This window comes from Trichosurus vulpecula, chromosome 3, assembly GCF_011100635.1.
Source record: "Trichosurus vulpecula isolate mTriVul1 chromosome 3, mTriVul1.pri, whole genome shotgun sequence".
Lineage (NCBI taxonomy): Eukaryota > Metazoa > Chordata > Mammalia > Diprotodontia > Phalangeridae > Trichosurus > Trichosurus vulpecula.
In genome coordinates, this window is record NC_050575.1 from 431772157 (window position 1) to 431844245 (window position 72089).

Sequence of the window (72089 nt, forward strand, 5' to 3'; positions counted from 1 at the left end):
GCAGAAGAGCGGGGTGCACCCTTGGCTGTGGTCACACTTATAGGAGGCTGGAGTTCTTGGTTTTCGTTCCAGGCCAGAGGGAAGAACTGAAGGAGGACTTGAGGCCAGAGGCACCATCCTCCATGCCCCAGGACTAGAGGTGTTTACAATTATAAGATGCTACAATTTAAAAAAAAATAAAGAGGCAGAGGAGAAAGAACCCAACTATAGAAAGTCACTATGAGAATAAAGAACACTGGGGTTCATCTTCAGAGGAGGATCCTGAAATAAAAACAAACCTCTCCCAACCCAAAGAGTAATGTCAAATGGTGACCAGTCCAAAAAAATTCATAGAAGAAATTTAAAAAGAATTTAAAAATCAAATGAGAAAGATTGATGAAAAATGTTTTAAAAATAAGAACAATCCAAGAAAACATGAAGATTAAGAAAAGAAAGTCAATCAACTAGGAAAGGAGATCCAAAATCTTAAGGAAGAAAATGAATCCTTAAAAATCAGAATCAGATGAAGGGACATCAGTTATAAGAGACCAAGAAATGTTAAAACAAAAATAGAAGAGAAAATGAATATTCTCAGAAGAAAAACGACTGATCTGCAGAAAAGATCAAGAAGAAAAGACATAAGAATAATCAGAGTACCTGAAAGCTACAATCAAAAAGAGAATCTTGATACAATAATACAAGACATAAAGAAAATTGTCTGCAAGCATTAAACAATAGGGGAAAGAAGAAATAGAAAAAAATCCACTGGTCATCACCTGAAAAAGATCCTAGAAGGAAAACCTGCAGGAATATTATAGACAGATTCTGAAACCCCCAGCTCACGGATAAAGGATTATAAGCAAGAAGAAAAATATTCAAATACGGTTGAGCCACAATTAAAACCACACAAGACCTAGCAGCAACAACATTAATAGACCACAGGTCTTAGAAGACTATATATTGAAGAGCAAAAGAATTGGGATTGAGGCCAAAAATATCAAAGCCAGCAAAGTTAAGCATAATCCTGAAAGAAAAAAAAGATATTCAGTGAACTGCCAGAATTTCAGGATTTTGTTTCAAAAAAGCCTAAACTAAGAAAGTTTGACATACAAGATCCAAGAAAAATGTAAGGTACACATCAAAGACTAATTACGAGGGAATCAGTAAGGACAGACTGTTTACTTCTGTATGAGGAAATGTAAAACATGTGTCTAAGACTGTTAATAGTAATTGGGTAGTGCAAAAGATAGATTGGCGTAGAGTTGAGTATGATGTGATTCTAAAAAGTAAAACCATTTAGGAAAAGGCAAAAAGAGTAATTATCTGTGCAAATGAGGTGTGAGAGGAAGAACTGACAGAAGAATTAGATGGGAGAGAAGAGCTGGTAGTCCTGGAACCTTACTCTCATTGGGAATGGGTTAAAGAGGGAACAATATATATCTATCTAGAAGGGTATAAAAGTATTCTAAATTCAGAAAGAAATAAAAGGCTAAGGGGATAGTGAGGGGGTAGAGAATAATGGAGGGATTTTTAGAGGGAATCCTATTCACATCAGATCTTGGTTAAAGAGAGAACGATATACACATTTAGAAGGGAATAAAAGTGTTCTAAATTTATGAGGAAATAAGAGGGTGAGGGAATGGGATGGGTGGGGAGTATGGAGCAGTATCTAGACTAACAGGAATGGGATAAAGAGGGAATAACCTATATTTTGAAGGCTATAAAAGACTTGTAAATTCAGATAGAAACGAGAGGGTAAAGAGAAAGAGGTGGAGAAGATAAGGAAGGGATCTTTGAGGGGGTAAGTTAGATATCTAGGTATATGTATGTGTATGTAAGTATACATAGGTATGTGTGGGTATATGTGTATACATATATATATATATATATACATATACATATATATATATATATGTGTGTGTGTGTGTGTGTGTGTGCATGTGTGTATCTGTGCTTAATTGTAGCAAACCAAAAGTGCACAGCAGAGAACAAAAGAAAACTCATAAAGTAGAAAAGCAAAGCTGGACAGCTCTGAATACAATGTGCAGTATGTATTATATAGCCTTTCTTGAAATGGAAATTTATTGCTGTATATTTTGAATTCTCTCTTATATTCTGCTAAACACATAAAAATGCTTTTTTTTCTTTTCTTATTTTGTGTTGAAGTTTATAATACGCTTCTTTTTCATTTTTATAATGTAAGTTTTAGTATTTAATTTTAAAATAACTTAATTTTTAAAAATCCCTTCTAGATGAATGAATTGAATGTCAGAAGTGAACCTGCAATATTGCCTATACTTCTTGCCCTGTTCACAGGAGGGGTATGTAATGTGGCTAAGAAAACAGGAACACAAGTTTCCTAGAACTCTTGAGTTTGAAGTACTGCCTAGAAACTGATTGGGTATAGGAGAGGCTGTGAACATGCAACTTATTGGCAATTGTTTTATGATGTTTTATTCTTTGCTTTTGAAAATTTTATGCCAAAAACAAAATCCTCTATTCACTAACAAAAAATAAAGTTAGGGATTTTAACAGGCAAAGTGGATGCTAGAATGCATTCCAGGCTGGAGAGTACAAGACAGTTTGTGCTAAGACTTACAGGTAGGAGATGGAATACCAAGTTTGAGGCACAGCAAGTCAGCCAGTTTTTGCTTTTCTGCCCTGGTCCAAAACTATCTCTCCAGGTTTATTGGATATTCCTCTCCCTCTGGCACTCTGCTATCTGCCCAGATTGGCCTTCCCTCTGTTCCTCACTCATGACACTCCATCTCCTCTCACTATGGGCTTTCACTGACCATCCATGATGCCTGGAATGCATTTCCTTCTTTATTCTCCCTTTGCTTCCCTCTCCTTCAATCCCTCTCTTTGCCATCTCACTCATTCTTCTGTAGCCCCTCTCTAGTTGAAGAATGATAGGGATTGTGCTTCTCTTTGCACTGGCTGTCCCCCATGCCTGAATCCTCTCCCTCCTCCCTCCAATTTCTAGCTTCCCTGTCTTCCTTCAATACTCTGCTTAAATTGACCCTTCTGTAGGAGCCGTTTCCCTGACCCATCCAGCTGCCAGGCCAATGCCTTCCCTTCTGAGATTACTTTCTATCTACTGTTTATGTCTCTTTTATGTAATATCTCTTTATCTCTGATGGACCTAACTACCTGCATGCTGTCTCCCCCATTAGAATGCACGCTACTTTAGAGCAGGGGCTGCATTTTGGGGGGCTTTGCCCTCTTTGTATCCCCAACATTTAACACAACAATTTGAGGAGGTGGGCACTATTATTATGGCCATTTTATAGTTGAGGAAACTGAGGCAGACAGTTGTTAAGTGACTTTTCCGGGGCCGCATAGCTAGGGTCTGAGACTGGATTTAAACTTAGATCTTCCTGACTCCGTGTTTAGCACTATCTATCCACTGAGTCGGCTGATTCAAGTAATGGGAGAGTTAAGATCCCAAAAGCCTGGAGTTCCAGGCTGACTCTAATAAGATCTAATTTAGTGGGTATACAAGAAACCTTTTAAAGTTTGGGGAAAACAAAAACAAAACTTCACAAGTATGAGATGGGAAAACCACAGTCCATCTGAAAAAGGTCAGAGGAAGCGGTGGGGAGTGGGGATGGGGGCAGGGAGCGGAATCAAAGCTCATTAGGAGTCAGTAGTGTGATATGTCAGCCAAAAAAGCTAATCGGATTTCAGGCTGCACCTAGTTCTAGGACTGGGGAAGTAATGATCCCACTGTGTTTACTCTGACCTGGTCAGAGCACATCGGAAATATTTTGTTCAGTTGGAGGCACCACATTTTAAGAGATATCTCACCAGGATGTTGAAATGTCCTGAAATCATGTCATATGAACGTTGGTGGAAGGAACTAGGGATGTGTATCTTAGAGGTGCTCCAACTTGCATCTGCTGCTCTGCCTGGTTTGAATGCCATGGAACAAGATTCCCTCCCACCTTGGTACCCCCTGGGATCTCAGCCCCCCCCCCCCCAATCCCTTCCTGCCTCTTTTTGTATGTTGTCTCTCCTTTTAAATTGTTTTTTTATTTAATGTTTAATTTATGGAATAAAACAAACATTTCCATAACATGGTACAACAAAAAAAATGCTTGTACATGAAACTGCAAATCTACTCTGCCAAACTTGCTATTCCTTTCAAATAAACAAGAAAATTATGAAGAAATGCTCTTTTTTTCTCCCCTCCCCCCACAGCAGAGATGGCTACCATTAGATACAAATGGGCACATATGTGTAAATGTATATGTTCCCATATATAAATAGGTGTGTGTATATATGTAAAATTATTCCATACATACCTCTACTCACCAGTTCTTTCTCTGGAAGCACACAATGTCTTTCTTCATATGTGCTTTATACATAATTTGGGTATTTATAATGGACAAAATAACTTATCACTCAAAGTCATTCTTAAAACAATATTGCTCTTACTGTATACAGTGTTCTCTTGGTTCTGCTCATTTTGCTCTTCATTATTTCATACAAATCATTCCATGTTTTTTCTAAAATCACTCAGTTTCTCATTTCTTCTAGCACAGCAGTATGCCATCACAGGTATGTAGCCAAACTAGTTCAACCATTCCCCAATCGATGGGCATCCCTCAATTTCTAGCTCTTTTCCACCACAAAGAGACCTGCTAAAAACATTTTGGAACGTATAGGTTCTTTTCCTTTTGCCTTAATCATTTTGGAAATAGTTCCCTTTAGCTGTAAGATCCTTGAGAGCAGGGGTTGTCTTTATTTTTATTAATTTATCCCTAGTACTTCTATAGTAGGCACTTAAGAAATGTTTCTTGAATTGGATTGGATTAGAGAGGTTGACTGGATAGTTGGGGGGGGCCGGGAAGCCACAGAGGAGATTAGGCAGCATTAAACGAAATCTTCCTACCCATTAGAGCCATCCAAAATGGAATGGGAGGCCTTCTAAGCATTTCCCCCTCATGGAAGGTGTCTGAGCAGAAGGTGTCAGGTACACTGCGGTAGGGATTCCTGGTTAACAATGGGTTAGCCTGGATGCCAGTGATGTCCTTTCCATTGCTGAGATCCTGTCATTTTACCCATCTTTAATCCCTTTGTTTGGGAGAAGGCCTATTGCTAAAAGGGGAGAAAGTCAATGGTGGTTAACAGGCTTCAATGCGCACTGATGGTGTACAGAGCACTATTGTGGGCCAATAGATAAAGGGCTAAAGGCAAAGATAGTTCAGGGAGCTTTCAGAGTGAAGAAGGGACTGAATATTCATAGTAGAAAAAAGGAATGGCCACCACTCTCCATTTCAGAGAATCAAAGGCTTCATGCGATTTCCAGAAGCCCAGCTTTTCATACACCCTTTGAGCTGGGTAATTATAGAAAAGGGTTCGGAGCACCACAGCATTGTACCCCTGGTCTTGTGCAAATTGGAGCAGAGTCTTGGTCAGGGATTGGGCAATGCCCTGGCCCTGATATTCCTGTCTCACAGACAAATGTAGCATCTCCAGGCATTTCTGTGCTATTAAAGTCTTTTGTGCTGGGTAGGCACCCACCATACCCACCACCTGACCCTCTGACTCTGCCACCCAGAAACAAGATCCTCTGTCACTGAGATAGAATTTGTTGATGTCCTTCATATCTGTGCTCAATGCATTGTCTATGTACCAACTGAAGGGATATCTAGCAAGGAGCCACAGGAAGGCCAGGAGCCCTGGGAGAGCCAGGAGAGACAGGAGGAGGGAGCCAGACCCAAGAAACAGAGCCCCTGGGACCCCCAGCAGAAGCAGGAAGCTTCTGGGCTGCTTCAGCAGATAGAAGAAAGCATAAGGAAAGTGATGTAGTGTTCCCTTAGTGAACATGTCCACCACAGCTTCCCTGTCTTGGTCCTGATATTTCCGGATGTGATGGGGAGCCATGGATTCTTCAGTCTCCTCCTACAGACCCTATAGAAGAGAGAAGAATGGTGCCATCCTTACCCAATCCAATTCAGTCATACCATCTCCCTCCCCAGAACTCACCTTCTTTTCCTGGTAGGAAAAAATTACTGCCTGAATGAGAGGATTGGAAGGCAGGGGAAGGAAACTGCCCACATTCTGCCCTCTATAGCTCCAAGCCTTCTTGATCCCATTGGGAGTCAGTCCAAGGATGGAAGAACCAAATCCTATGGACATCCAGAAGTGTCTTTCTGAGCCATCCAGAATAGACTCTCCCAATGTGATTTAGTCTTTCCTCTCAATCCAGAGCTTCCTGTGGTGCCAAGTCATGGGACCATGAAGTACATATGGTACACTGGAGTGAGTGCTGGATTTGGAGTCTGAGGTCCTAAGTTCAAATTTTGCTTATCTCAGTTACTACCAAGTGACTATGGGCATGTCACTCAAGCTGTCTGTGTCCCCATTTCTAATCTGTAAAAGCGAGGTAAGCTGAGGGTGGAATAGATGGCATGTTAGGTACCTTTCAGCTCCAAATCCATTTTCCTATATAAAGAACTCAGAGGCAGATGGGAATTTTTCCAGGGAAGCTCCCTCTCCTGTCTCCTCACCTATTGATTTTCCAGATCCCAGGCACTCCTGTCCTTTGTAGCTGGTACCTTTGCAACTTGTCATCTTTTTTCTCAAGCTGCTCCTATAAGAGCCTTCCTGAGTGCTTAAGGCCACGTAATGCCAAAAGGTCAATGTCCTTTCTCTTGTTGCAGCTGTCTGAGAGCAGAATCCTCACTTTTTTACATACTCTACAAACTCCCGCAGCACAGGAACCCTTCCACTCACCTTCCCAAAGCTCAGATAATGAGTAGGGCATTCTGCCCAAACTGCCCTGGTGAAGACCTCTGCTCTTCCCATCTCTGGGAGAGCCCAGCTGGTCCTGGATTGCAGGCAGGAGCCAACCTTCACCTCCTTAGCCTCTGGATTCCCCTTTTTTGTGCTCTCCCCCTCCCCAAGCATTTCCAGCCCTCTGGCTGTGACTTGGAGTGACCCAGAAGTGTGACTGAATCCTAGGATGAGTCCTTTGGATAGGGTGCTGTCAGTAGCCAGCCTCCAAGTGCAGACTCAAGCTTTCTTTAGAACTGGACACTGATGAATCCTTAGAGAAAGACCTCACCCAAAGTCACAGAAGCTCAGACCCAGAGGGGACTTCAAAATGGACAGGCTTTCCCATGGCTAGAAATCTTCAAGTATAGGCTGGATGGGCAGTGGAGAGAATTCCTGTTCAAATCTGCTTTGAACTGGCTCGCCCCAATAGTCCTTTTCCCCCCTATGCTTCTGAGATCCAATTATTTCTTTTAGACCTTTAACAAACCAGAAAACGCCCAGACTTACCTTCTGATGACAGGAATGAATGAAAAACTGTTCTTAAGATCCAGCTATTTGCTAAGCAGTAAACTAAAGATTGGGAATACAGATTCACAAATGAGAATGTCCCTGCCTTAGGAGCTTACTTCCTAACGGGGAAAAACAACACAGGCAGGAGAGTAGTAGCCAGGGAGGGGACTTTGGATCTGAAGAACCACAGGAAAGGCTCATGGAGCAAGAAGGGTGTCATTCAACCTGCTTAAGTATTGATTTGATTGGTTTTCAGATTGAGAGGTGAAAGGTAGAGTTTAAACCTGAAGGACAGATAACATGGTACAGTGATCTGGACCCAATTTTGGAGGCATGTCTCGCAAAACCAAGGGAAACAATGGGGATCTCAGTATCATGCTTATTTTGAAAATCTCTGAAAAGAGCTTTCAGCCAAGCGCTCAGGTAAGCAACAAATGAATGCATGAATGAAAAAGTGTCTATTATGAGTCCGTTCTATGCCAGGCATTGGGTTAAGCTCTGAGGACAGAAAACAAAAGTTAGAATCTCTGTCTTCAGAAAAAGCTGGTGTTCTAATAAAGAAAGACAAGTCAGGCGACTGACTGATGCCCAAGAGGACAACCAATTTGATTTAACTGGGCAGAAAATGCAGAAAGGGCTCATGTCCAAATGCATCAGTAGTCCTGGAAGTAGTCCAGAACACCAACATTCAGAAGGCATGCTTTCTCTCCACGATCCCAAGTGTACCTTCTGAGGCACAAGGGTACTGCCTTTTCTTTTGCACATAGCTCCCTGCTGCCCCAGATTCTGGCCCAACTTCCTGCTGCATTATTAAATACATGCTCTATTATTATAATATATGCATATTATTACATGTATTATTATGGAACCTATGTCTCCACTTACTTTTTTCTCAGTTGAAGCTGTTTCTCTTATTTTTTCTTCGTTGAGGCTCATTTAGAGTGGGTCATTCGGCAGCAGCAGCTTTTAATGCAGCTTTCTCTCCACATCGATGGACAGCTCTGGCTTGTGTCTGGATCCTCTCTCATTGGCCACTCCCTCTCCCCTCCTCTAAGCCCTCCCCACCCAGCAAGATCTGTGTGTGCTTCTTAATATTTGGAAACTTATTTGGAGAGGGATGGGAGGGAGAGAAAATACATCTCTGTTTTTTATCTTAATTTACAAAAGTATACAGTTAAAATGTTTCTTTTTAAAAAATAATTATTTTACCAGCATTTATTTTCTCACCTTCCCAATTCTCCCCACACCCATAGAACAGTTTGTGAAAACAATATGCTTAATCCAGAAGAACAAATTCCCACATTGGATATTTCCAAAAACACCTGTCTCGTGCTGCATTTTAAGTCAAGGAGGAAATGGATTGCATGTTTCATCTTCAGTTCTCGGTGATCATGGTGTATCCTTGTAAGGTTCAGATTTTTAAAGTCTTTCAACATTGTTTTCCTTTACAACGCTGTTGTCATTTTGTAAATTGTTCTCCTGATGCTGCTCCCTTTCCTCTACAACAGTTCAGAAGTCTTCCTAGTTTCCTCAGAAACTTTCCATTTCACCATTCCATGTGGCGCAACAATTCAATTCTATTTTACGCCTTAATTTATTCAGCCATTCCCTGACAAGGAGACACCTCCTCAACTTCCAGCATCTGGCTATGAAAATATTGCTATAAATATTATTGCACATATGCACATATTTCCTTTTCTAATTTCTTTGTGAGTATAAAACTAACAGCGGCAATGCTGGGTAGAAGAGTAGAGGTGGCTTAGTGACTTCTAGGGCTTAGTTCCAAATGGCTTTCCAGATTGGCAGGACTGATTCAGAGCTTGGTGAGTACACGTTTTCCCATGTTCCCATGTCCCATATCCCCTCCAACATTTCTCACTTACTTTTTTGTCATGTTTACCAATCTAAAGGGTGAGAGGTAGAACCTTGGAGTTGCTTTAATTTTCATTTGTTTAAACTATCAGTGATTTGGAAAATTTTTTCGTATAGTTGTTGATTACTTGGATTTCTTCCTTTGAAAACTGCCTATTCGTATTCTTTGACCATTTGTCTAATGGGGAATGGTTCTTGGTCATAAATTTGAATAACTTATTCAAGTATCTTGGATATGAGACCTTTATCAGAGAACTTATTGCAAAGATTTTTTTCCAGTTACCTAGAAGCTGCTTTCCTTCTTCAGATATCTTAGGAAGTTCCAATGAAGGACTCTACTTGTTGTGTGCTAACCATATTCACAGTAACTGTTTGGGGAAGGCAAGCATTTTGCCAAACTTCTCGAAGACAAAAAAAATAAAAATAAATATGCAATCCTAGTTGACCCTAAATCGCCATAAGATGCCCGTGGGGCTTCTGTCTAGACCTCTTTATTCTCAGTTGGTAGCACATAACAGCCACTAGGGGCTGCCCCCTGGATAGAGCAGCATGGGGGGGGGATGTGGGTTTGTGGGGATCTTTGGTTTCAAGCCCCAACAAAACCCATATCCTCCCTTCATGCCCATTCCTTCCTACTTTGCCCACTTCTAGTTTGACCTTGTGGCTAATGTGAACCAGCCAGCTGGGACCTTTTCCAAAGTCCGGGAGTCCTGAAGCAGAACCCAGGATGTTATGTCACCCCTGTGATCATCCCTATAACCTTCACTCAGGCAGCCCTGCTCCAAGACCCACAGCACCACACTGACTAGGCATGTCTAATATAGGATATTTGAGCTCCCCAGTATTGGAAAAGATTCCTCTCCAAAGCTGGTCCTAGAATTCCCCAGCCTTTCCCCCACTCACACTTTGTAAACCATTGCCACTTGCTATTAACAAACCAGAACAGACCAGAGAATATTTAGATGGATCATAATACACTGAGTCTTCAGTGGATCAAGACTTCTTCGGGAACAGGGTTATATTCCTCCTGACAAAACACCTTCCATCATTTTCTCATTTCTCCCCTTAGTACCTAGCTCTAGGCTTGTCACAGACTGGGCACTCCGATGAATGCTCGCTGAATCCAACTCAATCCTATCATTGTCCCACTTCGCCAAGCTGAATCATCCCCCGCATGAGGATTCTCAGCAAACAGTTATCTGCGGGGCAGAACCATACTCTGGTCTCCCTGAAGTCTACTAAGCTCCCGTGTGAGCTCATAGGTGACATAGGCATAACAGGTGTTATTGTCACCCATATTTGAATTCACAGAGGTTAGACGATTTTCCCAAGGTCATGCAACAAGTTGGTATTGGAGGCAGGATGTGAACTCATTTCTTCTAGAACATCGGTATAGGACCTTATTCATTAGCAAGATCATCTCTTCCCTTCAAACACTTAAATTATGATTATTCAGACCTCCCACATACTTGCACTTTAACATAAACCACTTCTCTAAGGTTGTCTTTCAGCCTAGAAGCACATTTTCAGAGGACATGTTACAACTAAGAAGAGGCCATTGATGGTGACAGGTCAGTTAAGAACTTTTATTGATCAGTGGCTTCAGAACCCACCTACCAAAAGCCAAAAGGGCCTTTCAGGAAGAGGGGGACAAGGCATGTTTGTAATGAGCTAAACAAAAGGCTGTGATGAGCCATTTTGGGGCATTCGGTGTTTCATGGGATTTCCAGAAGCCAAGACTGACAATCTTCTTGCGGAAGAATTCCAGCTGGCAGTGGTCAGGGCAATACCATTGTACCCCTTGTCCTGGGCAAAATGGAGCACAGTCTAAGTCAAGGTTTTGGTGATGCCCTGACCCTGGTGGTTCTGTCTCACAGATAAGTGTAGCAGCTCCAGATGCTTCTGTTTTCCTGGAACTTCTTGTGCTGGGCAGGCACACACCAAGCCTACCACCTGACCCCCGACACTGCCACCCAGAAACAGAATCCTCTGTCACTGAGGTAGGATGCCCTGATGTGTTGGTAAGCAAAATAGGCTCCTTAGCACTTAGTTCAACAAGTGCCCTTGAATAGTTTGTTTTCTGTTCCCTTTGGGTAATTCATTGAGCCTTACTAGGTGCTAAGCCCCAGGCCAGAACTGCTATTAGGTATAAAACCTTAGTGGGTGTGGATTGGCAACTAAGGTGGGGCCCAAGGTAGGGCTGACTCCAGGGAGGGCCTAGTTTACATGTCTGGGACAGCAGAGGCTTTTAGACTGCGTGGATTTAAGTCCACCTCTTTGTGATGATAATAGGTCACGTGGGTGAGTTGCATGTGTGACTCACCCCTGACACTGAAAATGATATAAAAACCAGGGGTTGGCTGTCTGTTCTTTGGAGCTCTTTGCCGCAGCAGTGGTGGTGCGTGTGACTCTAGACCAGCCCTTGTTCTGAGCTCCTGGGCTGAACCTAGATGTTGGTAACTATGAATCTATACTGGGTCTGTCTGTTGATTTTGTACTTTGTAATTTGCTCTGAAGTTCAGGGTGCTGACTTTTTTCCTGAACTAAGTGAATGATACTTGTGTGCTGAATTAAAGTGATCTTGTCAACCCCTTCACCTTGCTTTCCTTATTAAGGCAGATCAAAAGAACCTGTGCTGTTGGCAGCTTTCTGGGTGCTGGCTGTGGGTGGATCTTACACCCCCACAGAAGCTGCTAGCCAGATAGTTGAAACACCTGATGTCCCACACGTCAGTGCGCAGAGTGTGGTCTACATAATAGAAAAAAAGTATACCTAGCAACCAGCCACAGGATAGCCAAGAGCCCCAGGCAGGCCACGAGAGACAGGAGGAGGGAACCAGAGCCAAGGAACAAGGTTCCAGAGCCCCCCAGCAGGAGCAGGAAACTTCCAGGCTGCTTCAGCTGATGCCAGAAGTGGTCAACACCTAGCTGCATCATTCCCTCCATGAATATGGCCCTCACCACATGCCAGTCTTGGTCCTGGTATATCGAGATTTGGCAGGGTGCCATGGATGCTGCTTCTTCTATGTCCTAGGGACCCTGTGGATGAAACCCAAGTGAGTCTCTGCCTTCCCTATTCCCCCAGCTTCCTCCTGCCTGCCTTAATCACTCTATCTTTCCTCCCAAAGCCCACCTCCTGCCTCTGAACCCCAGAGAGGATACTGCCTGATGGGAGGGCAAAGGAGCACCAGTTCAGCACTCTGCCTACTCTGGATATTCCTCATGCTCTTCAGACATGTGCCACCCAGGAATGTTCAAGGGGGCAAACATAGCTGGAGACAGGGAGAAAGAAATAACATGGTCCTCTCAGACCTATGCAAGACCAAATCTTCCAATAGGAGTAGAAGGCCTGCCTACTCAGTCCATAGGCTCCAAGGCAGATGATTTCCCCAAAGAAAATGTCTCTTCCATCTTCCCTCATCTGCACTCCAGACTTTTCTATTATTGCTCAAGGGAGTTGGCTATTTGCACCAGTCTACAGAACACTCTGACCCATCCTGCTCTCTGGCTACTCCCCAAGGTCTCCATGGGAACTCCCCCAGAAAGCTGGCAAAGGATAAAGGCTTTCCTTATGCAAGGAACTTCTGGTGGCAGTGGGGTCCTCAACTTCTCACTCCCTCTCTGGGGTTTCTGCCCTACTTTCTCCTCACTGAAGGCTTTGGGTGTCTTTCATGACATAGTTTGTCATTTCAAAAGAGAAAAAACAAAACAAACTCTAGTGAGATAGTTAATTATATGTTCCTATCTACACTCTACAAAACAGCAACCAAGGATATCTCTCTATTATTTCATTTGTAAATTGCTTTTAAAATTTTAATTAACATTATAAATGATCATAGGGGAGCTAGGTGGTACAGTGAATAGAGTGCCAGTCCAGGAGTCAGAAAGGCTTAGTTCAAATCTGGCCTCAGACACTTCCTAGTTGTATGACCTTGGCCAAGTCACTTCACTCTCTTTGCCTCAGTTTCCTCATCTGTAAAATGAGCTGGAGAAGGAAATGGCAAACCACTCCAGTGTCTTTGCCAAGAAAACCCCAAATGGGGTCACAAAGAGTTGGACATTCCTCAATATGACTGGACAAATAAATGATTGTGAATCTCTATTTTTTTCTCAGTGGCAACATGAGCTAATGAGTAGGGTCCTGTGTTTGGAATCAAGGAGTTGGCCCAGGGCCTTTTCCCATTATTTCCTAAATGAGCTTTCCACAAAAGCTTTGCCGTAAACAGTTGGCTCCTGCCACCAGCAGAAGTGGGACAGACACAGGCATCCATCTATTAAGTGGCTGCTGTGAACAGAGTATCATCTAGGAGAGAGGGAAAAGGCACCGTTTGGTCAGATCTCCTTTCTGCTCTTGCAGAACTCCCATCTCGATGCTACAGTGGACGTGCACAGCTTCCTCAGTCTGATGCACAATATTACATGGGGAGAGAAGAAGAATGGCTCATTAAGAGAGGGCTGTTGTTGTAAGAGACATAGTGATAATGGGGAGGAGTAAACACACATCTTGGCCTGTGATGAAACTGGGAGTTACCTGGAATGTGTAAGTCTGGAGGAATGGAGTTAACTCTCTAGTGTACATGAGTGCTTTCATTCACCTTCTCAGGCGTCAACCCTAGAGTATCAGCTAAGGTAGGAGGACTGGATAGGTCCCTGAGGGAGTAAGGGTCTCTCAGGTAGAAGTTACAACTCACTGTGATTCTAAAGTGTTTTCTTCTAACGAAGGGAACGTTGACCCTAGAGTGGTATGCTCTAAGTCTTTGGGACTGTATAGGTCTCTGTTCTATAGGTCTAGTGGTGAGCTGCTTATCTAACAGTGCCTAGTTTCGTTACCTTCTCAACTTTAGCACACTATTATAAATTTGGAATACTAAGTCCCTGGTGAAAGCAGAGACCCATTGGAGAGAGGAGAGAAGTTTTATGTGTACAGGTGTGAGTCCTTTCTGTTTTGTATTTTCTCATTGGGGAAAATAAAGTCTGTTCTATATTTGGTATATTTCTAGCATGAATATTCACTGCTGTTTGTCCTTCGTATTTGAAGAGGACCATGACACCAGGGAGGTGATGCCATGACTTACAAGTGAACTGGATTAAAGTAAGGGAGGGCTGTGTAAACTCACCAGCCTCATTTTCTCCTCCAGAGCCATCAGAGTCCAGTGGCCAGATATGGATATGGAAGCTAACAGTAGTGTGCTGGTAAATGTTTACCAACTGGTTTTTTGGGTGGAGGGGTAGTACCTTGTTACTTTAATCTGCAGTATTAGAATTTTCTCTATCATTTTAATGTCCTGATTTATAGTGTTTGCTGATTTCTGAGGTCTAAATGCTCACACTGAAAATTTAGCAGCCAGCTAGCAGGAGCCATAGGAGGTGGTTTTAGCACACCCCTGAAGCTATGGCAGGTTTACGTTATGTCATGTTACCTTTTCTGCAGAAATCTAGACATGAGGAAAATGTGGATGTTCCTGGGTAAAAAAGGAGGATGAGGTAAGGGGAATGATTTGTGAGAACCCCATTCCCTCTCCCTCCTTCCCTCCAGACACACACACACACACACACAGAGAGAGAGAGAGAGAGAGACAGAGACACAGAGACACAGAGACAGACACAGGCACAGACACAGACACAGAGAGACAGAGAGAGAGACAGAGAACTTAGCCCTCTTTATGTGAACAAGGAGCATTTGGTTCTGGGCCACAGATCATTTCTTAGGCATTTTTAGGTTTATTTCCCCCTTGCAAAGTATTTGATATACACAAAAGAATGCACTAAGTAGGATTTGAGAGGGGAGATTATTACCAAGAGAAGTTCTCAGGATAAGCTTTTAGTAGGAAGAGGTGGTTAAGATAGATTTCAAAGGATGGGTAGAAATTTGAAAGGGGTGTGTGTGTGTGTGTGTGTGTGTGTGTGTGTGTGTGTATCCATTCTTAATTGTAACACACTTCTCGAAGAGGGAGAGAAGGGCGGGGGGACAGGAGAACAAAGTAAAAAGTGCACAGAAGAGAAAAAAAGAAAACCTATAAAGAAGCAAAGAAAAGATGGACAGCTTGGAACACAATGTGTGGTATTTATTAAATAGGCTTTCTTGAAGTGGAAATTTATTGCTGTATATTTTGAATCCTGTCTTATCTTCTGCTGTGCAGATGACAATGATTTATTTTTCTTATCTTATTTTGTATTTAAGGTTTGGTATTTAAGTTTGTTTCTTTTTTCTTTCCTTATTCTACATTTAGCTTTAAAATTTAAAAAAAAATTAAAAAGAAAATAAAGATAGTCCGTTCTCTTAAGGTGCTTACATTCTTTTTTTTTGTTTAATTTTTTATTTAATATATTTAGTTTTCAGCATTGATTTTCACAAGAGTTTGAGTTACAAATTTTCTCCCCATTTCTACCCTCCCCCCACTCCAAGATGGAGTATATTCTGGTTGCCCTGTTCCCCAATCAGCCCTCCCTTCTGTCACCCCACTCCCCTCCCATCCCCTTTTCCCTTCCTTTCTTATAGGGCAAGATAAATTTCTACACCCCATTGCCTGTGTATCTTATTTTCTAGTTGCATGCAAAAACTTTTTTTTTTGTTGTTTTTGAACATCTGTTTTTTAAAACTTTGAGTTCCAAGTTCTCTCCCCTCTTCCCTTCCCACCCACCCTCCCTAAGACGTCAAGCAATTCAACATAGGCCACATGTGTATCGTTATGTAAAACCCTTCCGCAATACTCATGTTGTGAAAGACTAACTATATTTTGCTCCTTCCTAACCTATCCCCCTTAATTGAATTTTCTCCCTTGACCCTGTCCCCTTTCCAAAGTGTTTGTTTTTGATTACCTCCACCCCCATCTGCCCTCCCTTCTATCATCCCCCCTTCTTTTATCTTCTTCTTCCCTTTTTCCTGTGGGGTAAGATACCCAATTGAGTGTGTATGGTATTCCCTCCTCAGGTCAAATCTGATGAGAGCAAGATTCACTCATTCCCCCTCACCTGACTTCTCTTCTCTTCCTACAGAACTGCTTTTCTTGCCACTTTTATGCAAGATAATTTACCCCATTCTATCTCTCCCTATCTTCCTCCCTCAATATATTCCTCTTTCATAGCTTAATTTGATTTTATTTCTTTTAGATATCTTCCCTTCATCTTCAACTCACCCTGTGCCCTCTCTCTCTCTCTCTCTCTCTCTCTCTCTCTCTCTCTCTCTCTCTCTCTCTCTCTTTCTCTCTCTCTCTCTCCATATATATATATATACACACATACATATATACATACATACACATTCATATATACATATATATACACAAACATATATATATATATATATATATATATATATGCATATTCCCTTCAGCTACCCTAATACTGACGTCTCATGAATCATACACATCATCTTTCCATGTAGGAATGTAAACAAAACTGTTCAACTTTAGTAAGTCCCTTGCCATTTCTTTTTCTTGATTACCTTTTCATGCTTCTCTTGATTCTTGTGTTTGAACGTCAAATTTTCTATTCAGCTCTGCTCTTTTCGCTGAAAAAGCTTGAAAGTCCTCTATTTTATTGAAAATTCATATTTTGCCCTGGAGCATGATACTCAGTTTTGCTGGGTATGTGATTCTTGGTTTTAATCCTAGCTCCATTGACCTCCGGAATATCATATTCCAAGCTCTTCGATCTCTGAATGTAGAAGCTGCCAGATCTTGGATTATTCTGATTGTGTTTCCACAATACTCAAATCATTTCTTTCTAGCTGCTTGCAGTATTTTCTCCTTGATCTGGGAGCTCTGAAATTTGGCAACAACATTCCTAGGAGATTTCTTTTTGGGATCTATTTGAGGAGGCAATCTATAAATTCTTTCAATTTCTATTTTGCCCTGTGGCTCTAGAATATCAGGGCAGTTCTCCTTGATAATTTCTTGAATGATGATATCTAGGCTCTTTTTTTGATCATGGCTTTCAGGTAGTCCAATAATTTTTAAATTGTCTCTCCTGGATCTATTTTCCAGGTCAGTGGTTTTTCCAATGAGATATTTTACATTGTCTTCCATTTTTTCATTCCTTTGGTTCTGTTTTATAATATCTTGATTTATTATAAAGTCACTAGCTTCCACTTGCTCCAATCTAATTTTTAAGGTAGTATTTTCTTCAGTGGTCTTTTGGACCTCCTTTTCCATTTGGCTAATTCTGCCTTTCAAGGCATTCTTCTCCTCCTTGGCCTTTTGGAGCTCTTTGGCCATTTGAGTTAGTCTATTTTTTAAGGTGTTGTTTTCTTCAATGTATTTTTCAGTATCTTTTGGGTCTCCTTTAGCAAGTTGTTGACTTGTTTTTCATGGTTTTCTCGCATCCTTCTCATTTCTCTTCCCAATTTTTCCTCTACTTCTCTAACTTGCTTTTCCAAGTCCTTTTTGAGCTCTTCCACGGCCTGAGACAAGTTCATGTTTTTCTTGGAGGTTTTTGTTGTAGGCTCTTTGACTTTGTTGAATTCTTCTGGCTGTATGTTTTGGTCTTCTTTGTCACCAAAGAAAGATTCCAGAGTCTGAGACTGAATCTGGGTGCGTTTTTGCTGCCTGGCCATGTTCCCAGCCAACTAACTTGCCCCTTGAGTTTTTCAGCGGGGTATGACTGCTTGTAGAGTTTAGAGAACTATGTTCCAAGCTTGAGGGGATGCACAAGCTCTGCCACACCAGCACTCCTCCTTGCCCAAGAACCCCCAATCCGGACTGGACTTAGATCTTCAGCAGGCTGTGCACTCCTGCTCTGATCTGCCACTTAATTCCTCCCACCAGGTGGGCCTAGGGCTGGAAGCAATTGCAGCTGTAGTTCTGTAGCTGCACCCCTTCCACTGCCCACAGGGTGGTAGCCAAACCGCGAACTCCTTCCACTCCCGCAGCTTTTCCCACTAACCTTCTCTGTTGTTTTTGGTATTTGCGGGTTAAGAAGTCTGGTAACTTCTGCAGCTCACTGATTCAGGGCACTAGGGCACTCTCCACCTGGTTCCTGGTCTGGTTGTTCCATGCCGCCCACGCTGCGCTCTGCTCCGCTCTGCTCCACTCCCAGCTCCATGCGGGCTAGACCTCACCCAGAGACCATCCAGGCTGTCCTGAGCTGGAGCCCTGCTTCCCTTTGCTATTTTGTGGGTTCTGCAGTTCTAGAATTGGTTCAAGCCATTTTTTATAGGTTTTTGGAGGGACTCAGCAGGGATCTCATGGTAGTCCCTGCTTTCCAGCTGCCATCTTGGCTCCGCCCCCCCAGGAGCTTACATTCTAGTGGGGAAAGATACCACATACAAATTAGCTGAGAAGCAGGAAGTGGTGAAGAAGATATCTTGACAAGGGCATGGTCCAGAGAGTCAGGAGTTTCTCGAAGAACTTATGAATAGGAAGAGGCAGCCTCAGGCCTGGGGGAGGGGGGGTGGCAGAATCTTCTTTACAGTGGAAGAAGAACAAAAAACCCTACTTCAAGGGTGAGGGAAGCAATATTAAAGAGTAATGGAAGAAAATATAAACCTAACTCTCATAACTTTAAATGGGAATGGATTAAATGATGCAATAAAATAAAAAAAGAACAGATAGTAGCAAGAGACTTTAATGTCCCTCTCTCAATTTTGGACAAATCCAATAGAAAGATAAATAAATGAAAAAATGTGCAATTGAACAAATTGCTGCAGAAATTAGAGCTAAAAGACTTTTATGGTATCTTCGAAGTGGGAGTACTAAAGAATACATACATACATACATCATATCAGAAGCACATGAACTTTTACTATAACAGACCATGTATTAAGGAACAAAGATATGGCAAATAAATGTAAAAAGGCAAAAATATTTTTAAAGATATTCTTTTTAGATCATGACCTAACAAAAATAGAGATTACTTTGTTGAGAACAAAAGACAGAGACTCAAATGGAATTTAAACAACTCCCAAATATGGAGTGAGCCAAAGAATAAATAATTGAAAAAAATGAATAGTTATGTAAAAGAAAATGATAATGATGAAACAATTTGTCAAAATTTCTGAGATGCAGATAAAGCAATTTTCAGGGTGGGAGAGGGGTTACACTATTAAAATGTGCTTTTAAAAATAACCAAGAAGAGAATTAATGACATGCATTTGTAAAAGCCAACAAATAAACAATGTGAAGTAAGAACAAAAGAGGAGATATTTGAGGGAAATGGGGGGATTAAGACAGGAAGGGGTTAATTGTGGGAATTGAGTGAACCTCACTGACTCATCTCATGACTCAGTTCTTGAGCTAACTCAGTTCCTCCTCTATTCAATTATGGGTCTAGTCCAAACTCTGTCTTTTGAGAAAATTGTACTCAATTGTGGGAATTGGGAGAAAGCCTTATTGTGTTTTTTGAACCTAGCCTTGTATGGTTAGGGAACTGGACCACCTCTATCTGCTCTTTAGAGACTGAAGATCTAGATCATACAGACCAGAAACCCAGTCAGATTCAAAGACTGATGCAAGGAGTTTCCTCACAATTGTACATCTCAAGCAACCTATACGTCTTATCTGAAAACCGGCTCCATACAGGTCAGTTAGTTATTGTTTCCATGTTCTTCTGATTGTTTACAGACACTTTGGGTAATGGAACACCTCCGTTTTTTGATTTCTCCCCCTCTTAAATTTAAAGTCCTTAATCTTTCATCCAATTAGAGATAAGATTACCTAATTTTGTATTGTTTCCTTTCAATTAATTGTTCTCATTTGATTAATTGTTTTTAAGTACAAAAATGGGTCTCCCCTGTATTTGAGTCCAGCTGAAGAGGTCTGGTTCTGGTTTACTGGGCCATTGGCATGCATTGCTGAATAAATCAATATGCTCTGAAGATAGAACTTTATTTCCTCAGTCATTCTTCTTTCACCTGCCACAGACTAAAAGTTAGAGGAGAAACAGATAAAATGAAAACACAAAATTAGAAAAATGACTTTAACAATCAGAACTATAATTATTCCCACTAACCACTTTATAAAAATACTTTAATTTCTAGAGACAATTTTCTCCACATCTTGGAAAAATCTTGAGGTGAAAAATTTCTTGTGGGATGTTCCCCAGGGATTACTTTGCTAGGTTTTGGTTTCCAGCTCATAATCATCTTATTCACATTTCAACTGCATAACACCCACAACCACTCAGCTGGCCCCAGTACTGGTTTAATTTTAATTGTTTATTTTTAATTTATGGAATAAAACAAGCATTTCCATAACATGATAAAAAATTATTGCACATGAAATAGTTTTTGTTTTCAGCTCACACTAATTCAACAATCGACTCTTACAAGCTAACTCTAGCAACATCCCTGCCAATATCATTAATGAATTCAAAATTTGGCTATTCAATCCCATGAAACAGATTATAACAATATATGGAAAGTACTTTGTAAGCTTTTAAGCTATCTCAATGCTAGCTATTGTCATTTTTATTCTAATTCGGCATACTATTTTGTCTTTTTGTTTTTTTCTCAGACCCAGTGGGAGGAGGGTGATGCAGAAAAATGACAAAAAGAATCCAGCCTTCCATGCTATTAAAGGTATTATTTGAAGTGTTTTTATGTTAATCAGACAGATGGCCTTTAACAGGTGAAACTGCCAAATACTATGAGTGTGGGGAGTTGTGACCAAGGAAGCAAATCTTCCTCGTGGGAAATGGAGACTTGTGCTAATTGGTGAGAGAGAAAGAGATTTTCATTGAACTCGGGAACCAGATAAAATATTGACTATCTGGGAAGGATACAGCTATGAAAGCAAGGAGCATAGGTGGCTCATAGGTAGCTCTAGCACCATCTGGTGACTGAACAATATATTACACACTCTCAGCAGGTAAAGTAACTGACAGCCCTCTGTCTCCCAAATAGCGGAAAGCAAGAGGGAGACCACAAGTCTTAGAAGACTATATGTTGAAGAGCAAAAAAACTGGGATTGTGTTCAAAAATATCATAGCCAGAAAAGTTAAACATAATCCTGAAAGAAAAAAAAAGATATTCAGTGAATTGCCAGAATTTCAGGATTTTGTTGCAAAAAAGCCTGGACTTAGAAAGTTTGACATACAAAATCCAAGAGGAATATAAGGTGCACATCGAAGACTAATTACAAGGGAATCAATAAGGATAGACTGTTTACTTTTTATATGAGGAAGTGTAAAACATGTCTAAGGCTGTTAATAGTAACTGGGTAGTGCAAAAGATAGATTGGCGTAGAGTTGAGTATGATGTGATTCTAAAAAGTAAAACCATCTAGGAAAAGGCAAAAAGAGTAATTATCTGTGCAAATGAGGTGTGAGAGGAAGAACTGACAGAAGAATTAGATGGGGGAGAAGAGCTGGTAGTCCTGGAACCCTACTCTCATTGGAAATGGGTTAAAGAGGGAAAAATATATATCTATCTAGAAGGGTATAAAAGTATTCTAAATTCAGAAAGAAATAAAAGACTAAGGGGATAGTGAGGGGGTAGAGAATAATGGAGAGATTTTTAGAGGGAATCCTATTCACATCAGATCTGGGTTAAAGAGAGAACGATATACACATTTAGAAGGGAATAAAAGTGTTCTAAATTTATGAAGAAATAAGAGGGTGAGGGAATGGGATGGGTGGGGAGTATGGAACAGTATCTAGATTAACAGGAATGGGATAAAGAGGGAATATCCTGTATTTTGAAGGCTATAAAAGTCTTGTAAATTCAGATAGAAATAAGAGGGTAAAGAGAATGAGGTGGAGAAGATAAGGAAGGGATCTTTGGAGTAGGGGTAGGTTAGATATCTAAGTATATGTATGTGTGTGTAAGTATACATAGGTATGTTTGTGTATATGTTTGTGTATACATAGGTATGTATGTGTGTGTGTATCTGTGCTTAATTGTAGCAAAAAAAGTGCATAGCAGAGAACAAATGAAAACTTACAAGAGAAGAAAAGTTGGCTAGCACCGAACACAATGAGCAGCATGCATTACATAGGCTTTCTTGAAATGAAAATTATTGCTGTATATTTTGAATCCTCTCTTACATTTTGCCAAACACATAACAATGCTTTTTTTCTTTTCTTATTTTGTATTTAATTTTATAATATGTGTTTTCTTTCATTTTTTATAATGCATGTAAGTTTTAGTATCTAAGTTTAAAATAAAATAATTTTAAATGAAAACAAAAAATCCCAAATTCCTCGATTCTTCATCTAAAAACTTGTAGATGACTGAATTGAATGTCAGAAGTGAATTATTCAGTATTGCCTATACTTCTTTCCCTGTTCACAGGAGGAGTATGTGATGGGGCTAACAAAACATGACCACACGTTTCCTAGAACTCTTGGATTTGAAGTCACTTATGCACTGCCTCCAAACTGATTGGGTGTAAGAGAGGCTATGGACATGCAACCAATTGGTAATTGTTTTATGATGCTTATTTACTGCTTTCAAAAATTCTGTGCCAAGAATAAAATGCTGTATTCCATTAAAAAAGAGTTAGGAATTTTAACAAGCAAAGAGGAGGCTAGAATGCATTCCAGGCTGGAGAGCACAAGAGAGTTTGTGCTAAGACTTACAGGTAGGAGATGGAATGCCAAGTTTGAGGCACAACAAGTCAGCCAGTTTTAGCTTTTAAAGCCCTGTGCCCTGGTCCCAACCTATCTCTCCAGACTTATTAGATATTCCTCTCCCTCTGACACTCCGCTATCTGCCTAGATTGGCCTTCCTTCTGTTCCTCACTCATGACAATCCATCTCCTATTATTTATTTATTTTTATTAATTTATTTATTTTAGTTTTCAACACTCAATCCCATAAGATTTTGAGTTCCAAATTTTCTCCCCATCTCTCCTTTCCCCCCACCCCAAGATGGCATGCATTCTGATTACCCCTTCCCCCAGCCCACCCTCTCTTCTATCGCTCTCCCTCTCTTATCCCTTTCTCCCTTACTTTCTTTTAGGGCAAGATAGATTTCTATACCCTGTTGCCTGTATATATTGTTTCCCAGTTGCATGTAAAAACAATTTTTAACATTTGTTTTTAAAACTTTGAGTCCCCAATACTCTTCCTTCTTCACTCTCCACCCACGGTCATTGAGAAGGCAAGGAATTCATTATAGGTTATGCATGTGTAGCTATGCCAAACACTTCCATAATAGTCATGTTGTGAAAAACTAACTTTATTTCCCTGCATCCTATCCCACCTCCCTGTTTATTCTATTTTTCTCCTTTGACCCTGTCCCTTTTCAAAAGTGTTTGCTTCTGACTACCACCCTCCCCCAATCTGCCCTCCTTTCTATCATTCCCCCCCCTTATCCCCTTCCCCCCTACTTTCCTGTAGGGTAAGCTTTTTTTTCATTCTTTTGGTTCTGTTTTATAATGTCATGATTTTTCATAAAATCATTGCTCCATTCTAATTTCTAAGGAATTACTTTCTTCAGTGAACTTTTGGACCTCCTTTTTCATTTGGCCAGTTCTGCTTTTCAAAGCATTCTTCTTCTCATTGGTTTTTTGGAGCTCTTTTGCTATTTGGATTAGTCTATTTTTAAGGTGTTATTTTCTTAGGTATTTTTTGGGTCTCCTTTAGCAAGCTGTTGACTTGTTTTTCATGATTTTCTTGCATTGCTCTCATTTCTCTTCCCAATTCTTCCTCTACTTCTTTTATTTGATTTTCACAATCCTTTTTGAGCTCTTCCATGGCCTGTGATCAATTCATATTTTTCTTGGAGGATTTTGATGTAGGAGCTTTGACTTTGTCGTCTTCTTCTGGTTGAATGTTTTGATCTTTGTCACCAAAGTAAGATTCTATAGTCTGAGTTTTTTATGCTGTTGCTCAGCTTCTCAACCAATCACTTCACTTTTGAGTTCTTTGTCAAAGTAGGACTCTGCTTTCAGAGTGGAGAGTGCTCTGTCCCAAGCTCTGGGGATTTTATGCAGCTGTTTTCAAAGATGCTTCTAGGCATCTGTAAGTTTTCAATTCTTCTGTGGTGGTATGATCCAAGGACAGGTGCTTATTCCTCTCTTGGCCTGTGCTCTGGTCTGTAAGTGACCTCAAGCACTCTTTTCTACCTTGGAACTTTGAAAAGGATTCCCTCTCCACAGCCTCCATGTGCTCTGCCACACCAGCACTCCTTCTCACCTCAGGACCACCACCCAGGATTGTGACTCAGATCCAAGCAGGGCAAAGCAAGAGAATCCTGCTTCAGTGTGAGCAAAGAGATCCTTGAAATTCCCCTCTGATCAGCCACTGCATCCTCTCCCATCCTCATCTATGGGTTTCCCAAGCAGCCACTACTGCTGCTGCTGCCTCCACCACCAGTACCTCTGCCACCCCAGGGTTGGGGCCAAACCCCTGCCAGACACCAAGGTCAGACAGAGTTTTCCCACTGACCTTTTATGTTGTTCTTGGCATTTGTGGGATGCAAAGTCTTCAAACCACCACAGATGCCAGTGATTCAGTCCCTGAGACCTAGTCCATCCCCATCTGTCCTGGCATGACCCACACTGCACTGTACTCTGCTCCTAGCCTGATGTGAGAGACCCTTCTTGTCAGCCTTCCAGGTTGTCTTGGGCTGGAGATTTGTTTCACTCCATCATTTTGTGGGTTTTACTGCTCTAGAATTTGTTTAGAGTCATTTTTACAGGTGATTGGAGGGGTTTGGGGGAGAGCTCAAGCAAGTCCCTGCTTTCATTCTGCCATCTTCCTTGACTGGCTTCTTAAAGTGCTCCATCTCCTATTATTATGCTTTTTCACTGACTGCCCATGATGCCTGGAATGCATTTCCTCCTTAATTCTCCCTTTCTTTCCCTCTCCTTTAATCGCTCTCATTGCCATCTCACTCATTCTTCTATGGCCCCTTTCTAGTTGAGAGACTAATGCTTATCTTTGCACTGGCAGCCCCCATGCCTGAATGCTCTCCCGCCTCACCTCCAATATCTAGATTCCCTGGCTTCCTTCAGTACTCTACTCAAATCATCCCTTCTGCAGGATCCCTTTCCCTGATGCATTGAGCTGCTGGGCCAATGCCTTCCTTGCTGGAGTTGTCTTCCATCTACTGTGTATATAAATATATATATATAAATATATATATATATATATATGTATATGTATATGTGTGTGTGTGTGTGTGTGTGTGTGTGTGTGTAATACCTATTTATGATCTAACTACTTGCTTGCTGTTTCCCCCATTAGAGTATTAACTCTTGAGAGCAGGGACCACTTCTTTTGCCTTCTTTGTATCCCCAACATTTTGCACAATGCCTAGTCATACATGCTATGTATTTAACAAATGATTGTTTGACTAACTGCTAAAACTTTGGTTTGCTTTGTCATTCCTTATATTGGTTTCTGATATTGAAAAAATACATAGCATTTGTATAGCATTTTAGTGTTTACAAATATCTCAATCTATCCTCACAGCAATTGGAGGAGGTGGGCACTATTATTATGGCCATTATCTAGTTGAGGAAGCTAAGGCAGACGGCCATTAAGTGACGTTCCCTGGGTCCCATAGCTAGTGTCTGAGACTGAATTTAAACTCAGATCCTCCTAACTCCATGTTTAGCACTCTATCCACTGAGTCAGCTGATTCAAGTAATGGGAGAATTAAGATCCCAAAAGCCTAGAATTCCAGGCTGACTCTAAAAAGATCTAATTTCAGGGGTATACAAGAAAGCTTTGGTGAAATACAAGAAGGGGTATACAAGAAAGCTTTTAAAGTTTGGTGGAAAAAAACACCAATAGCAAAACTTCACAAGTATGAGATGGGAAAGCAACAGTCCATCTGAAAAAGGGCAGGGTAAGGGGTGGAGGGTGGGGACGGGGTGGAGGGTGGGGAGTCAATGGTGTCCTATGTCAGCCAAAAAAGCTAACTGGATTTCAGGCTGCACATAGTTCCAGGACTGGGGAAGTAATGATCCTACTGTATTTACTCTGACCTGGTCAGAGCACATCTGAAAAATTTTGCTCAGTTGGAGGCACCATATTTTAAGAGATATCTCACCAGGATGGTGAAAATCTCTGAAATCATGTCATATGGATGTTGGTAGAAGGAACTAGGGATGGGAATCTTAGAGGTGCTCCAACTTGCATCTGCTGCTCTGCCTGGTTTGAACTCCATGGAACAAGATTCCCTTCCACCTTGGTACCCCTGGTGTCCCAGCCCTATAACTCCTTCCTGCCTCCTTTTGTGTATTGTCTCTCTTTTAAATTGTTTTTTATTTTGTTTTTAATTTGTGGAATAAAACAATCATTTCCATAATATACCACAATAAAAAAGATGCTTCTACATGAAACTGTAAATCTACTCCATAAAACTCGCTATTCTTTTCAAATAACAAAATTATCATGTAAATTTCTTTTTTCTTTTTCTTCCCTCCCCCCACCCCACAGATGGCTACCATTAGACACAAATGGGTGTATATGTATATATATTACATATATATGTAAATGCATATATGCCTTTATATGAATAGGTATGTATATATGTGTAAAATTTTTCTATCAGCTCTTTCTCTGGATGCAGATAGTGTCTTTCTTCACATGTTTTTCTACTTAATTTCGATATTTATAATAGACAAAACAACTTATTGCTTAAAGTCATTCTTAAAAAAATATTGCTCTTACTGTATATAATGTTCTCTTGTTTCTGCTCTTTTCCCCTTTGTTACTTCATGCAAACCTTTCCTTTTTCTCTAAAATCATTGAGTTTATCGTTTCTTCTAGGACAGCAGTATTCCATCACAATCATACACCCCAATTTTTTCTGCTGTTCCCCAACTGATGGGCATCCCTACAAATTTCAGCTCTTGGCCACCGCAAAGAGAGCTGCTATAAACATTTTGGAACACATAGGTTATTTTCTTTTTGCCTTAATCATCTTTGGAAATAGTCCCTTTCTAAACTGTAAGCTCCTTGAGGACAAGGATTATCTTTATTTTTATTAATTTATCCCTAGTACTTCTATCGTAGGCACTTAATAAATGTTTCTTGAATTGGATTGCATTGGAGAGGTTGACTGGATAGCGAGTGGGGGGAAGCCACAGAGACAATTAGGCAGCATTAAATGAAATCTTCCTAACCATTAGAGCCATCCAAAGTGGAATGGGAGGCCTTCTAAGCATTTCCCCCTTATGGAAGGTGTCTGAGCAGAGGCTGGATATCCATTTGTCAGGTACATTGTGGTAGGGGTTCCTGGTTAGCAGTGGGTTAACCTGGATGCCAGGGATGTCCTTTCCAATGCTTAGATCCTGTCATTTTACCCATCTTTAATCCTTTCGTTTGGTAGAACGCTTATTTCTACAAGGCAAGAAAGTCAAAGGTGGTGGTTAACAGTCTTTAATGAGCACTGATGGTATACAGAGTGATATTGTGGGCCAATATATAAAAGGCTAAAAGCAAAGGTAGTTCAGGGAGCTTTCAGAGTGAAGAAGGGACTGTATATTTATAGTAGAAAAAAGGAATGGCCACCACTCTCCATTTCAGAGAATCATAGGCTACATGAGATTTCCAGAAGCCCATCTTTTCATATACCCTTTGAGCTGGGTAATTAAAACAAAGAGCATTCACCACCACAGCATCATACCCCTGATCCTGTGCAAATTGGAGCAGAGTCTGGATCAGGGATTTGGCGATGCCCTGGCCCCGGTACTCTGCTCTCACTGACAAATGTAGCAACTCCATGCATTTCTTTCCTCTTAAAGCCTCTTGTGCTGGGCAAGCACACACTGTACCCACCACTTGACCCTCTGACTCTGCCACCCAGAAACAAGATCCTCTGTCACTGAGATAGGATTTCTTGATGTCCTTCATATCTGTGTGCAAAGCATGGTCCACGTAAAACTTGAAGGGATATCTAGCAAGCAGCCAGAGGAAGACCAGGAGGCCTGAGAGGGCCAGAAGAGACAGGAGGAGGGAGCCAGACCCAAGGAACAGGGCCCCTGTGCCCCCCAGCAGTACCAGAAAGCTTCTGGGCTGTCTCAGCAGATGGAAAAAGGCAGAAGGAATGTGATGTAGTATTCCCTTAATGAACACATCCATCACAGCTTCTCTGTCTTGGTCCTGATATTTCCGGATGTGATAGGGAGCCATGGATTCTTCAGTCACTTTCTCCTACACACACCATAGAAAAAAGCAGATTGGTGCCATCGTTACCCAATCCACTTCAGTCATACCATCTCCCTCCCCAGAACTCACCTTCTTTTCCTGGAAGGAAAAAACTACTGCTTGAATGGGAGGATTGGAAGGCAGGGGAAGAAAACTGCCCACATTCTACCCTCTATAGCCCCAAGCCCTCTTGATCCCATCTGGAGTCAGTCCAAGGATGACAGGAGCAAATCGTATGGATATTCAGAAGTGTCTTTCTGAGCCATCCAGAATAGACTCTCCCAATGTGATTGTCTTGCCTCTCAATCCAGAGCTTCCTGTGGTGCCAAGTCATGGGACCATGAAGTACATATGGTACACTGGAGTGAGTGCTAGATTTGGAGTGTGAGGACCTAAATTCAAATTTTGCTTCTCTCACATACTACCGAGTGACTGTGGGCAAGTCACTCAACATAACTGGGTCCCCATTTCTAATCTGTAAAAGGGAGGTAAGCTGAGGGTGGGATAGATGGCATATTAGGTACCTTTCAGCTCCAAATCTGTCCTATATAAAGAACTCAGAGGCAGATGGGAATTTTTCCAGGGAAGTTCCCTCTCCTATCTCCTCACCTGTTGGTTTTCCTGATCCCAGGCACTCCTGTCCTTTGTAGCTGGTACCTTTGCAACCTGTGATCTTTTCTCTCAAGTTGCTGCTATAAGAGTCTTCCCGAGTGCTTCCAAGGCCATGTGATGCCAAAAGGTCAATGTCCTTTCTCCTGTTGGAGCTGTCTGGTTGAGAGCAGAATCCTCACTTTTTTTCATACACTACAAATTCCCGCAGCACAGGAATGCTCCCACTCACCTACCCCAAGCTCAGATAATGAGTATGGCATTCTGCCCAATCCACCCTGGTGAAGGTCTCTGCTCTTCCCATCTCTGGGAGAGGCAAGCTGGTCCTAGAATGGGGACAGAAGCCTTCATTCACCTCTTTAGCCTCTGGATCTCCCTTTTCCTTTGTGCTTTCCCCCCTCCCCAAGAATTTCTAGCCCCCTGGCTGTGATTTGGACAGATCCAGAAGTGTTACTGAATCCTAGGATGAGTATCCTCTGGTCTGTCTCTGGTCCTTTGGATATGGTGCTGTCAGTAGCCAGCATCCAAGTGCAGACTCAAGCTTTCTTTAGGACTGGACACTGATGAATCCTTAGAGAAAGACCTCACCCAAAGTCACAGAAACTCAGAGCCAGAGGGGACTTCAAAAGGGACAGGCTTTCCCATGGTTAGAAGTCTTCAAGCATAGGCTGGATGGGCAGGTTATAGAGAGAATTCCTGTTCAAATCTGCTTTGGACTGGCTTGCCCCTAAAAGTCCTTTCCCCTCAATGCTTCTGAGATCCAGTGATTTCTTTTAGAACTTTAAGAAACCAGAAAATGCCCACACTTACCTTCTGATGACAGGAATGTATGAAAAACTTTTTTTAAGATCCAGCTATTTGCTAAGTAGTAAGTTAAAGACTGGGGATACAAGTTCAAAAATGAGAATGCCCCTGCCTTAGGAGCTTACTTCCTAACGGGGAAAAACAACACAGGCAGGGGAGTAGTAGCCAGGGAGGGGACTTTGGATCTGAGGAACCACAGGAATGGCTCATGGAGCAAGAAGGGTGTCATTTAACCTGCTTAAGTATTTTTTTGATTGGTTTTCAGATTGAGAGATGAAAGGTAGAGGGTGGGGTGTTTAAACCTGCAGTACTGATAACATGTGTGTTGGCAATCAAAATGGGCTCTTAGCACTTAGTTCAACCAGGTGCCCTTGAAGAGTTTGGCCTTTATTTCCTTGATTAATTTAGGAGTCCTTAGTGACCTCCTTGCCTCAAGGGAAAGCCTAGTTTACATGGGTTTGAGTGACATGGGAGGCTTTTAGACCACGTGGGTTTAATTATCTTTGTGACAATTTTAGGTCGTGTGGGTGGGTCGCATGTGTGACTCACCCTTGACCCTGAAAAAGATATAAAACTATGGGCTTTCTCTTTTTTGGAGCTCTGACCCACAGCAGCAGTGGTGCATATGACTCTGGGCCTGTCCTTGTTATGAGCTTCTGGGCTGAACTTAGATGTTGGTAACTATGAATTGTATTTGGCCTGTCAATGTTTGTAATTTGTTTGTATTTGCTCCGAAGTTCAGGGTGCTGGCTTTTTCCCCTGAACTAAGTGAATGGTATTTGTATGCTGAATTAAAGTAAGCTTGTTAACCCCTTAACGTTGCTTTCCTTAGTAAAGCAGATCAAAAGAACCCGGGTTTTTGCAGCATTCTGTGAGCTGGTTGTTGATTTTAAACCACTCCCAGCAGCTGCCAGTCAGATTGTTGAAACAACATGGTACAGTGATCTGGACAAAGTTTTAGAGGCATCTCTCACAAAACTAAGGGAAACAATCAGAACTTCCCTATCACCCTTATTTTGAAAATCTCTGGAAAGGGTTTTCAGCCAAGCGCTCAGGTAAGCAATGAATGGATGCATGAACGAAAAAGTGCCTATTATGAGTCTGTTCTATGCCAGGCACTGGGTTAGGCTCTGAGGACAGAAAGCAAAAGTTAGAATCTCTGTCTTCACAAGAAGCTTATGTTCTAATAAAGAAAGACAAGTCAGATAGGTGACTGACTGATGTCCAAGAGGACAACCAATTTGATTTAACTGGGCAGAAAAGGCAGAAAGGGCTCATGCCCAAATGCATCAATAGTCCTGGAAGTAGTCCAGAACACCAACATTCAGAAGGCATGCTTTCTCTCCACGATCCCAAGTATACCTTCTGAGGCACGAGGGTACTGCCTTTTCTTTGGCACGTAGCTCCCTGCTGCCCCAGATTCTGGCCCAACTTCCTGCTGCATTACTAAATACATGCTCTATTATTATAATTTATACATACTATTATATGTATTATTATTATTGAAGCTGTGTTCCACTTACTTTTTTCTCAATTGAAGCTTTTTCTCTTATTTTTTTTCTTTGTTGAGGCTCATTTAGAGTGGGTCATTCAGCTGCAGCAGCTTTTAATGCAGCTTTCTCTCCACATCAATGGACAGCTCTGGCTTGTGTCTGCAACCTCTGTCATTGTCCACTCCCTCTCCCCTCCACAACCCCTCCTCCACACATTGAGATCCATGTCCTTCTTATATTCGGAAACTTATTTGCAGAGGCATGGGAGGGAGAGAAAATAGATCTGTTATTTTTTTTCCTAATTTATGAAAGTAAACCAAGTGTTTCTTTTTAAAATAATTGTTTTTATAAGCATTTATTCTATCTCCTTCCCAACTCCTCCCACCCCCATAGAACAATTTTAAAAACAATAATAAAACTCTCATTATAAATATGCATAGTCCTGAAGAACAAATTCCCACATTGGATATATCCAGAAACATCTGTCTCATACTGCAGTTTAAGTCAAGGAGGAAATGGATTGCATGTTTCATCTTCAGGGCTCGGTAATCATGGTGTATCCTTGTAAGTTTCAGAATTTTAAAGTCTTTCAACACTGTTTCTCTTTACAACACTGTTATCATTTTGTAAATTGTTCTCCTGATGCTGGTCACTTTCCTCTGCAACAGTTCAGAAGTCTTCCTAGTTTCCTCAGAAACTTTCCATTTCACCATTTCATATGGTGAAACAATTCAATTGTATTTATATGTTTTAATTTATTTAGCCATTCCCTGATAAGGAGATACCTCCTAAATTTCCAATATGTGGCTATGAAAAAGTTGCTATAAATATTATTGTACATATTTTTAATCTCTTTGTGAGTATAGAACTAATACTGGTATTGCTGGGTAGAAGAGGAGAGCAGGCTTAGCGACTTCTGGGACCTAGTTCCAAATGGCTTTCCAGATTGGCTGGACGGATTCGCAGCTTCGTGAGTAGTGTGCATGTTTTCCCATATTCCCATATCCCATATCCCCTCCAACGTTTCTCACTTACTTTTTTGTTCTTTTTACCAATCTGAAGGGTGAGAGGTAGAACCTTGGAGTTGTTTTAATTTTCATTTCTCTAAATTATTAGTGATTTGGAACATTTTTTCATATAGTTGTTAATAACTCGGATTTCTTTCTTTCAAAACAGCCTATTCATATTCTTTGACCATTTGTCTACTGAGGAATGGTTCTTGGTCATAAATTTAAATAATTTACTCACATATCTTGGATATGAGACCTTTAACAGAGAACTTATTGCAAAGATTTTTTTCTAGTTACCTAGAAGCTGCTTTCCTTTTTCAGATATCGTAGGAAGTTCCAATGAAGGACTCCCCTTGTTGTGTGCTCACCATATTCATAGTAACTGTTTGGGGGAAGCAAGCATTTCTTAGACAACAAAAATAAAAATAAATATGCAATCCCAGTTGACCCTAAATGTCCATAAGATGCCCCTGGGGCTTCTGTCTAGACTTCTTTATTCTCAGTCGGTGTCATACAACAGCCACTAGGTGCTGTCCCCAGGATCAGGCAGTATGTGGGGGATATGGATTTGGGGGTGGCTTTGGTTTCAAGCCCCAACAAAATCCATATCCTCCCTTCATGCCCATTCCTTCCTACTTTGCCTACTTCTAGTTTTCCCTTGGGGCACACATGAGCCAGCCAACTGGGGCCTTGTCCAAAGTCCAGGAGTACTGGAGCAGAACACATGATGTTATGGCCTCCCTGTGATCACCATCACTATAACCTTGACTCAGGCAACCCTGCTCCAAGACCCACAGCAGCCCGATCACTGACTAGGCACTTCTAATATAGGACATTTGAAGCCAATTATGAAAAAGTTTCCTCTCCAAAGTTGGTCCTAGAATTCCCCAGCCCTTCCCACACTCATACTTTGTAAACCATTGCCACTTGCTATTAACAGACCAGAACAAACCAGAGGATGTTTACATGGACTACAATGCACTGGGTCTGCAGTGGAACAGAACTTCTGTGGGAGCAGGGTAATATGCCTCTTTGCTTCTGGAACCCAACATAAAAGGGCTTGTGGGGCCAGAATCAAAGGCAACTGATATCTGCAATGTTCCTATGACTGAAGATGTCCTTCCTACTGTGTGGGACAGAGACCCTTACCCAAATTAAAATCAATGGCTTCTCAAGGTAGAAAGCAGGAAGGAATTTTACTATGATCTCAAGAAAGGATGACTCATGCAGAGAATGCCCTCAGTGTTAGACCACACCATATGCAAAAAGAACAGACTTTTTATAGACCCTGACCACAGCCCCTCTTTTCCCAAACCCCCTTCCATTTGGCTTAGAGTCATGAGTTTTGGGGGGCATAATCTAAAAGCAGAATTTCACCTCCCCTCCCCATGGCATTGAAAAAAAGGACAGTGAGATATGGAAAAAGTACAGAGTGAAATTAAAAAGGTACAGACAGGTGTGGTTATCAGTATTCTGTGTGGCTATCTTTATTCTACAACATCTGCACAATTCTAATCTCCCCCTTTTTAGGCCACTGGCCTTGGGAGTTTTGCCTGGAACATTCTGTAGCTAATCTTGCTCTTACAGTAAAGTTGCGTGTAGTGTCTAAGCGGGGATTGGTGTGGGGTATTGCAGCATCTTGGAATTTCCATATGTCTAAGTTCCTTCATTGTATCCCATTCAATCCCTCCTCTTATTTTTATTCACTGAAGACCTCTCACACCATTCTTGGTACAAATCTTCCACCATCTCATCATCATCCTCTACCTCTAAACCATCCATCCCAATTCAACTATCTCATTCTGCCGGGGTCCACCCTTGTTTCCTTAAAATTATCACCCTAGTAAGTCCCTTGGTCTTGTCCTATTACTAAGGAGCCATTCTGGTCTCAGGGGGACAGGGACCCAAGGCCACTGGGATAGTCTTTGGAGCCCACCACAGATCCACCCTTACTATCTGGGTGATTAGTTGAATCACACAGGCAAGACAAACAGGTAATAATGTAATGCCACTGATTGCTAACAAGAGAAACCATAGAATTTGTTTCCACCAGCTTCCTCTGAAGCAGCACCACCAGGAGGTGCCAAATGGCAAAGACCAGGACTGAATCAGAACATGGACCAATTTCCTTATATCCTTAGTAATTTCTCTTCCCACCTTCCCATTATGGTAAATTTTTGCACAACATGTAGATAAGTTTAGCTTCCCACAGACACCACCTTCCTCAGCTAGCATATAGTCTAAAACTAGTCTGTGTTGGAGGACTGCTTCTCTTGTCTGAGTAGCTCGATCTGCCAGTAGATCTAGGGAGTTTGCTGTCCGGTTGGTAATGATTTCCACTACTACCTGGAGTCTAATTAATCTGTTGAGGATATAGATTGAGGTCCTATCACCCCAACTCCCATCCTGGGCCCAAGTGGCCAGCCCATAGGTTTGGATGATTCTTTTGAGGGCCATTTATTCCCCTACCCATTGGCATCTCCTGTTCTGACAAGAGAGGTTATGTAGGGACCTCCTTACTTGGTCTTGATTGAAGTTGTCATACCATCTTACCCCAAGGTGACCTCCTTGAGTTCCTGAAAGGAAAAAGAATTTGGGGCAGACCAGTTCAGTGGGAAGTGGGTGTGAGCCATAGAACTGCAAATCCAGTCATGCCCTTTCAAGGCTGGTTGTTTGTCCCCACATATATTGGAACGACTTCCTGATACTAGGTGATAACTCGTACCGCAGGTTCCTAGGGGTCCACCTTCATTCTTACTTCAATAGTGATATTTCCATAGGGCTACATCTCCCTCCCGTCTACGATCTGTTGGTCTGTTCCTTTCTATTCCAATAGTACAGGAGGTAGTGCCCTTTTACACCTGTTTCATTGATCCATCCCCAGCCTAGAATTCCCTCAGCCCCTTCCCAAAGTCTCATCTTTTCAGGATCTTTCAAGAGAATTATAAGGTCCTCTGTGCCCTTTTTATCCTATTCTTCTGAGACCTTAGTGCAGTTGCATATCTCTATCTCTACAACTCCTGTGTAAGACCATTTGAAATGAATCTCTCCTAGCACAGTTGTCCCTCTTGTTTGATTTAGGCAGCATATTCCCTTCCTTTCTTCAGCAAGATGCCAGGAATGCTCCTCCCAATTTTCCCTAAAACCTGTTTCATCATGGACCACGGATCTATCACTAATGAGCCATTCTGGTCTCAGGGGGACAGGGACCCAAGGCCACTGGGATAGTCTTTGGAGCCCGCCACAGATCCAGCAGTTACTTAGATTAAAGCTCTGATGTAATATCTCCATTAATTGTTCAAACCTATTTCCCTCTCCCACCCAGGGTATAGGGGCGAAAGGTGTAGGAGTTACAGAACAAATCAGAAATAGCATTAAGGGAATCCCCATGGTGTTACACTTTGATTACAAGTAAAGTGATTATGCAGTGAGGTGGAGGCACAGGCAAAGATTCCAAACACCAATACTAGTAAGAGCAGAAAGGATATTAATACACTTAGAATCCTGACTGATAAGGGGAAGGGTTTAGAGTTCATGTGCCCAGCCAGTAGGTGGCTTTCTCTAGAGGTGTAGTTTTAATTCCCCTGGATCTGCAGGATCAACTGTCCACTCAGCAGGAGAGGCTACCAGTCCTTTAACTCATGTGTGGTGTGTCCAGCTGCATTCTTTGGTTCGAACCACCATGTCTGAGGTTAACAGCATCTGAAATGGTCCCTCCCAGGATGGAGTGAGTTTCTCTTCCTTCCAAGTCTGGATCAGCACCCAGTCTCCAGGTTCAAATCTGTAAACTGAGAACCCCAACGTTGGTGTCTGGGTGATCAGTCCTTTTTGTGGCAATACATTTAAGTGCCTCACCAGAGAATGTACATAATACCTTAGAAATCCGTCTTTACACTTAAGTATAGGATCCCAGCTCTCTTCTTTACTGCTTCTCCTGGGATATGGTTGCCCAAAAAGGAGATCATAAGGGGACAACCCAATATCCCTCTGGGGTTTAGTTCTGATTCTAAGGAGTGCAAAAGGTAGGCATTTGGCCCATAGTAATTGGGTCTCTAAGGTCAGTTTAGTGAGCTGTCTCTTAATTTCCTGATTCATTCTTTCCACTTTGCCAGAGGAAGTAGGATGCCAGGGAGTATGAAACTCCCAGGTAATATCCAAGTCTTGTACTAGGGATTGGAGGACCTTGGAAGTAAAATGCATTCCTTGGTCTGAGTCTATTCACTCCACTAGCCCATATCTAGGAAGAATTTGTTCTATAAGAACTTTACCAACAGCCAGAACTGTTGCTTGGATCAGGGGAAAAGCCTCCACTCACAAGGTTAAATAGTCAACTACGACCAACAAGTACTTGAGGTGGCCAACCGGGGGCAGCTCAGTGTAATATCAATTAAGTCGGGATGTTCTTACTGTTTTAAAATGATTAGTTAAGTGTCTTTGATTGAGCCTTACTAGGTGCTAAGCCCCAGGCCCAAACCCCTATTAGGTGCTAAGCTTATATGGGCGTGAATTGGTAACTAAGGTGGGGTTCCAGGTGGGGCCAGTGAAGGGAGGTGCTAATACGGGAGCCAATCAAAGGAACCTAAGTTCTGGTGGCTCAGATGAGCTTTGATGACATCTGAAACTGACTTAAAAGGGAAGACAGAGCTATTTGCTTAAGGCTCTCACTCCTGGAGGCATGGGATTCTGGGCAGCCACTCTAAGGGCCTTCTGAACTCAGATGTTGATGGTTTTCTTGGTAACTATGAATTGTATTTGGTCTGTTTGTGACTTGATTGTATTTGCTCTGAAGTTCAGAGTGCTGGCTTTTTCCCCTGAACTAAGTGAATGATATTTGTATGCTGGATTAAAGTAAGATTTTCAACCCCTTAATGTTGCTTTCCTTAGTAAAGCAGAGCAAAAAAACCCAGGCTTGCAGTGTTCTTTGAGCTGGTTGTTGTTGGTTTTACACCCCCACAGCAGCTGCTAGCTGGATTGTTGAAACACTCAGTGAAGTCAATCTGGATGCTTTGGAAAGGTCTGATTCCCGGGGGTCTTCCTCCTGCAGGAGACTGGCATTGAGCTGACTTATTTGTCCTTTGACACACTAGGCAGCCCTCTACCAATTGTCTTGCTAGACTATAAAGACCAGGTGATACAAACTGGGTTCAGACTGTATCACACAGATTCTGTACATCCAAATGGCTGCCTGATGGAGATGTTGCAACACGTGTCTCATACGTGCCTTATTTAGTACCTCTCAGACATCAGGGAGGAACCAATTCCCCTTACCTTCTTTCTGGGCCCCTAACTCCTGGGTCTTTTGTCACTCTTCCTTGGAAAAGGAGAGAGGTGGTAGACTCAGAGGGAAGGAAGGAATTAAAACCAACATCGGGCTGTTATGCTCAGGTTCCTCATCCAGAGCCCCTCCTGCCTCTTGATCTGCCAATTGATTCCCTTTAGCTTCAAAAGAGTGTCCAGATTGATGTCCATTGACATGGATGACAGCAATTGTCTCTGGAAATAACATTAGATTCTCTAATATTTCCATTAGTAGAGTGATATGGACCAATCCTTTGCCCTTACTGTTTACCTTTCCCCTTTCTTCCCAAATTTTTCTAAACACATGTACCACTCCCCAGGCATACTTAGAATCTGGAAAGATGTTTCCATTTTTCCCATCTAATAGTTTTAAGGTTTGATTTAAAGCATACAGTTCACAAGTTTAGGCTGACCAGTCTTTTGGCAACCTCCCTGCTTCCTCTCTAGAGCAAGCCGGTCCATCAACAATAGTATACCCATTCTTCCTTTTTCCCTCTACCACCCGAGAGGACCCATCTATGAAAAGATTTCCAGCTCCCAGTATCGGTGATTCCTGGAGGTTCTCTCGAACGTTTGTTTGAAAATCCACTGTCTCCAAACAATAGTGTTCAAGTTCTGTCTCCCCAGATCCCATGGTAGTAAGAAAAGAGACTGGATTCCGACTTGAATCTTGGGCCAGTACTAAGGCATCCTTTTCCAGTAAAATAGCCTCATATTTCAGGATCCGGGAGTCCGTTCTCCACCTTCCCACCTTCTGATTCAGGATAGATTGAACCTGATGGGGTACGCTAACTATTAAGCTTCCCTCAAAGGTGAGTTTCCTACTTTCTTCTACAAGAATGGCTGTTGCAGCTACACCTTCTTTGCATGTAGGCCATCCCCTGGCTACTGGGTCTAAGACTTTAGAAGGGAGGGCCACAGGTCTTTTCTGCCCTCCTCTTATTTGTGTCAGAACTCCTAAGGCTACTGCTTTTTCTGTATTGACATGTAAATGGAAAGGCTCTTCTAGAGAGGGCAAAGCTAAGGCTGGTGGAGATACCAGGACTTCTTTTAGTTGGCAGAAACTCCACCGGTTATTTGGCATCCATTGAACAGAATTAGGTTCTTCTTCCAATAAATGTTGATACAGGAGTTTTGTCAGTGCCGTATATGAGTCTATCCAAGTCCTACAGTATCCCACTAGTCTTAAAAACTTCCTTAACTCTCTCTTGATTCATGGGGGTTCAATCTGGAAGATTCCAGCTACCCATTCAGGGTCTAGCCTCTTGCTTCCCTCACTAATAAGATGCCCTAGGTATTTAACTTCCCTTTCAACAAACTGTAATTTCCCTTTTGAGACCAGAAGTCCCTTTTTCCCCAAATAATTTAGTAATTCTATAGAGGCTCAGCAAACCTCCTCTCTTTTTCTCCCAGCCACTAACAGTTCATCCACATACTGCAGGACCCGAGTACCCAGGGGTGCCATAAATTTTTCTAAAACATCCTCCAATACTTGCTCAAAGTGACTCAGTGGGTCAAAGTGACTCCACTTAGTCACTTTGGTGACTCAGTATACCCCTGAGGCAGGACACACCATCTATATTGTTGTTTTCTCCATGATTCTGGGTCTTCCCATTCAAAAGTGAAAATATTGCTACTCCCAGGATCTAATGGGCAGGCCCAGAATGCATCCTTCAAATCTATAACACTGAACCATTGGCTGGTCTCGGGAATTCTCCACAGGATTGTATAGGGGTCAGGTACAATGCGGTGAGAGGAAAGGACCACCTTGTAAATCTCCCTCAGGTCTTGTACTAATCTATAGGAACCATCCCCTTTCTTTACTGGTAGAATTGGAGTGTTCAAGGGGGAGATACAGGGTTCCAGAAGCCCGTCCTCCAACAGTCCCTGAATAACAGCCTGGAGCCCCCTTCTTCCTTCCAAAGGGATGGGGTATTGTTGGACCCTAACTACTAATGTGGGGTCTTTTAGCTTAATTCTTATGGGGGCGATATCTACTTGCCCTCGGTTGTGGGGTTGAGCCCAAACCTCAGGATCAATTTTCTCTTCCTCCTCTTCTCTTAATGCCAGCATCCTTTTTGAAGGGATAATTCAGGTACATCGGGTTATCAGCTGGATGGATAGTCTGGTAATCAAATCTCTACCTAGTAAATTAATCCCTGCCCCTGGTGACAAAAGAAGTCTCCCCCAAGGCAACAACCCCCTCACATTCAAATTCAATAATTTCAGTAAGAGGGACAGTAAAGCTCTCTCCTTTTACTCCAGAGATGAGCAAAGTGTCTTGTGATCATTAGATCCTTGCGGCAACTGGATAACTGAGAATCTAGCAGCCCTGGTATCGATTAATAATACTAGTTCTTCCCTCTTTGGTCCCACCCTTAAATTTATCAAAGGTTCTGGGTGGGTTTCTTCAATGAACCCCTGACACCTTTAGTGTTCCAGTTCCAGGAGGGAGAAGGCTTTTCATTCTAATCCCCATGAGGGCCATTCCCTCTTCATATGGCCTTCTTTCCCACACTCAAAGCAAGTTAAAGGTGTTCATTTTCCCTTAAACCCCTCTCCTGGGGATTTTAATTCTTTCCCTCTCCCTTGGCCAAATCCAAAATGTCCTTCCCCAGACACTTTTGCCTGAGGTTTCATCATTTATCTAGATACTGTCTGTACTGTCTGAAGCATTACTTTGGTCTGTTCCTCATGTTGCTTCAGGAATTGTAGCAGAATTTTAGTATTTTTGTCCCTTTCCTTCCTTTCTTCTGACTCTTTGGCCACATATACTTTCTGAGCTATATCTAATAACTCATATGAGGGATTTGTCTGCCACACGTCCTGTTTCTGCAACTTTTTATCAATGTCTGGCCAGGAGTTAGTAACAAAATATACTCTCAATAAATTCTCAGCAGTGGACTTTTTCCCCCAATCCAGAGAATTTCCTCATACATTCCTTAAGTCTGGTCAGAAAGGTGGAGGGGGTTTCGTCTTTCCCTTGCTTAACCCCTGCCACCTTATTCATATTCTGACTCCGGGGAACTGCCTTCCCAATTCCTTTGACTAGCAATGTTCTCAAATCCCTGTACTTTCCCTATACAGTGTTGGCAGTTCTCCATTCAAGGGGAAATTTCTGTTCTCCACAAGACCTTGTCTGTGCTAGGGGGTGTTCATCATCCCAAGTTTTCATGGCAGCTCTCCTTATCTATCCTTGCTCCTCCCCCGAGAAGAGGATCCCTACAATTGACATTAGTTCTGGCCAGGTGTAAATGTTGGCACCAAGAAATTGGTCAGTCTGTTCTGATAGTTCCACGGGGTCCTCCACTAAAGAATTGCTTTCCTTCTTAAATCTCCTAACCTCTGAGGTGCTCAAAGGGGCGTTCACAAATCCCAGTTCTCCCTGGGCTAATGGAACCTCCCTTAAGGGGAAAGATTCGACTTTGGTCTTAGAGGGGAGGGGGAAATTCTCCTGATCTTTAATCAATTGTCTAAATTCTCTCCTAAGAGGGCTGTGGGGGGTGGATATATTGAAATCAATCAAATCACTTAAGCCTTAAGAGGAGCAGATAGAGGGGCTGAAGTGGGTTGTGATCCCTCTGCAACCGGAGGAGGGGTTGGTTGTGGGGGTGCATATGGGGGTGGTAGCAAGAGGAGGGGGTCCCAGGGATGGGGCTTCTGTTCTTCTAATTCCCTTTTGGGCTTTTCCTCCTCCCTTTTCACTAACACAAATTGTGCCACCACCGGCAGCCACAGGGATGCATATTCACTTTCTTCTAAATTAAATGGGACTTTGGAACTAACATATAAATTTATTTGTCGGCACACCCACCCCTCAGAGGATCTGTACATTGGCCAGAACACGTTTCCTCCAAGCGGGCCGCCTCCCCAAACTATACAACAATACTTGATCATTTTTCTTTTATCTTTTCCCTTATATTTTGGTAATTCCTCCCAATCTTTAAGTCTGCTTCAAGAGGACTATCGTCTGGAATATTAGGAAGAGTTTTCATGCTAGCTACTTCAGATTGTTCTTTCCCCATGGTTCACAAGATCTTGTTCTTTTATCAGAACTCACACAGTCTTACCAGGAGAGGGAGCCTTACAGACTCGAACCTCTTAGACACTCCCTTTTGGATTCCTTTAAAGAAGAGGGAGCCTTACAGACTTGGACCACTTAGACCTTCCCCTCCTCCCTCCCTGATGGTCACCCAGGGGCTCACCCTCTATAGGACTCACGGGTCTCACTTACCTGGGTTGTGCATACAACTTTTTTTTTAATCGGCATTATTAATATTTTCTCCATCACTTTTTTTTAATTTATTTATTTAACATATTTAGTTTTCAGCATTGATTTTCACAATAGTTTGAATTACAAATTTTCTCCCCATTTCTACCCTCCCCCCCACTCCAAGATGGCATATATTCTGGTTGCCCTGTTCCCCAGTCAGCCCTCCCCTCTATCACCCCCCTCCCCTCTCGCCCCTTTTCCCTTCCTTTCTTGTAGGGCAAGATAAATTTCTACGCCCCATTGCCTATGTATCTTATTTTTTAGTTGCATGCAAAAACTTTTTTTTTGTTTTTGAACATCTGATTTTAAACCTTTGAGTTCCAAATTCTCTCCCCTCTTCCCTTCCCACCCACCCTCCCTAAGAAGTCGAGCAATTCAACCTAGGCCACATGTGTATCATTATGTATAACCCTTCCACAAGACTCATGTTGTGAAAGACTAACTACATTTTGCTCCTTCCCAACCCATCCCGCTTTATTGAATTTTCTCCCTTGACCCTGTCCCCTTTCCAAAGTGTTTGTTTTTGATTACCTCCACCCCCATCTGCCCTCCCCTCCATCATCCCCCACCTTTTATTTTTTTTTTATCTTCTTCCCTCTTCTTTCCTGTGGGGTAAGATACCCAACCGAGTATGTATGATATTCCCTCCTCAGGCCAAATCTGATGAGCGTAAGGTTCACTCATTCCCCCCTCACCTGCCCTCTCCCCTCCTCCCACAGAACTGCTTCCTCTTGCCACCTTTATGCGAGATAATCCACCCCATTCTATCTCTCCCTATCTCCCTCTCTCAGTATGTTGCTCTCTCATCCCTTAATTTCATTTTATTTCTTTTAGATATCTTCCCTTCATCTTCAACTCACCCTGTGTCACACATATATATATACACATAGATATATACATACATACACATTCACTTATATATATACATAAACATATACATATATATGCATATTCCCTTCAGCTACCCTAATACTGAGGTCTCATGTATCATACACATCATCTTTCCATGTAGGAATGTAAACAAAACAGTTCAACTTTAGTGAGTCCCTTGCAATTTCTGTTTCTTGATTACCTTTTCATGTTTCTCTTGATTCTTATGTTTGAAAGTCAAATTTTCTATTCAGTTCTGGTCTTTTCACTGAGAAAGCGTGAAAGTCCTCTATTTTATTGAAAATCCATATTTTGCCTTGGAGCATGATACTCAGTTTTGCTGGGTAGGTGATTCTAGGTTTTAATCCGAGCTCCATTGACCTCCGGAATATCGCATTCCAAGCCCTTCAATCTCTTAATGTAGAAGCTGTCAGATCCTGGGTTATTCTGATTAGGTTTCCACGATACTCAAATTGTTTCTTTCTGGCTGCTTGCAGTATTTTCTCCTTGATCTGGGAGCTCTGGAATTTGGCGACAATATTCCTAGGAGATTTCTTTTTGGGATCTATTTGAGGAGGCGATTGATGGATTCTTTCAATTTCTATTTTGCCCTGTGGCTCTAGAATATCAGGGCAGTTCTCCTTGATAATTTCTTGAAAGACGATATCTAGGCTCTTTTTTTGGTCATGGCTTTCAGGTAGTCCAATAATTTTTAAATTATCTCTCCTGGATCTATTTTCCAGGTCAGTGGTTTTTCCAATGAGATATTTGACATTGTCTTCCATTTTTTCATTCCTTTGGTTCTGTTTTATAATATCTTGATTTCTCATAAAGTCACTAGCTTCCACTTGCTCCAATCTAATTTTTAAAGTAGTATTTTCTTCAGTGGTCTTTTGGACCTCCTTTTCCATTTGGCTAATTCTGCCTTTCAAGGCATTCTTCTCCTCATTGGCTTGGAGCTCTTTTGCCATTAGAGTTAGTCTATTTTTTAAGGTGTTGTTTTCTTCAGTGTATTTTTCAGTATTTTTTTGGGTCTCCTTTAGCAAGTCATTGGCTTGTTTTTCATGGTTTTCTCTCATCCTTCTCATTTCTCTTCCCAATTTTTCCTCTACTTCTCTAACTTGCTTTTCCAAATCCTTTTTGAGTTCTTCCATGGCCTGGGGCCAGTGCATGTTTTTCTTGGAGGTTTTTGTTGTAGGCTCTATGACTTTGTTGTCTTCTTTAGGCTGTATGTTTTGGTCTTCTTTGTCACCAAAGAAAGAATCCAAAGTCTGAGACTGAATCTGGGTGCACTTTTGCTGCCTGGCCATATTCCCAACCAACTAACTTGACCCTTGAGTTTTTCAGTGTGGTATGACTGCTTGTAGACTAACGAGTTCTATGTTCCACGTTTGGGGGGGAGGTGCCAGCTCTGTCACCCCAGCACTCCTCCTTCCCCAAGAACCCCCAGCCCGAACTGGGCTTAGATCTTCGGCAGGCTGTGCACCCCTGCTCTGATCTGCCACTTAATTCCTCCCACCAGGTGGGCCTGGAGCGGGAAGTAACAACAGCTGTAGCTGCCCCACCTCCACTGCCCCCGGGGCTGGAAGCCGAACCGCGAATTCCTTCCACTCCTGCAGCTTTCCCCACTAACCTTCTCCGCAGTCTTTGGTGTTTGTGGGTTAAGGAGTCTCTTAACTGCCGCAGCTCACTGATTCAGGGCGCTAGGGCATGCTCTGCCCAGTTGCTGGTCTTGTTGGTCCACGCCGCTCAGGCTGGGCTCTGCTCCACTCCGTTCCCAGCTCCCAGTTCCCAGCTCCGTGTGGGATAGACCTCACCCAGAGACCATCCAGGCTGTCCTGGGCTGGAGCCCTGCTTCCCTCTGCTGTTCTATGGGTTCTGCCATTCTAGAATTGGTTCAGAGCCATTTTTCCCTGCTTTCCAGCCACCATCTTGGCTCTGCCCCCCTTGTGCATACAACTTACATGACCAGGATTCAATTTTCTCTACTGACAGTCTTCACTAACACATCTGGACCTCTGCTTATTTTTGTTTCCACTTTCTCCGAGTACCTCTCTTCAGGTTCATCCCTTGAGAGTTCAAGAAAATCCCGCCAAGCTCTCCGGGACCTGCTAGAAAATGGTCAGTTGGCGCCTGTCCTCAGATCGAATGGGGTCCCTTCCTCAAATAAGGGGGATCCCGGATGAGCCCCCAAGTCTGTGTGGGACAGAGACCCTTACCCAAATTGAAATCAGTGGCTTCTCAAGGTAGAAAGCAGAAAGGAATTTTATTACAATCTCAAGAAAGGGTGACTCACGCAGAGAATGCTCTCAGTGTTAGACTGCACCATATGCAAAAAGAAGACTTTTTATAGACCCTGACCACAGCCCCCTTTTTATTGGCTCAGAATCATGAGCCTTTGGGGGTACAATCCCAAGGTGAAATTTCCCCTCCCTTCCCCTTGGCATTGAAAAAAGGACAGTGAGATATGGAAAAAGTACAGAGTGACATTGAGAAGGTACAGACAGGTGTGGCTATCAATACTCTGTCTGGCTATCATTATTCTACAACATCTGCACAATTCTAATCTCCCCCTTTTTAAGCCACTGCCTTGGGAGTTTTGATTAGAACATTCTGTAGCTAATCTTGCTCTTACAGTAAAGTTGGGTGTAGTGTCAAAGCGGGCTAAGTGTGGAGTATTGCAGCATCTTGGGAGTTCCATATGTCTAAGTTCCCCTGGGGGGGCCTTCATTGTATCCCACTCACTACCATCTCTCCCTAGATTAAAGAAAAATATACAAATCTCTGTGTTATTTGTTTGTGTGTATTTACTATATGCAAAACAATGTACTATGTAGGATTTGAGAAGGAAGGTTATTACCAAGAGAGGTTCTCAGAAAAAGCTTTAAGTAGGAATCAGTGGTTAAACTAGACTTCAAAAGATGGATAGAAATTTAAAAAGGGTGTGTGTGTGTGTGTGTGTGTGTGTGTGTGTGTGTGTGTGTGCATCTGAGCTTAAAAGCAAGAAGTGATGGAGAAGATATCTTAACAGGGGCATGGTCCAGAGAGTCAGGAGTTTCTGGAAGAAACTTGTAAATAGAAAGAGGATGCCTCAGGGGTGGGAAAAATAAGAATCATCTTTCCTAATTATTGTTTTGATTTCCTCTTCATTAGAGGTGACCTCACCCTTTTCATTTTTGATACTGGTAATTTGATTTTCTTCTTTCTTTTTTTTAATCAAATTGGCCAAAGGTTTATCCATTTTATTGGTTTTTTCATAAAACCAGCTCTTTCTTTTATTTATTAATTCAATAGTTTTCTTGGTTTCAATTTTATTAATCTCTCCTTTGATTTTCAGTATTTCTAATTTAGTATTTAATTGGGTATTTTCAATTTGCTTTTTTTCTAGCTTTTTCAGCTGTATGCCCAGATCATTGATCTCCTCTTTCCCTATTTTATTCATGTAGGCATTTAGAGATATAAAACTTCCCATAAGAACTGCTTTTGCTGCATCTCATAAGTTTTGGTATGTTGTTTCATTATTATCATTCTCTTGAATGAAATTATTAATTGTTTCTCTGATTTGTTCTTTGGCCAACTCATTCTTTAAAATTAAATTATTTAGTTTCCAATTAGTTTTTAGCTTATTTTTCCATGACTCTTTATTAAAAATGATTCTTATTGCATCATGATCTGAAAAGGATGCTTCGACTACTTCTGCTTTTCTGCACTGGATTGTGAGGTTTTTATGCCCTAGTACATGGTCAATTTTTGAGTATGTGCCATGTACTTTTGAGAAGAAAGTATATTCGCTTTTATCCCCATTCAGTTTTCTCCAGAGGTCTATCATATGTGCCTTTTCTAAAATTCTGTTTACCTCCTTAACTTTTTTCTTATTTATTTTGAGGTTAGATTTATCAAGTTCAGAAAGGGGGAGGTTGAGGTCTCCCAATATTATAGTTTTGCTGTCTAATTCTTCCTGTAACTCCCTTAACCTCTCCTCTAAGAATCTGTATGCCTTACCACTTGGTGCATATATGTTAAGCAATGATATTGCTTCATTGTTTATGGTGCCTTTTAGCAGGATATAATGTCCTTCCTTATCTCTTTTAATTGAATCTATCTTTACTTTTGCTTAGTCTGAGATTAGGATTGCTACACCTGCTTTTTTTACTTTAGCTGAGGCACAATATATTTTACTCCAGCCTTTTACCTTTACCCTATGCGTATCCCCCTGTTTCAAATCGTTTCTTGTAAACAGCATATTGTAGGATTATGGTTTTTAATCCATTCTGCTATCTGCTTCTGTTTTGTGAGAATGTTCATCCCCTGCACGTTCAGAGTTATGATTTCTATCTGTGTCTTTTTCTCCATCCTAATTCCCCCTGTTTATGCTTTTATTTCTCCCTTTCCCCTTCTCCTCCTCAACAAAGTTTTGCTTTTGACCGCCGCTTTCCTCAGTTAACCCTCCCTCTTTATTCCCCTCCCTTATCTAACCGTTACCCACTTGCTACTTCTCCTCCCCCTTCTGACCACCCCCCTCCCTTTTTCCCCTCTTACCCTCCCACTTCCCATAGGACAAGTTAGATTTCTAAACTTATCAGAGTATGTTATTCCCTTCTTGAACTAGATCAGATGACAGTAAAGCTCAAATACTTCTCTTCTCCCTCCCTTCTTTCCCTCTACTATAATATGTTTTTGTGCCACTTCATTTGGTGTAATTTACCCTTTTCTACTACCTCCTTACCGCTTCTCATAGCCCTCCCTTTATATCTCTTACTTATATTTTATATCTTTACATCAGTTAATTTATACAGGCATTCACAACCTATGTATATCCCTTTCAATTGTCATAATAGCTGTACCATTCACACGAATGACTTCTATATGTGTGTGTGTGTGTGTGTATATATATATAACATACATAAGATGATATAATCCCACATAAAGATGTAAACAACCTAACCTTATTGGTTAATAAGGTTTGTGGGGTTTTTCCCCCTGGTTACCTTTTTATGTCTCTCTTGAGTTTTGTATTTGGAGATCAAATTTTCCATTGAGTTCTGGCCTTTTCATCAGGAAGGTCTGGAATTCCCTTATTTCATTGAATGTCCATCACCTTGCCTGTAAATTTATGCTTAGTTTTGCTGGGTAGTTGATCCTTGGTTGTAGTCCCAGCTCCTTTGCCCTTCGGAATATCATATTCCAATTTCTCCTGTCTTTTAATGTGGAAGCTGAGAGATCCTGCGTGATCCTGACTGTAGTTCCACGATATTTGAATTGCTTCTTTTTAGCTGCTTGCAGTATTTTCTCCTTGAGTTTATAGCTCTGAAATTTGGCTATAATATTTCTTGGTGTTTTCAGTTTGGGATCTCTTTCAGGGGGTGATCTGTGAATTCTTTCAATGACTATTTTGCCCTCTGGTTCTAGGACCTCTGGTCTTTGATAATTTCTTCTAAAATACTGTCAAGGCTCTTTTTTTCATCGTGGATTTCCGGTAGACCAATAACTCTCAAATTGTCTCTCCTGGATCTATTTTCCAGGTCAGTTGTTTTGCCAATCAGATATTTCACATTTTTTTCTATTTTTTCATTCTTTACGTTTTGTTTTGTTACTTCTTGGTGCCTCATAGATTCATTAGCTTCCACTTGCTCAAGTCTAATTTTTAATGAGTTAGTGTTTACATTTTGCTTTTGAGTCTCCTTTTCCAATTGGTTGATTTTGCCTCTTAGGGTGTGATTTTCTCTCTCTAGATTCTGAATCTCCGTAGCCATTTCGCCAATCTTTTTTTCCATATTTTCTTGTAGCTCCCTAATTTGGTTTTTAAAATCCTTCTTTAGCTCTTCTAGCAGTGCTTTTTGGGCTGGAGACCAGTTCATATTACCTTTTGAGGTATCTGATGTATCTATCGTATCATTACTTTCTTCTTCCATATTTGTATTTTGATCCTGCCTGTCTCCATAAAAAGAATCTATTGTCCTCGGTTTTTTTGTGTTCTTCTTCATGTTGGTTTGCCTTTTGCTGGCTTTACAACGAATTTCTATCTGTGGGCCTCAGGGCTTTCTCTCCCAACTTTCTTATTCTGGGGGTTGTGAGTCTAGAATTATAACCTTCAGTTTCCTGAGGTGTGGGGGAGGGGTCTGGCTCCCTGGCGTCTCACTCCCTGTGGGTGCTCTCCAGCACTTGCTTTTCAGCAATGGTCTCAGCTGTTTGTTGTTTGAGCTGATGTCTGGCACTTCCCCTGGGGGAGCAAGGTTACGTCTGGGCTCCTGGCGTTGACCCCTGCCGACTCTGCCCCTATGGGACTAATGAACTCCTGCTATTTGACCACTGAAGCCCCACTACTTTCTGCTCAGTTCCAGCGTTCTTTTTTTTTTTTTCTGAGGGATTCTCTGGGTGGGGAGGGGAGGGATTAGAGCTGTTTACCTGGTCATTAAGGCTCCCGGAAGTTCAAGAAGCCGCGGTTCATACGTGTGGGCTGAAAACTTCTGGAGATGATATTTCACAGCCAGTGGTGTTGCGCTGCCTCTCGTCGCTTCCACAGAGTGCCGTCCTGTGTTGGGAGGTCTGGGGATCTCTGCCGGTTTCGGGCACCCAGCTTTCTCCCAGCCCGTCTCCCACGTGGATTTCCTGGCCAGCCGCTTCCGCCTTGGTCTGGAGCAGCTCCGCAGCCGAGCACGCTCTGAGCCTACAGGATCGTGTCTTCAGCCTTTCAGACTCTCCCGGCTCGGAAATTTGCCCCACGCAGACTGCTCACGGTTTCTGACTCTCAAATCTGCCCAAATTCACTTTTTTATGGGAATCTGACAGACCTTGTGAGAGAGCTCCGGTAAGACGCTGCCTTCATGCGGCCATCTTGGCTCTGCCCCCCATAAGCATCATCTTTACAGAGAAAGAGGAACAAAAAAACCCTATTTCATGGAGAAACAAGACTAATGGAGGAAAATAAAAACCTAACTCTCATAACTTTAAACGGGAATGGGTTAAATGATCCAATAAAATAAAAAAGTACAGATACTAGCAAGAGTCTTTTAATGTTCCTTTCTCAGGATTTGGACAAATCCAATAGAAAAATGATCGAATGAGAAAATGTGAAATTGATCAAATTGCTGCAGAAAATAGTGCTAAAATACTTTTATGGTATCTTCTAAATGGGACTACTAAGGAATACATACATATGTATGCATATATCAGAACCACATGAACTTTTACAGTAACAGATCATGTCTTAAGGAAAAAAGATATGGCAAATAAAAGTAAAAAGGCAAAAAATATTTTTAAAATATTCTTTTTAGATCATGACTTAAGAAAAATAAAGATCAGTTTGGTGAGAAGACAAGACAGAGACCCAAATGGAATTTAAACAAAATCTATATAATGAGTGAGCCAAAGAACAAATCATTGAAAAAAAATTATTAGTTATGTAAAAGAAAATAATAATTATGAAACAACTTGCCAAAATTTCTGAGATGCAGATAAAGCAATTTTCAGAGTGGGGGAGCAGTGATGCTACTAAAATATATATAAAAATAAAAAAGAAGAGGATTAATGATATGCGTATTTAAAAGGCAACAAATAAAAAAAAACATGAAGTAAGAACAAAAGAGGAGATATTTGAGGGAAATGAGGGGCTTAGTACAGGAAGGGGTTAATTGTGGGAACTGAGTGAACCTCACTGACTCCATCTTGTGACTCATTCTGGAGCTAGTTCAGTTCCCCCTCTATTCAATTACGGGTCTAGTTCAAACTCTGCCTTTCGAGAAAATTGTACTCAATTGTGGGAATTGACCGAAAACCTTATTATATTGTTTGAACCTAGCCTTGTATGCTTAGGAAACTGGACCACCTCTATCTGCTGTTTAGAGACTGAGGACCTAGGTCATACAGACCAGAAACGCAGTCAGAATCAATGACCGCACAACTGTACATCTCAAGAAACCTATATGTCTTATCTGAAAACTGGCCCCATATGGGTCAATTAGCTATGGTTTCCATGTTCCTCTGATTGTTTACAGACACTTTGGGTAATGGAACACCTCCTTTTCTGATTTCAGTGAACTCCAACTGTACACTCCCCCACCTCCCAACATGTAAAGTTCTTAATCTTTCATCCAATTAAAAATAAGATTACCTAATTTTGTATTGTTTTCTTTTGTGTAATTGGTCTTATTTGATTAATTGTTTTTAAGTACCAAAGTCCCTCTATTTGGGTCCAGGCCTAAGCTGAAGAGGTCTGGTTCTGGTTTGTTGGGCAATTGGCATGCATTACTTAATAAATCAATATGGTCTGAAGATGGAACTTTATTTCCTCAGTCATTTCTTCTTTCACAACTGCCATATATTAAAAGTTAGAGGAGAAATAGATAAACTGAAAACCACAAAACCAGAGAAATAATAAATAGAAATAAAACCTGGTTCTTTAAAAAGATTAACAAATTTTATAAAAGCTTAGCCAAACTGATTTTTGAAGAAGAGGGCAGAAAATCAAATCAACAAAACAGAAAATGTCGAAGTGAAATATAACAAAACTAGAAGAAATAAAAAAGAATCATCAGACCTTGCTATTCACACTTATATGTTAACAAACAGCAAACACAAAAGAAACAGAAGAATAACTTCAAAAATACAGAATATGAAATCTATCAGATCTTAATTAGTCCAATCCCAGAAAAGGAAATTGAACTAGTAATAAAGAAACTACCAGGGAAAAGAAAACAAAATTCCTACATCTGGTAGATTCAGAGGAGAATTCTATCAAAATTTTAAAGAAAAATTAGTACAAATACCACACAAATTGTTGTCACAATTGAGAATGAAAACTCCATACCGAATTCCTTTTATTAGGCAAATATAGTGGTGATAAATAAACTAGAGACAATACTGAGAAGGAGAACTACAGGCTGATAAGTAGGGGTGGGATGGTAAATGTGTAACAATTGGCTCTCTAAAAAAATACACTTTTAAGTTTTACCTGCTGTGTTAACACTTTCTCCATCACTTTCCTGAATCCAAGCAATCAACAAAACAATAAATTGAGCTCTGATTTTTAGCATTTGCCTATTTCCATCCTTCCTTTATCCATCCTTACTTTATTACTATGACAACCAAGAATATTACAATGTAAACTTCTTCTTGGAGGCACATTCTCTAGGGTTTTTTTTTGACATTTGGCAAAGATATCAATGTCATTTGAAAGGAATTGCTCCATGATTCAGTTCTGTCTCTCTACTAAAGAAATCACTAACTAAACCTTCAAGTTTTATCCATCTATATGGTTCCCAATCAGCTGAATACAAAGGCTTCTCCTAGAGATCCATCTATTCACATCCAGTGAAAGCTTATGAGAGTCCTTGTTAGCTGGTGAAACATTAATCGGTACTTAATCGGTAGGAATGGGTCTAGGCTTAAATTACAGATACAAGAATTCTGCACCCTAACCTCAGCAAAGGTTGAGGACTGATGGACAATGGGAAATGGATGATGGCTGTGCTCACTAAGGCCTGATGATTCCGATGACTTTAACAACTGGCACTATAGTTACTCATACTATGCAGTGTATGAAAATAATTTAATCTCTAGAGAAAATCTTCTCCAAATTTTGGGAAAATCTTGCAATAAAAAATTTCTTGTGGAATGTTCCCGAATGATTACTTTTCTAGGCTTTGGTTTCATCTTATTCACATTACAGCTGAATAACAATCACAGCCACTCCACTGTCCCTAGCATTTGTTTTATTTTAATTTTAACTATTTATTTTTAATTTATGGAATAAAACAAGCATTTCCATAACATAGTATAATAAAAGTTATTGCACATGAAACTGGTTTTGTTTTCAGCTCACATTAATTCAACAGTTGGCTCTTACGAGCTAGCTCTAGCAACATCCCTGCCAATATCATTAATGAATTCAAAATTTGGATATTCAGTCCCATGAAACAGATTATAACAACACGTGGAAACTGCTTTGTGAATCTTTTAAGCTATCTCAATGCTAACTATTATTATTTTTATTCAAATCCTGCCTACTCCTTTTTCTTTCTGTTTTCCCTCAGACACACTGGGAGGAGATTCATGGGGAAAAGACAACAAAAAATCCAGGCTTCCATGCAATTAAAACTATTATTTACAATGTCTTTATGTTAATCAGTCATATGGCCTTTAACAAGTGAAACTGTCAAATACTATGAGTGTGGGGAGTTGTGACTAAGGAAGTAAAACTTACGCATGGGAAATGGGGACTCATGCTAATTGGTGAGAGAGAAAGAGATTTTCATTGAACTTGGGAACCAGATCAATTATTAGCTATCTGGGAAAGATAGAGCTATGAGAGCTAGGAGCATAGGTGGCTCATAGGTAACTCTAGCACCGTATGGTAGCTGAACAATATACTACACACTCTCAGCAGGCAAAGTGGTTGACAGCCCTCTGTTTCCCAAATAGCAGAAAGCAAGAGGGAGAGCTAGGAACAACTGAGGTTGTCACTAAGAACCCCAATAGCCACCATAGTGAATTATGTGGCTCTCATTTAAAAGGTATTTTGAATATGGTGAAATAGGACATCTGTTCCATTTGGGGGCCAGTCTGAAGGCCAACACTCCTATACTATGCCAAAATGTCCAAAAAGAATTATGAATTTGGGGCCATATCCAGCATATTTGACTCTTAGGCCTCACAGTTACTTTCTATGTCTAACCATGGAAACAGCTCAGAGAATATCCAAAATAACTCTGCCTGGGAGTGGCTACCCACTTAGTACTCATGCGACCATCAAAGGTTTATTCTCTATATCCTTTGGGAATTTATAGAAAGTCATCTTGCCTACTGTAGTGTTCACCTTTGCCTTATTCTTTATGGGGCATCCTTGGGATCATTTCATAGCAGGGTCCCTTCAGTGTTACCTTTCTCATTATTGGGCCAACCTCCAAACCATTCTTTGCTCATGCTGATTCTTCGGGTATAACCTTCAGAAGAATCCCTTTCATGGTCATAGTTGAGCTTTCTCAACTATTACAATATCTTGCCAGACTTATTCTGCTATAGCCAATCATTTTTTCATGCACTCTTTCAATCAAATACGATCTAAAAAAAGAAGTGAGCTCAATCCTGGGGATACAAGGGGAAAAAATCATTCCTGTCCTTTCCTGGAATACACCATGTATGTATGTATGTATGTATATATATGTATATACACACATACATACATATACACACATGCATACATACACATATGCATACATGCATACGCACATGTATGCATGGATATACACAAATATATATACACATATATATATATATATATGTATACACATTCCTTCTAACTACCCTGATACTGAGAAAGGTCTCTTGAGTTGCAAATATCATCTTTCCATGTAGGAATGTGAAGAGTTCAACTTTAATAAGTCCCTTGTAGCTTCTCTTTCCTGTTTACCTTTTCATGGTTTTCTTGATTCTTATATTTGAAAGTCAAATTTTCTATTCAGCTTGGGTTTTCTCAACCAGAATACTTGGAAGTCCTCTATTTCATTGAAATTCAATTTTTTCAAGGGAGAGATTTTTAGAGGGAATCCTACTCACACTTGTCTGGGTTAAAGAAAGAACAATATACACATTTAGGAAGGAATAAAAGTGTTCTAAATTTATAAAGAAATAAGAGTGTGAAGGAATAGAATAAGAGGAGGTATAGGAGGGTGTCTAGATTAACAGGAATGGGACAAAGAGGCAGTAACCTATATTCTGAAGGCTATAAAGGTCTTCTAAATTTGGATAAAAACAAAAGTGTAAAGAGAAGGAGGGGGAGAAGATGAAGGAGAGAGTTTGGAGGGGGGTAGGTTAGAAATGTAAGTATATGTACATGTGAGTAAGTATACATAGATATGTGCATATATGCATATATGTTTGTGTACACATATGTATGTACTTGCCTGTGGGTGTCTGTGCTTAATTGTAGCAAACAAAAAGTGCACAGCAGAGAACAAAAGAAAACTCATAAAGAAGAAAAGCAAAGATGGCCAGCTCAAACACAATGTGCAGTATGTATTATATCCGCTTTCTTGAAATGAAATTTATTGTTGTATATTTTGAATCCTCTCTCACGTTCTGCCATACACATAACAATGCTCTTTTTTCCTTTTCTTATTTTGTATTTAAGTTTATGATATGTTTCTTTTTCATTCTCACAATGTATGTAAGTTTTAGTGTTTAACTTTAAAATGAATTATTTTTTTAAAAATCCCCAAATCCTTGATTCGTTATCTAAAAACTTCTAGATGAGTGAATTGAATGTCAGAAGTGAACTATGCAGTATTGCCTATACTTCTTTCTCTGTTCACAGGAGGAGTATGTGATGGGGCTAAGAAAACAGGACCACAAGTTTCCCAGAACTCTTGGGTTTGAAGTTTCTTATGTACTGCCTATAAACCGATTGCATATAGGACAGGCTGTGGATATGCAACTAATTGTAATTGTTTTATGATGTTTCATTTATTGCTTTTAAAATTCTATGCCAAGAATAAAATGCTGTATTCAGTAATAAACAAATAGATAGATAAATGAATGAATGAATAAATACATTAATTAATAGATTAAAGAAGTAAGTTAGGAATTTTAACAGGCAAAAGGAGGCTAGAATGCATTCCAGGCTGGAGAGTACAAGACAGTTTACGCTAAGATTTACAGGTAGGAGATGGAATACCAAGTTTGAGACACAGCAAGTCAGCCAGTTTTTACTTTCAAAGCCCTCTGCCCCTGGTCCCAAACTATCTCTCCAGGTTTATTGGATATTCCTCTCTCTCTGGCACTCTGCTATCTGCCCAGATTGGCCTTCCCTCTGTTCCTCGCTCATGACACTCCATCTCCTATCATTATGGGTTTTCACTGATCATCCATGATGCCTGGAATGCTTTTCCTCCTTTATTCTCCCTTTGCTTCCCTCTCCTTCAATCCCTCTCTTTGCCATCTCACTCATTCTTTGTAGCCCCTTTCTAGTTGAGTGACTGTATGGATTATGCTTCTCTTTGCACTGGCTGTCCCCCATGCCTGAATCCTCTCCCTCCTCCCTCCAATTTCTAGCTTCTCTGGCTTCCTTCAATACTCTGTTTAAATTGGCCCTTCTGTAGGAGCCCTTTCCCTGACCCATCCAGCTGCCAGGCCAATGCCTTCCCTTCTGAGATTACTTTCTTTCTACTGTTTATATACCTTTTATGTAATACCTCTTTATCTCTGATGGACCTAACTACCTGCATGCTGTCTCCCCCATTAGAATGTGCGCTCCTTTAGAGCAGGGGCTGCGTTTTGGGGGGCTTTGCCCTCTTTGTATCCCCAATATTTAGCACAGTGCCTGGTTGCACATACTGAGTATTTAACACTGTCTGTTTGTCTAACTGCCATCGATTTGCTTTGTTTTCTCAATCCTGGCATTGGTTTCTGATATTGTAAAAAAAAAAAAAAAGAAACGAGTAGCATTTAAATAGTACTTTAATGTTTACAAGCATTTACTAGCTGTGTGACCTTGGGCAAGTCATAACCCCAATTTCCTTGCCTCCCCCGCCCAAAAACGTTTGCAGCTATCTCAATCTATCCTCACAACAATTTGAGGAGGGGGGTACTGTTACTATGGCCATTTTGTAGTTGAGGAAACTGAGGCACACAGCTGGTAATTGACATTCCCTGGGTCCCATAGCTAGTGTCTGTGACCGGATTTAAACTCAGATGTTCCTGATTCCATGTTTAGCACTCTATCCACTGAGTCAGTTCATTCACATAATGGGAGAGTTAAGATCCCAAAAGCCTGGAATTCCAGGTTGACTCCAATAAGATCTAATTTAGTGGGTATACAAGAAACTGTTAAAGTTTGGTGAAAAAAATTCACAAGTTTGAGATGGGAAAACAACAATCCATCTGAAAAAGGTGAGGGGTGGGGGAAGGGTGGAATGAAAGCTCATCATGAGTCAGTAGTGTGGTATGTCAGCCAAACAAGCTAATCGGATTTCAGGCTGCACCTAGTTCTAGGACTGGGGAAGTAATGATCCCACTGTATTTACTCTGACCTGGTCAGAGCACATCGGAAATATTCTGTTCAGGTGGAGGCACCACATTTTAAGAGATATCTCACCAGGATGGTGAAAAGCCCTGAAATCATGTCATATGAACATTGGTAGAAGGAACTAGGGATGCGAATCTTAGAGGTGCTCCAACTTGCATCTGCTGCCCTGCCTGGTTTCACTCCATGGAACAAGATTCCCTCCCACCTTGGTACCTGCTGGGGTCCCAGCCCCCCCAACCCCTTCTTGCCTCCTTTTGTTTATTTTATTTTTTAATTTATGGAATAAAACAAGGATTTCCATAACATAGTACAAGAAAAAAAGATGCTTGTACATGAAACTGCAAATCTACTCTGCACAACTTGCTATTCCTTTCAAATAAACAACAAAATTATGAAGTAATGTTTTTTTTCTTTTTTTCTCCCCTTCCCACACTCGGGGTTGGCTACTATTAGATACAAATAGGTGTATATATATATATATATATATATATATATATATATATATATATATACATAGAGATAAACATATATGGGGCAACCTACAAATAGGTGTGTGTGTCTGTGTATATGTAAAATTCTTATATATGTATACACACACACATATATATATATATATATATATATATATTGCTGTTTATCAACTCTCTTTCTGGATGCAGATAGTGTCTTTCTTCATATGTGCTTTATAATTAATTTGGATATTGATAATAGACAACTAATTTGCTCAAAGTCATTCTGAAAACAACATTGCTCTTACTGTACACAATGTTCTCTTGGTTCTGCTCTTTTCACCTTTGTTACTTCATGCAAACTTTTATGTGTTTTTCTAAAATCATTGAGATTATCATTTCTTCTAGGACAGCAGTATTCCATCACAATCATATACCCCAATTTGTTCAACCATTCCCCAATTGATGGGCATCCCTCAATTTCCAGCTCTTTGCCACCACAGAGAGAGCTCCTATAAACATTTTGGAACGTATAGGTTCTTTTCCTTTTGCCTTAATCATCTTTGAAAATAGTCCCCTTCTAGATTGTAAGCTCCTTGAGGACAGGGATAGTCTTTGTGGGTTTTTTTTTTATTAATTTATCCCCAGTGCTTCTATAGTAGGCACTTAATAAATGTTTATTGAATTGGATTGGATTAGAGAGGTTGACTGGATAGTGAGTGGGAGGGAAGCCACAGAGGAGATTAGGCAGCATTAAATGAAATCTTCCTAACCATTAGAGGCACCCAAAATGGAATGGGAGGCCTTCTAAGCATTTCTCTCATTGAAGGTGTCTGAGCAGAGGCTGGATATTCATTTTTCAGGTACATTGGGGGAGGGATTCCTGGTTAGCAGTGAGTTAACCTGAATGCCAGTGATGTCCTTTCCATTGCTGAGATCCTGTCATTTTACCCATCTTTAATCCCTTCCTTAGGTAGAACGCTTATTGCTACAAGGGGAGAAAGGGTTAACAGTCTTTAATGAGCACTGATGGTATACAGAGAATTATTGTGGGCCAACAGATAAAGGGCTAAAGGCAAAGATGGTTCAAGGAGCTTTCAGAGTGAAGAAGGGACTGAATATTCATAGTAGAAAAAAGGAATGGTCACCACTCTCCATTTCAGAGAATCAAAGGCTACACGTGATTTCCAGAAGCCCAGCTTTTCATACACCCTTTGAGCTGGATAATTAAAACAAAGAGCACTCAGCACCACAGCATCATACCCCTGGTCCTGTGCAAATTGGTGCAGAGTCTGGGTCAGGGATTGGGTGATGCCCTGGCCCCGGTACTCTGGTCTCACTGACAAATGTAGCAACTCTACATTTCTTTCCTCCTAAAGCCTCTTGTACTGGGCAAGCACACACCATACCCACCACCTGACCCTCTGACTGCTACCCAGAAACAAGATCCTCTGTCACTGAGATAGGATTTCTTGATGTCCCTCAAATCGGTGAGCAAAGCATGGTCCACATAACAGTTGAAGGGATATCTAGCAAGGAGCCACAGGAAGGTGAGGAGGCCTGGGACAGCCAGGAGAGACAGGAGGAGGGAGCCAGACCCAAGGAACAGAGCCCCTGGGACCCCCAGCAGTAACAGGAAGCTTCTGGGCTGTTTCAGCAGATGGAAGAAGCCAGAAGGAATATGATGTAGTGTTCCCTTAATGAACATGTCCATCACAGCTTCCTCGTCTTGGTTCTGATATTTCCAAATGTGATGGGGAGCCATGGATTCTTCAGTCTCCTTCTCCTACAGACCCTATAGAAGAGAGAATAGTGCCATCCTTACTCAATCCAGTTCAGTCATACCATCTCCCTCCCCAGAACTAACCTTCTTTTCCTGGAAGGAAAAAATTACTGCCTGAATGGGAGGATTGGAAGGCAGGGGAAGGAAACTGCCCTCTATAGCCCCAAGCCTTCTTGAACCCATCTGGAGTCAGTCCAAGGATGGAAGGAGTAAATCCTATGGATATTCAGAAATGTCTTTCTGAGCCATCCAGAATAGACTCTCCTGATAAGATTTAGTCTTTCCTCTCAATCCAGAGCTTCCTGTGGTCCCAAGTCATGGGAGCCTGAAGTGTGGTACACTGGAGAGAGTGCTGGATTTGGAGTCTGAGGTCCTAAGTTCAAATTTTGCTTATCTCAGTTACTACCAAGTGACTATGGGCATGTCACTCAAGCTGTCTGTGTCCCCATTTCTAATCTGTAAAAGCAAGGTAAGCTGAGGGTGGAATAGATGGCATCTTAGGTACCTTTCAGCTCCAAATCTATTGTCTTATAGAAAGAACTCAGAGGCAGATGGGAATTTTTCCAGAGAAGCTCCCTCTCCTATCTCCTCACCTGTTGGTTTTCCAGATCCCAGGCACTCCCATCCTTTGTAGCTGGTACCTTTACAACTTGCGCCCTTTTTTCTCAAGCTGCTCCTATAAGAGCCTTCCTGAGTGCTTAAGGCCATGTGATGCCAAAAGGTCATGACCTAGAGGCAGTGTGGTACACTGGAGAGAGTGCTGGATTTGGAGTCAGAAGCCCTGAGTTCAAATGTTGCCTCTCTCACTTCCTACTGGGTGACTATAGGCAAATCATTCAATTTGTCTAGGTCTCCCTTTCTAATCTTTAAAATGGAGGTAGGGTAGGATGGGATAGATGGCATCTTAGGTACCTTTCAGCTCCAAATCTATTGTCCTATGGAAAGAACTCAGAGGCGGATAGGAATTTTTCCAGGGAAGCTCCTTTCCCTGTCTCCTCACCCATTGGTTTTCCATATCCCAGACATTCCTGTCCTTTGAGGCTGGTATCTTTCCAACTTGTGCCCTTTTTTTCTCAAGCTGCTCCTATAAGAGTCTGCCTGAGTGCTTCCAAGGCCACATGATGCCAAAAGGACAGTGTCCTTTTTCCTGTTGGAACTGTCTGATTGAGAGCAGAATCCTCACTTTTTCACTCCTTACCCTACAAAATCCCCCAGAACAGGAACCTTCCCACTCGCCTACCCAAAGCTCAGAAAAGAAGTGTGGCATTCTACCCAACCCACCCTGGTGAAGCTTCTGATTTTCCCAAGCATTCCCAGCCCTCTGGCTGTGACTTGGACTGACCCAGAGGTGTGACTGAATCCTAGGATGAACATCCTCTGGTCTGTCTCTGGTCCTTTGGATATGGTGCTGTCAGTAGCCAGACTCCAAGTGCAGACTGAAGCTTTCTTTAGGACTGAATGCTGATGAATCCTTAGAGAAAGACCTCACCCAAAGTCACAGAACCTCAGAGGCAGAGGGGACTTCAAAAGGGACAGGTTTTCCCACAGCTAGAAGTCCTCAATCATAGGCCAGATGGGCAGGTTGTAGAGAGAATTCCTGTTCAAATCTGCTTTGGACTGGCTTGCCCCTAATAGTCCTTCCCTGCCCCCCCCATGCTTCTGAGATCCAATGATTTCTTTTAGACCTTCAACAAATGAGAAGATGCCCACACTTACCTTCTGATGACAGGAATGAATGAAAAACTGTTCTTAAGATCCAGCTACTTGTTAAGTAGTAAGCAAAAGATTGGGGATACAAATTCAAAAATGAAAATGTCCCTGCCTAAGAGCTTACTTCCTAATGGGGAAAAACAACACAGGCAGGGGAGTGGTAGCCAGGGAGGGGACTTTGCATCTGAGGAACCACAGGAATGGCCGGTTGGTTGGTTGGTTGTTGTCCTTTTTCACTATGCTTGAGTCAAGATTCAATGTGTCTGACTGTGGCTGATCAGGTGAATACAAGCTCAGAATGTTCTACGACAGGTTGGGCACAAATAGTCATTGTGAACATTGGGGGTGGACACTCTCAACTTGGGCATCCTGTGTTTCCTTTGAGTTGTTTCAATTCTTCTTTGCTCATAGAGCACAGCACCTTCTTTGATGTGGTCACACCATGCTGAATGGTCCTGTGCCAGTGTCTCCCATGTCACACAATGAATTCCAAAGTTCTTGAGAGAGACCTTAAGAGTGTCCTTGCAATACTTCTTCTGACGACCATGTGAACACTTGCCCTGTGTGAGTTCTCCTTAAAACAGACATTTTAGCAAGTGAGTATTTTGCATTTGAACAATGTGGCCAGCCCATTGGAATTGCACTCTCCAAAGCAGAGTTTGAATGCCATTGACCATTTACCTCAGCTTCAAGTCAATCCCTCCCTAGCTGAAGCTCCAACTGAAGCAGAGTTTTTGAATGCCATTAGGCTCCTCTCCTGTGGCAAAGCACCTGGTGCTGTTTCTTTTCCATAGGAATGGCTTATGGATCTAGAAGGGAGTCAATTAACCTAATCAAGTATTGATTTGATTGGTTTCCAAATCAAGAGGTCAAAGGTAGAGGTTGGGGTGTTGAAACCTGCAGGACAGATAGCATGGCACAGTGACATGGATACAGTTTTGGAGGCATCTCTCACAAAACCAAGGGAAACAATGGGGATCTCAGTATCATGCTTATTTTGAAATTCTCTTAAAAGAGCTTTCAGATGAGCGCTCAGGTAAGCAACACATGAATGCATGAATGAAAAAGTGTCCGTTCTATGCCAGGCACTGGGTTAGGGTCTGAGGACAGAAAGCAAAAGTTAGAATCTCTGTCTTCACAAGAAGCTGGTGTTCTGATAAAGAAAGACAAGTCAGATAGGCGACTCACTGATACCCAAGAGGACAACCAATTTGATTTAACTGGGCAGAAAATGCAGAAAGGGCTCATGTCCAAATGCATCAATGGTCCAGGGAGTAGTCCAGGACACCAACATTCAGAAGGCATGCTTTTTCTCCATGGTCCCAAGTGTACCTTCTGAGGCACGAGGTTACTGCCTTTTCTTTGGCACGTAGCTCCCCGCTGCCCCAGATTCTGGCCCAGCTTCCTGCTGCATTATTAAGTGCATATTGTATTATCATAATATATGCATATTATTATATGTATTATTGTTGAAGCTACATTCCACTTACTTTTTTCTCAACTGAAGCTTTTTCTCTTATTTTTTTCTTCTTTGAGGCTCATTTAGACTAGGTCATTCAGCTGCAGCAGCTTTTAATGCAACTTTCTCCCCATGTCAATGGACAGCTCTGGCTTGTATTTGGGTCCTTTCTCATTGGCCATGAGCTCTCCCCTCCCCTAACCACCACACCAAGCAAGGTCTGTGTGCATCTTATATTTCGAAACTTCTTTGGAGAGGCATGGAAGGGAGAGAAAATGGATCTCTGCTATTTTTTTGTCTTAATTTACAAAGTAAACAGTTAAAATGTTTCTTTTTAAAATTATTTAAAAAATAACTTTACCAGTGTTTATTCTGTCTCAACTCCCCCCACCCCGATAGAACAATTTTAAAAAGCAATAATAAAACTCTCATTATAAATACACATAGTCCTGAAGAAAAAATTCCCACATTGGATATTTCCAAAAATGTTTGTCTCATGCTGCATCTTAAGTCAAGCAGGATATAGATTGCATGTTTCATCTTCACTTCTCGGCAATAATATTTTATCCTTGCAAGGTTCAGATTTTTAAAGTCTTTCAACATTGCTTTCCTTTACAAAGCTGTTGTCATTTTGTAAATTGTTCTCCTAATTCTGCTCACTTTCCTCTACAGCAGTTCAGAAGTCTTCCTAGTTTCCTCAGAAACTTTCCATTTCACTATTCCTATGGTGCAATAACTAAATTATATTCCTAAACCTTAATTCATTTAGCCCTTCCCTGATAAGGAGACACCTCCTTAATTTCCAGTATCTGACCATGAAAAGGTTCCTATAAATATTGTTGCACACATGCACATTTTTCCTTTTTTAAACTCTTTGTGAGTGTAGAACTAACAGTGGCATTGCTGGGTAGAAGAGGAGAGCTGGCTTAGTGACTTCTGGGGCTTAGTTCCAAATGGCTTCCCACATTGGCTGGATGGATTCGCAGCTTCATGAATAGTGTGCATGTTTTCCCATATCCCATATCCACTCCAACATTTCTCACTTACCTTTTTGTTGTGTTTACCAATCTGAAGGGTGAGAGGTAGAACCTTGGAGTTGCTTTAATTTTCATTTCTTTGAATTATCAGGGATTTGGAGCATTTTTTCACATAGTTGTTGATAACTTGGATTTCTTCCTTTGAAAACTGCCTATTCATATATTTTGACCATTGAAGCATGGGCAATGCTTCTTGGTCATAAATTTGAATAACTTACTGACATATCTTGAATATGAGACCTTTGTCAGAGAAACTTACTACAAAGATTTTTTTCTAGTTACCTAGAAACAGCTTTTCTTGTTCATGTATCCTGGGAAGTTCCCGTGAATGACTCCCCATGGTGTATGCTCAAAGATAACAAAAATAAAAAAAAATAATAAAAATAAAAATAAATATGCAATCTGAGTTGACCCTAAATGGCTGTAAGATGCCTGTGAGGCTTCTGTCTAGATCTCTTTATTCTCAGTTGGTAGCACACAACAGCCACTAGGGGCTGCCCCCTGGATCGAGCAGTATAGGGGGATGTATGTTTAGGGGAGGCTGTGGTTTCAAGCCCCAACAAAACCCATATACTCCCTTCATGCCCATTCCTTCCTTCTATACACACTTCTAGTTTGACGTTGGGGCACACATGAGCCAGCCAGCTGGGGCCTTGTCTAAAGTCCAGGAGTACTGGAGCAGAACCCAGGATGTTATGTCACCCCTGTGATCATCCCTATAACCTTTACTCAAGCAGCCCAGCTCTAAGACCCACAGAACCCTGGTCACTGTGTAGGCACTTCTAATATAGGACATTTGAAACCCCAATTATGGAAAAGATTCCTCTCCAAAGCTGGTCGTAGAATTCCCCAGCCCTTCCCCCACTCATACTTTGTAAACCATTGCCACTTTCTATTAACAGACTAGAACAGACCAGAGGATATTTAGATAAACCATAGTGCACTGAGTCTGCAGTGGAAGAAAACCTCTATAGGAGCAAGATTATATTCCTCTTGGCTTCTGCAACCCAACATAAAAGGGCTTGTGGGGCCAGCATCAAAGCCAACTGATATCTGCAATGTTCCTATGACTGAGGAAGTCTTTCCTACCAGCTTTCTCTACATTAAAGAAAAATATACAAATGCATGTGTGTATGTCTGCGTGTGTGTCTGTGTGTGTGTGTGTATGTGTGTATATTTCAATATGAAAGCCCTTCTTTTTGATGGTAATGTGAGAAACATAATGCCTCAGGAACCAGTAAGGCCAGAGCACACACAAAGAAAGCATACACACATGGATCCACACATACGGCCCAGCCATTTCACGTCTCCAAGCTACACTGATGACAACGTTCTCTGATGATGTCATCATGCTGCCCTCTGTGTTTGTGTCACTTCAGTTAAGCATCACACGGTCTTTGGTGGCCATCAAGTTTCATCTCCATTGTTAGTTGTCTTGCCTCTACTGGGCATCTCTGTAGACATAGACCTTCATCAGGCACTGTCTGCTGGGTATTATCAGCTGCTTTGGAGCCTCTGCTCCCATACACAGTGGTGTAGTAATTAACAAATCTCTCCCTGACTAAGGAAATGACCATGCCTTATCGCATAACCAAGGCTCCAATATGGCACGCAATGAAAACAGTCACAATGCTTCCAGATTAAATTTGTTCTTTTGTTGCTCTTGCCTAGTGTTGACTCAAGATCCATGGTCTGAGACTAGGGCTAGGAAATTCCTTATAATTCCTGCTGCATTCTTGATTCTGAGCTTTCCTGCAAAGTTCTTTGGGGAATCCTTCCCCCAAACCCTTACAAAAGCTCTGGGGAGCCTTGAGGAGTAATGGTCATCTCATCCTCAAAACTGTCTTTGAATTTAGGACAAGAACAGAAGGCCGATGAAGCAGTCGGGTTCCATATTTCTGCAAAGGCTTACTATGACCTACTAAGAAGGTCATAGAGTGTTTGGATTTCTATGTTAAGAAGACCTCAATTCTAAGACGAGACAATAGTTGAGACATGGTTTTAAAGCCTAGAAGTTACAACCACAGTGATCATTCACATCTTTCATCTAAGGAAGACAGATATCTAAAAAGCACCAGACAGTACCACCTATAGATATTCTGAACTGGCTTTACCCCTCACAAGTCCTGAAACAGGTAGCAGACATTTCCCACAATTAAAGATTAGCAGGTTTACATAAAAGGAACACAGATTAATGTGATTGATTTCACAGTCCAGTTGCCTTCCCCTCACTAAGGGGCAGGATAAGGAAAACAAGAAAAGTAGAGCTTGGGCAGGGTCCAAAAAGCAGTGAACCAGTAGGTCCACACTCTGAGTTATTTTCAGGTCATCTAGGAGGGCATTTCAGCTTTGTAACCACAGAGTAGGTATTTCATTATTCCTGTGCCAAGGTTTATCCCAATCACTGAGCTAACAAATAGAGATAACAACACAAAAATAGTCCTTTCCCTCAAGGAGCTTATGCTGTAATGGGGGCCCAAAATCAATGCCATTTTCCCTGGTATCTCTCAGGGGAGAATAATACTTCATTTGCAGGGTTAGTAAAGTTTAAAAACAGTCATTTGGACTCCTCCTCATTACAAGATTTCCCAATTATCTGACCAGTATGGACCAAAGGTCAGCTTACTTTTATCAAGAACTTTACAGTTTACAGAACAATTTTTTCTAACAGTCTTGTGAAATAGGTAGGGTAATTATTATCCTTCTTTTATACAGGAGGAAATTGAAGCTTTGAGAAGTTAATGGATTTGTGCTGAGTCACAAACTTAGTTATTTGAAGAATCAAGGTGATAAGCTCACTGGACTTCAACCTAGAAGGGACTTAGAGATTATTTGATCCCATGTTCATGTTATAGATGAGTAAACCAAGAACCCAAGATGCCTCAGATCACACACAGCTAGATAATGGTGGCACCTAGATATGAACCCAAATCTCCTGACTCCAAATGGCTTCTGAATCTTAAGCCTCACTCTGTGAGGTCCACTCAGGAGAACAAAGGAAGCTGATCCCTTTACAAATGGAGTGGGTACTATGGGCATTATTATCATTTTACAATTAGGGAAACTAAGTCTCAGAGACATTATGTGATTTGTCCATGGTCGCATAGCTGCTAATGGTCAGAGAAAGTATTTGAACCCAAGTACTTGGGAATTCTGGAGAACTCCCCATCCAGTATGGAAGCTACTATATGACACTGCTTCCTATCATTCCATTTGGGTGCCAATCTGGGATAAGTAGAATGCCAAGGACCTTTCAATTTGGCAATCATAAGCAAGACAGGTAAGTGGTCACCACATAATAGAGAGCTGGCTATGGAATTGGGAAAGCTTGGGCTCAACTCTCTTCTGACATGTACAAGCAATGTGATAAATTCCATGATAAATCTTGGAATGTATCTCAGCACCTCAAGAAATTCTCTAAGACTATAAGTTGTAGAACAATTGATGAATGTTGTTAGAAAAAGTTCCCTGTGCCAATTAAATTATAGATTTGTTCTCCCTCTTTTCCCCATTAAAAATATCAGAGAGAGAGAGACAGAGAGACAGAGACAGAGAGGGGTAAGCTGATTAATGCTGCACACAGAAATTGGTAGAACTCCTTTGGTACTCATTAGTTCATCAGTCATTCTGATGATTTCAGTCTATATGTCTTATTTCCCCTCTGGTGGAAGGAGTCTAATTGGACCAAATAGCCTCGGACTTTCAGGAAGAGCCTTGGGTGTTCTTGAACTGCCTAGGCCAATAAAAATATGAACAATGACCTTTAGATTATACTCCATATTCTTGCACCACTGAAATTTTGCAGCCCCAGAAACAATCCCAACTGACTTGAACATACGATTTTATAGGGGGGTTCTTCATGGAATTGTAAATTGACTTGCCCAGTGACAGTTTATGAATGTTAGTGTCAAGGCTTTTAACCCAGGTCTTCTGAATCCAAGAAATCACACAAGGGAATAGAAAGAATATGCTCATTAAGTGTCAACTGAATGTCAGGGGAATAAGTTCAGATCCTAGCTCTCTTGTTAATTATCAGCGTGACTTTGGGGGAGTTACTACATCTCTCAGGACCTGTTTCCACTTTGGATCTAGCTTACCTTGTCAGACCTGTTTACATTACTCCCCTTCATAGGTTCTATATTCCAGACAAATTTGGCCCCCATTGGTGGTAAAGAAATGCTAGTGATGATGATAGTGATGATAATGACCATGAGAACAACGATTAGGCTACATAGGATGAGCTAGGTGGGTAGAAGTGAGAAATGCCATGACAGAAAGGTATCAAGATGGTAAAAGTGACATATTTGGGGAAGCCAATGAGAAGAATGAAGTGAGTTTTGTGGAGGGTTCATGTGGAGGGATGGGCAGCCAGGTGGTTGCCATGCATAGAGCACTGATCCTGGAATCAGGAGGACCTAAGTTCAAATCTGGCCTCAGATACTAGCTATGTAACCCTGGGCAAGCCAGGTAACCCTGTTTTCCTCATTTTCATCATCTGCAAAATGAGCTGGAAAAGGAAATGGAAAATCAGTCAGTATCTTTGTCAAGAAAACCCCAAATGGGCCATGGAGAGTGAGACATGACTAAACAAAAACATTACACTATTTCTCTCCCCATCCATTCATTTGCACGAGCTGTCCCCCATGCCTAAAATACACTCCCTCCTTACCTCTGCCTTTTAAACATTTTAGCTTCCTTTGAGGATTAACTCAGATGCTTTCTCCTACTGGAGGCCATTTCTGCTTTCTCTAGCTGTTATTCCTTATTCCCTCCTCATTTTCTTATCTGTGTACATGTTGGATCATCCTAGCAAAAGGCTTTATTCATATTTGTATGCAAAATACTTGTGACAAGCATTTTGATAGTTTTATTTTGTGACAGCAATGATCATGCATGAGTGCTCTAGCTAGACTGACTCAAAATGTCTGACCTAGACTGAACCAGTCAAAACCAGATCCCACTTATTTCTTTACCTTTTGCTCATTCTTGGCTAGTCAAGTGTCAGATTTGGTTCCATTTTCATATTTCTTTACTTTTTGCTGCATTTTTAATTCTGCGATTTTCAAAAATGGATACTGCTTGGAGGTAATGTGCAAAAGTCAAAGCTCTTACAATCCTCAGAAAACAAGCAAAGATCTCCTGGGAGACCTGGTAGCTGGAAGAATTGTTATTGATTCCTCTATAGGAAGAAGCATAGGCTTCTTTGAAGTTCGAAGGACAGTGAGACCAACCAGTAACAACAGCTTCCAACCATTGCTGTGAAGAAAAACCCTTTCTATGCACAATATAATATAAAGACTATAGTACTGAAGTTTAGTAAAAGTTAACTTTTACTGATGATGTGTGTGTCCATTGTCTTCTTCCCATGTCACTTCATTTTTTCCACTAGATCTCTCTATTTTGGAAGATTTTGTTCCATGTAGTCAGGAGAGTAAGAGTTTTCAGTATGGTGCTCTCTGTTCAAAATGTCGTTATTAAATTTTTATGGATAAATATTATGATGGATTGACTATGGACAAAGGTTATTTCTACTATAATCTTCTGTATCCAGTTTATCTGCTGAATTCAAAAAGGTGCATTTGGAGTTTCCAGAGTAACAGATGAAAAAGTCATTGAATATATCTTACTGCAATTCTCTAAGCATTGTTATTTTATTTGTTAATCTCCTATTGATTTATGGAGCTTGTAATTGATCGTGACATTTTAGATATTCAGAAGGTGCTGAATTGGTACCATCCACAGTAAAAAAAAAAAAAACAGCATAGTTTCTACCATTTCCCAGCCTGGTCTGCATCTTTAAGGTTATCCTTTAAGTCCGGCATCTTTAAGGTTATCCTTCTGTAAATAGTGGTGGAAAATAAGTTGGCCCCAAATCCTTCTGATTCTACATCCAAATCTATATGACTCAGGAAACTGACACTTCTTTGTATGTATATTGTTAACTTAGTTCATATGGATGTCACCCACAGAGTGCCTTTTAATTCTATTCTTAGATCCTAGTAAATTTGCATCCCCAGTACCTAGCACAGAGCCTGACACATAATAAATGCTTAATAAATGTTTGTTCATTGCTGATTGACTAATAGATTTTCTTGATTTTATCTTCAGGTAAACCATTTCAGTTACACTTGACAAATCTGATCATCTCTACCTGTTATACACCTTTATTGCTTGGTGAAATGTTTTTTATTTAGACCCAAAGTATGTCTGTAGATTTTTGCCTTGTTCGTTATATTCTCTGAGAATGACTATCAATCTTTCTCTTGGTTTCTGGTGAGGAAGTGTTAATTTTTTTCTATAACTGTCTTAGAATGATAAAGCATGGATTTCATTAATATTAAATGGTGTGTAATTATTGTTCTTTTCCATTTAATGATATATGAACTATTATAGAGGTAAATAACTTATTTTGTTGTTGAATAAAATAATAATAGTAATCATCATCATCGTTATTATTTTATTACATGAATTCACATTTCTGTTTCATTTTACAGTTTGTTAAGCACTTTCTTCCCAACAATGCTGTGAATGAGGCATTTTGAGCCACAGAACTCATTCAAAGTGTTCACTACTTGTGAGACTGTTGGAAAATTACTCAACTCCCCTGGGACTTAGTTTTCTTATATGCAAGATTAAAGGATTGAACTAAATGGCGTCTGAATTCCCTTCCAGCTGTATGGTCATATTTATGTTTATCCCCACGTCACAGATGAGAAAACTGAGGATTAAAGGGGCAAATTGAACTAACCACAATCACATAGCTAGTAAATGATAAAGCTAGAGTATGTCCCAGGCTTTCTGGATTTAAGTTCACTACTCTTCCCATTAGACCATAGTGCTTCACTACACCCTTGTAAGAGTAAGGGAGGATGGAAGGATGGTTATGGACAATTGATCTTACAAAGTATTTTAAAAGCACATTGAGTCAAGATGAAGTTGTTAGATCCATGTCCTGCTTCAGGTAGCCCTAGAAAGAAAGGGGCAGGTAGGTATCTGATACCATTGTGTTCTTACTCAGGATTCCTTTACTAGGGCTTTTCAAAATAAATTCTTTTAAAGAGAAAATACTATGCTGAAATGGAAATCCATGTTCTTGTCTTGGACGTGCCACTGGCTTGCTGCAGAACTTTTGGCATCTCACTTCCCCTCACCATTCTTCGTTTTCCTCTTAAGTTATGAGATTGATGGTCATTTCTAAGGGAACTGAATGTAGAGTTACAGGACTTGAAAGTTGAATTCCCAGCCCTCTCGTTTACTACCTGGGTGACCTTTGGAAAGTCATATAGTGGATCTCCTTGTTCTCATCTGAAAAATGAAGGGGGAGGGGCTAGTCTTCTGACATCCCTTTCAGGTCTAGTACTATAATCCTATGCTTTTTTGATTCCATGCATTCTATTGGATTCTGTTCCCTGAAACAGAAGCATAAGATTGTTCCTGCCACTAGAGGGAGCAAGAAAGACACTCTGGGGAAAAAAAGAAAGAAAGACACTCTGTGAGCTGTTTTCCAAACATGGTGCTGAAACAAGAATGCTTTTCTTGCTACCAGGGCCAGAGCTCTGAGTCATTTGAGTAGGGAGAAATGCTTCCTTTGGATCTGTAGTTGCAATGTCAGGTTGGGGGAAAAAACTTTTTAGTCTCAAAGATCACACTGGAGGTAGAGTAAGATAGGATTTTGGAGTTGGAAGTACCCTCAGGAAGATCCTAATCAATCCTGTCCTCCCATTTTAGGAGGACAGGAAAAAACTGAGGTTCAAAAATGGAGTCTTGGGATCCTAGGATCACTGATTTAGAATTGGAAGGAAACTTTTAGATGTTTTAGTCCACTCTATCATTTTTACAGAAGAAACTAGAAGGAAGGGGAGAATTTTGCTCAAAGTCCCAAGGTTAATATGCTGCAGAATCATGGTATTATATAGAGCTAGAGCTGGAAGGAACCAGAGAGGTCATCTATTCCAACGCTCTCATTTTACAAATGAGGAAGCTGAGGCCTAAAGTTATTAAGTGACTGCCCAGAGTTACATAGGTAATAAGTGGAAGATCCAGGCTAGCAATGAGCTGGATGACATCACAACAAAACCAGAAGAAATAAAAAGAATAATCAATTATTTTATTTATTAATTAATTTCATTAAATTATTAAATTATATTATGTTCTATATATATGCTAACAAAACTAAGAACATAAGAAGCATAAAATACCCAGACTGACAGAAGACTAGATAGAGATCTTAACTAACTGAATCTCAGAAAAATAAATTGAACTAACTGTAAAGGAACTTCCAAAGAGGAAAAAAAAACACTCCTGATCCTGAGTTCACAGGAGAATGCTATCAATTTTTTAAAGAACAGTTACTCTCAAACATTAAGAAAGGAAGCGCTCTACCAGAATCCTTTCATGAGACAAATATAGCCCTAATAACTAAACCAGAGAAGGATAGAACACAGAAGTCAAATTATAAACCAATATCATTAATGAATATCAATTTAAAAAATTTAAACCAACTCCTATCAAACAGACTACAGTGATTTGTCCAAGAAATCAATCATTATATCCAAGTTGAATTTATACCAGGGATGTAAGAATGGCTCAGCCTTAGGAAAATAATCAACATAATTAATCTTATTAAAAACCAAAACATCCATCTTATTAGATAAAAAGCCAGAAAAAACATTTGACAAAGTACAAAACTCATTTATGCTTTAAAAAATACCCTTGCAAAGTATAGGTGTAGGATTTTTTAGAGGAGACAGGAGGGATAGGAAGCAAAAGATATGTACAAACATAAAAAACAAAGATCAGGAGCAGAGTATTTTTGGGAAAGTATATGTCTATATATGCATGTATACATGTATAAGTGTATGTATATATCTGTATGTGTATGTATATATCAAGAAACATATCTAAATTATATTGTAGCCTTCCGGGGAGGTGTGGGGGAAGGGGAAAAAAGAACAAAGTTAAAAAGTACACAGCAGAGAACAAAAGAAAACACAAGAAAGCAAAGATGGACAATTCTCAACACAAGGTGTATTATTTATCATACAGACTTTCTTGAAATGAAAATTTATTGTTACATATTTTGAATCC

General features: G+C 41.0%; 2 protein-coding genes and 2 pseudogenes across 2 annotated transcripts; all 4 read right to left on the reverse strand.

The window, feature by feature from the left end:
• Positions 1-4797: 4797 nt before the first annotated feature.
• On the reverse strand, positions 4798-8262 carry LOC118844824 (probable N-acetyltransferase CML6). The gene is made up of 2 exons (XM_036752814.1): positions 8161-8262; positions 4798-5898 (listed from the first exon to the last, which is right to left on the reverse strand). The coding sequence occupies exon 2, from the start codon at positions 5869-5871 to the stop codon at positions 5200-5202; it is 672 nt and encodes a 223-aa protein (XP_036608709.1). The 5' UTR covers positions 5872-5898; positions 8161-8262; the 3' UTR covers positions 4798-5199.
• Positions 8263-10783: 2521 nt separating this feature from the next.
• On the reverse strand, positions 10784-12155 carry LOC118841073 (annotated as a pseudogene).
• A 15345-nt stretch (positions 12156-27500) lies between these two features.
• On the reverse strand, positions 27501-28172 carry LOC118844425 (probable N-acetyltransferase CML6). The gene has a single exon (XM_036752313.1). It carries the CDS (start codon positions 28170-28172, stop codon positions 27501-27503), a length of 672 nt encoding a protein of 223 aa, XP_036608208.1.
• Positions 28173-57688: 29516 nt separating this feature from the next.
• LOC118843867 lies at positions 57689-62036 on the reverse strand (annotated as a pseudogene).
• Between the last annotated feature and the right edge of the window lie 10053 nt (positions 62037-72089).

What these genes read in the sequence shown, in the direction of transcription:
- LOC118844824 (XM_036752814.1), bottom strand. Translation starts at nt 5,871, where the DNA reads ATGGCTCCCCATCACATCCGGAAATATCAGGACCAAGACAGGGAAGCT.
- LOC118844425 (XM_036752313.1), bottom strand. Translation starts at nt 28,172, where the DNA reads ATGGCTCCCTATCACATCCGGAAATATCAGGACCAAGACAGAGAAGCT.